Source organism: Podarcis tiliguerta, assembly GCF_965153285.1.
Source record: "Podarcis tiliguerta genome assembly, chromosome: 3".
Lineage (NCBI taxonomy): Eukaryota > Metazoa > Chordata > Lepidosauria > Squamata > Lacertidae > Podarcis > Podarcis tiliguerta.
Genome location: NC_139536.1, coordinates 89424972 through 89497060, shown reverse-complemented (window position 1 = coordinate 89497060; position 72089 = coordinate 89424972). Strand labels below are relative to the sequence as shown.

At 44.6% G+C, this 72089-nt stretch overlaps 1 protein-coding gene and 2 long non-coding RNA genes across 3 annotated transcripts; 2 read left to right on the top strand and 1 right to left on the bottom strand.

Annotated features, from left to right (window-relative positions):
- Positions 1-32556: 32556 nt before the first annotated feature.
- Positions 32557-33323, bottom strand: LOC310673446. Its single transcript, XR_014509018.1, has 2 exons — positions 33208-33323; positions 32557-33119 (listed from the first exon to the last, which is right to left on the bottom strand). It is a non-coding gene; the product is annotated as an uncharacterized lncRNA (long non-coding RNA).
- TRIB2 (tribbles pseudokinase 2) lies at positions 33112-58425 on the top strand. Its single transcript, XM_083431778.1, has 3 exons — positions 33112-34045; positions 40209-40501; positions 55821-58425. Exons 1-3 carry the CDS (start codon positions 33776-33778, stop codon positions 56287-56289), a joined length of 1032 nt encoding a protein of 343 aa, XP_083287904.1. The 5' UTR covers positions 33112-33775; the 3' UTR covers positions 56290-58425.
- Positions 53276-55809, top strand: LOC310673452. Its single transcript, XR_014509024.1, has 3 exons — positions 53276-53926; positions 54973-55271; positions 55635-55809. It is a non-coding gene; the product is annotated as an uncharacterized lncRNA (long non-coding RNA).
- Positions 58426-72089: the final 13664 nt, after the last annotated feature.

The window sequence follows — 72089 nt, the reverse complement described above, 5'->3', positions numbered from 1 at the left end:
GCACCAGACCCATATGGGGAGACCCCCCCAAGGAGGGAGTCGCCAGGAAGGGACCTCATCAACCAGGTCACAGAGATTTTAGACTCGAGATGGGGGGAAGAGGGAGTAGAATACTTTCTCGCCAGTGAAGGTACCCCGGCCAGCGCCAACCGTTGGGTGCCGGACTATGCCCTGAACGAGCCTCTTCTCAAGGAGGAGTTTCATGCCTTGTTCCCACACAGGCCCATGCCAGCCGAGTATTTCGACGACTGGCTTTTCACACCCACGCTTTCAACCAGCACCTTCCAGGGGTTCACCTCGGACGAGGAACCAGCAACGGAAACACGTTCCCCGGAGGGCTCGCCCTCGGGGTTTGCCTCAGACCGCTCGTTTTGGTGGGACGATCGAGGAGAGGAGCGGTGGAGCAGGAGGTGGCTGAGGGGTCCTTGGCAGGCAACGGACCCAGAGGAGACCGAGGGTGAGATGGACATGGACAGGCTGGGGGAGGACGTTGGGTTCGAGCATGGCGGCACGGAGATGGAAGCAGAGGAGATCGAGGTCGGCGAAGACAAGGAGGACGAGCCGGACTTATCCGGATGGATGCACGCCACGGGGGACGAACTGTATCCGCCATTCACCCCCACAACGACGGAGCACCCAGCACCCCCGCCGGAGGAGGGGGAGGGGGGAACGGGGGGCTTCGAGGGGGGGATGGATGTCAGGGGTTCAGGAACAGAGTCACAGGAGGGGGAGGAGTCCGAAGGAAATGTCAGCGAAGACAGCAGTCCGAGGTCTCTCAGTCTCTCCAATGACTCGGAAGATTCACAGAAAGGGGCCCCCATAGTCAGGGCAAGGGGAGTGCCCAGGGGGGCACCTCGGGAAGAAGGGGCCAGAGGGGACTCAGAGAGTAGCAGCTGGAAATCCGGACCAGCGTCCCCCCCAGAGCGCAGTAGGGGGGAGGAGTCCCAGGCATCGGGATCAGGGGGTGCGCGGGCAGCGGGAGAACGTGAGGCAGGAGGGACCACACCCTCGTCAGGGAGCGAGGAAACGGTCATCAGGAAAGTTAAACGCGCGCGCGCGCCAAGTTCAAATGTACAGGAGGGCGGCAAGGTGGGCAGCCCGGGTAGGGAGCCAGGTCCTAAAGCCCGCCGAAGAGAGGGGGAGGAGTCAGAGGGGTCAACGTCTGCCTCAGAAGAGTCCCGGAGGGAGGAGACCCCTGGGGGTAGTAGGACCCAGAGGAAGAGAGAGAGAAGGAAGAGGTGGAGTAAGATTAGAGTCTTAAACTGGTGCGCAGGGCGCGGAGACTCAGACGGAGCTTCGCCGGTCTAGAGTCCAGATGTAGGGCTGGGACGCTGAGGCTTTGAAATGGAATCTATTCTTCAATAAAGACTTTGATAATTTACTACCGGCTAGCGTTGGTCCTTGGTGAGCTGGGACCCGGAGCCAGCCCTGACAGGTGCGTTTGCCTCCTTGGGCTCCTTTGGGAGAAAGGTTGGAATATAAATTGAATAAATAATAATAATTTAAACTGCAAAGCCAGTAGCTGAGGTTTCCTATCAAGGGACCGTAGGCAGAACTGCCCAGGGTTAATTCTTTACTTCACATAACATTGATTATTATTACATATTATCTTTATTCATCACTTATCACAAAAAGATTTCTCAAAGTAGCTCACAATTAATAAAATACAATTAAGCTAATAAGCAGAAGCGTAACTTCCCAAGATATCATACCTCTTTGGTTTGTTTAATTTGCTTTATTCAAAGATCTTGTTATTAGATTTTTACAGTTCATTTTTAATATGACGACTGTGTGCTTGTTTGATAATATACTGTAACGAAACCTTTTGTATATTTGAAAACTACTATGCAATTAAAAGAAAGATAATAAGCATTGAAACCAAATGTATGGAATCAACAAAATAACAAAATATTCAGAAAGTGCATTTCCATCAACAATTGTAAGGACTAATACCACCCAACCCATGACAAGACATATAACACCAAACAGGCCGGAAATCATACAACAGTCCAATCTAATTTAATAACGCAAAGCCATTGCTTCTCAGAACTTTCTGAACTCACCCCACTCTACAAAGGGTTGAAACCAAAGAAGAAAAAGTAAAGCTCCCTTCCATGGACTTTCCCCTCTGCTGCTTCTTGAACCAGACCTGCTGCTTCTATTTGCCCTGCTGAATGACTAGAGTCTTGTAGAGGTAAGACGAAAGGCAGTCACAATTCTGGAAAAAGGAGAGGAGAATGGCTAGGGAACCTGTGGCCCTTGAGATGTTGCTGGACTCCACCAGGCAGTGTAACCAATGGACAGGGATGGTGGGAGATACAGTCCTACAGCATCTTGGAAGGTCACAGTTTCCCCAGCCTTGCAGCAGAGGAGGACTGGTGTCTAGCCAGGGGATTTTGCAGTCTCTCTGTAGCTATGCAGTCAGAAAGGCAGGTGTGTCCCCATCTAACCTCCCAGTTGAGGAAAACGTCAACTGCTCAGCATGCATGGCTGAGCTGACGGCCCTTCCTACCACCTGAAAAGCTCTAAAATAAGAAGCACATTTTGAAACTAAGAAACTTATTGTTGATTTTGAAACTAAGAAACTGTTTGTTGTGGGTGTCAGGACAGCCCTTTATCCAAATATAGAAGGGGTGTGCACTGGCCACAAGATTCAACTTGTATCTATCTGTAGCTTTGGGAAGCAGTTCCGATCTGTTTCAGAGCCACTCTAATTCACTTTTTAATTTGGGGTGCAAGCAGAACTGATGCAACCTCCCCCCAAAATATGCCATCCTTGTGATATATTCAGTTAAAATTGATTTTTTGCAGTTACAATGTATCTTACACATAAACAAGATCCATAAATAAACAAAACAGGGGGCAGGTCTACTTCATGCCTACCTGAAGGTCACTTATATTTCTCAAGAGGAGTCCATCCACAATTTGATAAGCAGTGGCACCATGTTTCTTTTGAGGCTTAAAAAAACCCCAAGAACCTTGAAAGCACAAGTTGGAAAGATCCAGTTCTGAAGAGTAGACCACCATATTGCTAGTGTAAGATGTAATAAAGTTACATCTGAAATGTTAGATCTACGGGAAATACAAAGGCCAGTATTCCTCCACCCATGGTTGGTTTACACGTAGCCAACAACTGCTTGAAAACTTTTGGGAAGAAGAGCTGTTCCCTTCATTTACATTCCAGCACCAAAGAAAAGCATAACTCCTCCAGACATAAAAACCACTGCTTCAGGGAAAGGCAGGCCAGGAAGATGGTCAGCTCTGAAGACTGGATCAGCCCAGTGGGCCACTAGAATAGGAGACAGTCAATTTAGCTCATAATTTGCACTTCCTGAAACCGTGTGCAAATCCAAACACAGCTATCTTTCGAAAGGTGCCCTTCTCCAGATTTTGCAATGCAGTTATTCAGCCAAACAGAATGTGGACAAGGATGCATCTGTTAGTAAGAATGCTATACAATAATAGCATGCAAAATAATATAGAAACTATACAAAAATAATACAATGGAAGCTTTCAAAAATGTGTTGGGTGGGCAAATCGGTATACGAAAATGTATAGGTTAGGAGAAGTGTATGCTAAAATTCTGATGACTTCTTGTGAAGACTTTAAAAAATAATAATCACAAACTGGTACTGCAATTAATATTGGGAAAGTGAGACAAACCAAAATTGGTGGATTTGTCCATCCACAACATGGATATATTTTGGAAATAAAATCTCCCCCCCCTCTCTCTTTCACACACACACACACACACACACACAGAGAGAGAGAGAGAGAGTTTGAATGTGTGCTCTTTGCTTGGAGAACAAACCAAACTTCACTGGTAGAAGCTAAGACAGTGCATGGGCACTAAATTCTCCAAGACACAAGAAATTTAAGGATGTGCTTAATTACATACATCTAAAGTTACTATGGTGCTGAGCCCTTTCGACTGACCTCTCTGATCCACAGGAGGTGTAAATCAACATAGCTGCACTGAGGTCAATGGGGTTCTGCTGATTTATACAACTGGAGGGTCTGTCCCACTGAGCATAATACAAGACTAATGACTCCTGCAATCACTTCAGCCCTGGCAGCTCCAACGAGTGCAGTTTCGTGTTAGTTATGTATCCTGCACGCACACCAGAGCTCCAACTTACTGTAAATAGAAAGGAGAGTGCCTTGTTGCTGAATAATTTATTGCACATTAAAAATGGCCCAAGGCAATAGGCTTTTCAGGTTCCACAAAAGCCTTATGCACTTCCTCCCGGTGCAATTACGTAAAGGAAATGCTGACTTTCTGAGCTATGAAATATAGATTAGCCATTCAGTCAGAGATCAAAAGTACCCTTTGCAACAGGGAAGGCCTCCTTCATCAGGTTTTCAGATCTCCTGCTCTCACATTCTTACAGCAATTGCCAAGTTTAATTCGGTTCAATCTACCAGAGGGAAATAAGAGGGACATCATAGCCATCTCTAAATAGTTCAGTGGAAGCAGTCATCACATCTGTTGACCAAAAATGGAACCTCCTGATGATTCTTGGGTACAAAGGCAAAACTCACAGACTTGGGACCAGACTTGTCAGTGACAAAGGTGACAGGTGCTTAGTTCTCAAGGATTCAAAGTGTGTTTTAGACGCAGATGTGCAAGTTTCCAGCACAGTAATGAGCGATGCCCACACCAGAAGCAGGTTTTCAACGATGCCCTTCCTCATCCCTCAGCACCAGCAAAATATTGTGTTGAGAATGGCTGGGGGCCTTTAAAAGTAGTGATGCCTCAATTCCAGTCTCTCAGGGCTGAGAAAAGACTGTCCTTACCAGTAAGTAAGTTTTGCAACTGTTCACTTTTTATCCAAAGAATACAAATTTAATTTGGGGTAGACAGCATAGTGCTATCCTGGTGTTGCTGAATTCCGGTCAGCCCCAGCCCAGCAGAGATGGTGTGAGTTGCAGTCCTAGAGGGTGCCTCATTGGCAAACCCTTAATTAATCAGATTCCTTCTGTGCAATAGTCATAAGATAGGTGCAGTGCAGATTCCTCTGTATCCTAAGCCTGGTCAGTGCAAGCCCTATGTCAAGGTAACCCTTTGTGTAGGGCTCATATTATACGACCTACCAAACATATTGGCTATAATCCAGCACAGAGTTAAGTCCACTTAAGCTCTCTGAAATCAATAGGCTTAAGCATACCAAACTCTGGGCTGAGCTCATGACCACTGGGCACAGTCCAATGGCAGGTGCACTCAAGCTACATTGACACCAATAACAATTAAGCACTTAGATCTCATTGATCTCAATGGAATTTAGGCACCCCTGGCTTCCACTCATCAGCTATCCCCTAGTCTATTAGGATGTGCAATTATGCTCTATAAGCATAGCTTGGTAGGGCACAAGAATGTAGTTTCTTTCATTACTCCATTCATTTGTCAACTGTTTAGTTACTCATTCATGCATAGGGATGAGAGAGAAATTTGATTCAGTTCACATTTAAAGTTGAATCTATCAAATTCGCATGTTCTAAAACAATATGAGCACCAAAATTCGCACTTACCAAATTTTACAACGCAGTTCTCAAACCAAGCAGAGATTCATATATTAAGGGTTAATGTTGTCAAAATGAATATAGTGGTGAAAATAACACAAAGTATTGTTGCATTAAGAGAAATTGCTTGCGAAAATGTGTACGTGAGTCAAAACTACGTCCAAAAATACATTTATTAGGAGAAATTGGCACTAAAATGCTGAATGATTTTCAAAAGGGTTTCTTTCAGACCAAAGGCAAATTGCTGGAGAAATCTGGAGAAGTGAATAGAAGATTGGAAAAATAAGAAACTGAGGTGACTGGAATTGAAAGATCCTCCCATCTCTAGTCATGAATGTCACATTTATTTTGCCATCCATGTGTTTGTTGCATTACACACATTTCCAGCAGTGGTCTTCACAGTGACTGTCATGCTTTGTTTACCCACAATACCCTGGATGTTGCATTGCTCCAGGACATGTGGGAGGAAATAATAGGGGAGAAATGCCAGCTGACAGCCCCAAGGAGCATTCACCAGAGTAACATTCTTCTGACACTGGAGACAGATAAACTCCTTACCCATCCCAAGTGGCACAAAGAAGTATGAATAGGACTCTTGAATGGGATTCCCATTTAGACTTCTGAAGCATTCATTTCTGACTGAATGAAAATTGAACCAAATAGGCTCCGTTCAGTTCACTATTTCATCCAGCCCGAAGGCATATCCCTCTAGCTTGGATCAGTTGCAAAACAATTATCTCTGAGGCAGAAGACAACAATGGACGGTACCCAATGAAGTAGTTCCAGTAGAACAAAGATTTCTGTTTGTGCCATAGAAATTCCCTTCCCTCTCTCTCCTCACGTGCCCCTCACACTCTCCTCAAATCTGCTCCAGACAGATGGGGGAACAGGTTTAGGGGGAATGGGAGAGAAAATGGGGAGGGTAAACTCTGTCGCACAGCCACATATTGTTGTGTTAATAGAAGAACTTTGCTGAATGCTGTCCAATGACTCAAAGAGTGAGTTTCGGCTACCTGATGCCCAATCCCCTGAGAGCTACAGATCGCTCTGGGCCACCCAACCCAAATTGTAGCGATCCGTAACTGTCTGTACCCAACTCAACCGATGCCCAAGTCCCTCTGAATATGCCTGATTTGACTTGGGCCTCAGTTGGTATGCAACTACTGTGTAAAAACCCCCCTCTGTGTTAGCATTTAACAAAGTGTTAGTCAATGAGTATTGAAACATTTCCCGCAAACAGGTTTTCACTCACACAATGTTTTGTTTAACTCAAAAGTCCTACTACATTCAATGGAACTTAATTATTAGCCCCAAGGCCCAGTTTCCTTAGATTTCACTTAGGAGAAGATGCTGTCAAAGCAATACTTTATGAGGCCTCTTTTGATGTTCCAAGGAAGTGGTAGATGTATGTTCTCCTAAGGTGGCCTGCCACTTGTATTTCCTATCTCACAGTTCTTGTCAAATGCTCCCCCCACCAAAAGGTGCCACCTGACCAGAATAAAATGACCCAACCTATTCCTGCACCTTATTGAATAGACATGTGTAAGATTTTCCTGTCTGCCTACAACAATCAGATACTTTCTCCTCACCCAGGTAGGAAGTTTCCTCTTTGGATATCCTTCTTTTGAAGCACGCTAGACCAGTTCGCGGCATAACATTACATAAGCCTCCCGAGACAGCTTTTGAGTGGCATGTCACAGTGACAGCGCACAAAATTGTCATCTAGGGTATCAAATGGGATTACCATATAATAGAGAGATGGAGAGGGAAATGGTTTGACAAGCAATGATGTGCCAACGTTTTAACATAAAAAGCGCTTGCCAGATCAAATGCACTTTCTCTCTGTGGATGGAATATTAGCTGCGGCAAACTTAGTCATGCCATCCTTGTATAATCCTCACTATGGTACAGCCATAGGGATGCAAGACATCAAGCCTTCTGCTTGAATACTGGGCTCGGGATGGAGCCCCGTGGCAAAACTCCTTTTGATTTCAATGATAAGCTAAGATCCAAGAGGAGCAGTTGTGGCTGGTGGGTGGAGCAAAGGCCAAGAGCTGCCCTCCCAACACAGGCACTGCTGCAGCTTACCTAGAGGGTGGGGTAAGGGGGCAGTGAGGTCAAGGTTGTGTGGATGCACTGGATTGGCTGCACTAGGGCATCCACCACCCTGACCCACCCCAGTGCCATCCAGGCAACCTGCAGTGATGCCAGTGTTGGGAGTTCACCTTGGCTACACCTGCAAAAGAGGAAAGGGAATGAGAGGTGTTCCTGAGCTGCACCTGTTCTCAATCATGACAAGCTGGATTCACCAATATACCATATTCCACACAGCTGTCAGAGGCATAGGGGTCCTCTTCTCCTTTGTATTTGGTCATGCTGCTGGAAGGTCAAGGTCAAGGACCCCTGGATGGTTAAGTCCAGTCAAAGGCGACTATGGGGTTGCGGTGCTCATCTGGCTTTCAGGTAGAGGGAGACTGCGTTTGTCCACAGACAGCTTTCTGGGTCCTGTGGCCAGCATGACTAAACCACTTCTGACACAACGGGACACTGTAACGGAAACCAGAGTGCACAGAAATGTCATTTACCTTCCCGCTGCAGAGGTACCTATTTATTTACTTGCACTGGTGTGCTTTTTAAAGTGCTAGGAGCTGGGACAGAGCAATAGGAGCTCACCCCATCGTGGGGATTCAAACCACCGACTTTCTGATTGGCAAGCCCAAGAGTCTCAGTGGTTTAGACCACAGCGCCACCTGCGTCCCACATACTGAGAGGATATAGTGTGAAAGGACCATGAGGCTGCCACCTTGCTGGTCAGCATTTGGATGACAGGCCACCTTAGAACAACCAGAAGAAAGGTGGGATAAAAATTTTAAGGAAATAAATAAGAAGAAATGAATGAATGAATGACTGCAATCCCAGTACTTTGCCTTTATTGAAATCAATATGACTTACATAGGTGTAAACATGGTCAGGACTGAGCTGTACTGCATAGGAAAGGAACCCAATATAGCTTTTATTACCAAATATAAAGTGTATTCTACCTGGAACTGGCACTATTACAGGTACCACATAATAGTCATTCTGCACTTGTAAGAAGTTAGGATGGCAACACCTAAACTTTGGAACTCCCTGCCAATTGACATCAGGCATGTGCTTTCACATGTTTTGGCGCCTGCTAAAAACATTTAGACATCACCTTGCCAACAAAGGTCCGTATAGTAAAAGCGATGGTTTTCCCAGTAGTGATGTATGGAAGTGAGAACTGGACCATAAAGAAGGCTGATTGCCAAAGAATGGATGCTTTTGAATTATGGTGCTGGAGGAGACTCTTGAGAGTCCCATGGACAGCAAGAAGATCAAACCTATCCATTCTTAAGGAAATCAGCCCTGAGTGCTCACTGGAAGGACAGATCCTGAAGCTGAGGCTCCAATACTTTGGCCACCTCATGAGAAGAGAAGACTCCCTGGAAAAGACCCTGATGTTGGGAAAGATGGAAGGCACAAGGAGAAGGGGACGACAGAGGACAAGATGGTTAGACAGTGTTCTCGAAGCTACAAACATGAATCTGACCAAACTGCGGGTGGCAGTGGAAGACAGGAGTGCCTGGCGTGCTCTGGTCCATGGGGTCACGAAGAGTCGGACACGACTGAACGACTAAACAACAACAACAAAAACATTTTTGTTCAGGCAAGCTTTTTTAGACGTGCAGAAAATGGCGTGTGTTTTAATCTGTTTTTAGCTTAAATATTAACTTTAATTATGTTTTGACTTTTCTTAAACATCTGCTTTTAATTTTGTCTTTTATTGACACGTATAACACTTGCTTCATTAATTTTTTTTAGATTTTTTAAAAAGAAATTCTACGAAACAGGACAATCGTGTAGATATAGTTTTCCTAAAATTTCAGTTCTTAGAAGGACAAAGAAAAAAGAAAGAAAACACATTGTGTTCCATCTTAAACAATGAGGGAGGGACAGTGCAGGATACTTCAGGAACCCAGGAAAATGTGCAGCACAGCATGATTTTATTTAAACAACTTTAGTATCAACAAGTTCTGAAGAGTTAAGTCTTCCAGAATGTTTCACGGCTGGCTGGCTAAGGCTACATTCAGACAGCACTTTATTCTGCTTCCCCAATGTTTCCTTACCTGACAATGACCACATTTTATATGATCTTTCACATGATGGAAAAGTCACTTATGGAAATCTAGCAGAAGTTTAGTGCTCGTTTCCCTGTCAATTGCTTCCAAAAAAGATATGTTTGCATCCCGTTAACCTGAAAAATTGTGGGAGTTTTGCGCTGTAATTTTCCTGCAATATGATGACAATTTGAGCGGTATTCTGGCATACGGCTCTCTCTCCCCCCCCCCATTTTCACAAGTTAATCCTAAGGGAACAGAAGCACACATGCTCATAAAGGTGGCGACATGTCCAACGATGTTCACTGTTGTGTCACACGGAACCCATTGTTGTGATTGAAATTTAGTGCAATGTGGTGATAACCGCCCCCCCCAACCACAGTTCCAAAATGGAACAGGAAATACAGTGCAACCAGAATGTTAGAAACCGGGACAGAAGTGCTGACATTATAATCAGAAAAGCTAATGTGAAAATCTCAAAATCTGGATGCACCCTAGGTCCAGCAAGTGTAAGAGAATCACAACATGAGGTCTACGTAAAACAAAGGCTGGCACTCCTCCAGATTCTGGTATGACGTAACTGCTAGGAAAATGTGAAGTAACAACAACAACAACAACAGTAATAATAACAACTTACTATTTATACTGTCCCCCTCTGGCTGGGTTTCCCCAGCCACTCTAGGCAGCTCCCAATAGAATACAGTAGTACATCTGGTTACGAACACTTCTGGTTATGAACGCTTCAGGTTACGAGATCCGCTAACCCAGAAGTAGCTGCTCCTAGTTGGAAACTTTGCCCCAGGATGTGAACGGAAATTGCGCACCGGAGGCGCGCGCACAGCAGGAGGCACCATTAGCAAAAGCACGCCTCAGGATAAGAACAGTTTCAGCTTAAGAACAGACCTCCAGAACGAATTAAGTTCAGAACTAGAGGTACCAGTGTATTAAAAACACGATAAAACATCAAAAATAAAAAATTTAGGAAGTAAATTTTAGGTTTATATATGGATTTTGAAACACATGGGGAAAAATACTGCACGTTTTGTGAATTCCTAGAACATACTTTCTACTCCCACTTATGCTTGGTTGGAAATGTCACCCTTGTCCCCATGTTAGAGGGTCTAGGCGAGACAGTTTAACATTCATCTGGCCTCTGCAAGCAGGCTGTTGCTTACATGTTCCCCTCGCTTTATGTTGGCCTTCTTCCTAGCTGCGTTGCACAATTTGGTGTCCTCCACCTACCTCCTCCTCCTCCTCTTCCTCTTGCTTCACCTCAAGCTATGAATAAAGAAAGGCAGTTGGGGTTTGGGTGTCGTGTTACTGATTCAACAACTTGCATACCTTTCCTCTGAATCGCTCTTCCTGAGCCCCTCTCTGCACCAGCGGCTTCTCCCGCTTATGTAAAAGCAACACGAGCTTGCTGACAAAGAGCAACAGCACTGGGAAGCACTGCCAGGCGTGATGGGGGAAGGATGTAACAGGGGAGGGCTGTAGCTCAGTGGCGGAGCATCCTGCCTTGCATGCGAAAAGTCTTCGGTTCAATCTCCGTCATCTCCAGTTAGGGCAGCCAGTACATGGCTAGATGGAGTGATAGTCTGGCACAGTTAGGGACGCGGGAGAAATCCGATTCAGTTTGCATTTCAAAGCGAACTTACCCAAGTCACAACTGCCCGATTGGAACACGAATGGAAACATGGCTCTCCTTCGAAATTTGCACTTCTCTGAATTTTGCAGCGCAGTTTTTTCCAGCCAAGAAATGTGTCTAAAAATGCACGCTCCAGGATAAAGTGTGCCTGAAACACACGTTAGTGAAAGTAGCTTAGAAGTCTGCAAAAAAGTGTGTATGGTGCAAAATTTCACACAAAAATGTGTATATTAGAATGGATGTGCACTGAAATGCTGATGAAGTTTCACATATTTATAGACATACATACATACATATACAAACACACAAACTGATGTGAGAAACTGAACCTAAACTTGTGGCGGGGGATAAAGAGAAAAGGAGAGAGACCAAAGTTGACAGATTTGCCATCCCTGGACTCAGTATAATGGCAGCTTCCTATGTTCTCATCAGCTATGGTTCTAGGGGACTTACTGGAAAGCAAATCTCATTGAAAGGAATGAGAGCATACAATGCAATTCTAAGCACTGAACGTAGAAGCAAGTCCCAGTGAGTTCAGTAGAATGCAACCCCAACCCCACTTACCTGAGTCAAAACCCCACTGAATTCAATAGCGCTTACTTCTGAGTTGATGTAGTTAGGACAGCCCTCTTACTTCCAAGTTAATATGGTTGTAAGTAACCTATGCATGCTCTCTAGATATGCCATATTGCAATGCTCCCACACCTTGAATGTGATGAGGATTAGAAAGAGGAAACTGGCACCTGGGAGAAGAGCAAAGTTTCATTTCCTCCCATATCTGCTGCCAATTTAGCATTGCAGGGATGCATGCTTCTTTCATCACCTTGAAAAATGCAGAATTCAGGATGTGCCTTTGGTGAGGTATCGCTTGAAGTGTTTTTACGGCATTGTGCTTTAAGAAATGACCTGCTGCCGTTTTTAAAATGTTACCTGATGTTTCTGTTGGTGGTTTATTCTATTGTTTTAATAGCTGAAAGCTTATTATATAGGCCACTTCTTGTTTATAGGAGTGGTTAATGGGGCGGCACATCATGCTAGGTGCAAAAGCCAGTTCAGGTCACAACCCAATACTTAGGAAGGACCGTAGCTCAGTGGTGGAACATTGATATCGGAATTGTGCACCTCAAACAGCACTTAAAGGCACAAGAGCAGGTCAAAACTTGCTTTTTGTCCTTTGGACATCTCACTGGGATGTCAGACACTCCAAAAACTAGATGCATGCAGCCTGTAGAGCAGTGTTTCCCAAACATGGGTCTCCAGCTGTTTTTGGACTACAACTCCCACCATCCCTAGCTAGCAAGATCAGTGGTCAGGGATGATGGGAATTGTAGTCCAAAACAGCTGGAGACTCCCATCATCCCTGACCACTGATCTTGCTAGCCAAGGATGATGGGAGTTGTAGTCCAAAAACAGCTGGAGACTCAAGTTTGGGAGACAGCGCTATGGAGTTTTCATCTCTCTCTCTCTTTTTGCCTGGAAAAGGCCCAAGCTGCTTATGCACAGCATGAAGAGGCAGTGAAGGAAGAGCTTCACTTGTTGAATTTCTACTTATCATGCAGTTATTAAAGGCACAGGAATTCTACCGGGAAGCAAATGTGCCAGTTGGCTCCGTGGACCATCCATATGTTGACCAGTCCTGTTCTAGCTTGTCCGCAGATGAAAATGTCAAGACTGTCCCATTTGACAACCCTTATAAAAATAAAGGTAAAGGGACCCCTGACCATTAGGTCCAGTCGTGACCGACTCTGGGGTTGCGGCGCTCATCTCGCTTTATTGGCCAAGGGAGCCAGCGTACAGCTTCTGGGTCATGTGGCCAGCATGACTAAGCCGCTTCTGGCAAACCAGAGCAGCGCACGGAAACACTGTTTACCTTCCCACTGGAGCGGTACCTATTTATCTACTTGCACTTTGATGTGCTTTCGAACTGCTAGGTTGGCAGGAGCAAGGACCGAGCAACGGGAGCTCACCCCTTCGTGGGGATTCGAACTGCTGACCTTCTGATCGGCAAGTCCTAGGCTCTGTGGTTTAACCCACAGCACCACCCTTACAGAAACCCAAATCCTTATACAGATGTAATTTCATAGACATGAACACAGATCTGAAGCTGATCCCAGGAGACTATCCTTTTGTGAGCTTTGAAGAGTTGAATAAGAGTCCCCCAACATGTAGGACATACCTAACTCTTTGTCATTTCAAACTCCGTTTCATAACCCTTCCATTATTTATTCTGTACATCATCCTATCATGTTGGCATGGTAACTGCCTAAAATTGGTAACAGGCTGAGCTTTTATTGCCGTTTAATCAAAAAGTTTTCAGTACACCACAATGCTCTGAGTACAGAAGCTAAAAATATTTCTCTCCTTGGAGAATAAACAACTGTAGCATGTTTTACTTACATGCAAAAGAGAAAAGGCCTGACTTTCTTCCCAATCAAGAACTCAAGTTGGTGTGCAGTTCACCAGCACTAAGTAATCTCCTGAATGCTTTATCTTCAATATATTTTATTTCTCAGCAGTCACATTCAAGTCCATTATTTTATTTTATTTTGCTACGTTTTCATCCTGCGTTTCCTCCAAGTTTCTCAGGGCCATGTATATGCCAGTTTCCCAGCAACTTCTGATTTTATCATCACAACAACCCTGTGAGGTTGTTTAGGTTGAGTTAGAATGGCCCAATTTGAGTTTTACAGAGCAGCAGGGATTTGAACCTTGATCTCCCTGGCCCAAAGTCTGAAAGCCCCAAATCACCTCATCATCCTCGCTCTCAGGCAACTGAGATACAGTGGTACCTCTGGATGTGAACGGGATCCGTTCTTGAGCCCCGTTCGCATCCTGAAGCGAACACAACCCGCGTCTGTGCATGAGCGAGTCACAATTCATGGCTTCCACGCATGCATGTGACGTCATTTTGAGCATCTGCGCATGCGTGAGTGGCGAAACCCAGAAGTAACACGTTCTGTTACTTCCGGGTCGCCGCGGAGCACAACTGAAAAATGCTCAACCCGAAGCTACTTCAACCCGAGGTATGACTGTATTAGACAATCCTGTTGTTGTAGAAGTGGTTGCCAGTTTGTTTCTGGGCCCAGTATAAGGTGCTGGTTCAACTGACAGTATCAACTATCTCTTTAAGGAGGTGTGTTTGGATATTATTACCATCAGTGCTATTTTTCTAGAAAAAGGGATGCCGGATCTCACCACAAACACCTCCCTTGTTCTCTTATAATGGCAATGGTGCCCACCTAAGAGATGCCAGGACTGAGTTCTGGTGAGTTCCGGCTATTCTTCTTCTTCTTAATTACAGTCACATCCAGGTAAGCTATACATGTATACAGTACTATTTTTCTAGAAAAATGAACACCTACCTTGTTCTGTTATAATGGCATTGGCACCCATCTGAGTTCCAGCAACTGCCAGTTGGAAAAAAGAAAAGAAAAGCCCTGCATGTATACATGTACAGTGGTACCTTGGGTTATAGACGCTTCAGGTTACAGACTCCACTAACCCAGAAATAGTACCTCAGGTTAAGAACTTTGCTTCAGGATGAGAAGAGAAATCTCACGGCAGTGGCGCAGTGGCAGTGGGAGGCCCCATTAGCTAAAGTGGTACCAAGGTTAAGAACAGTTTCAGGTTAAGAACAGACCTCCTGAACGAATTAAGTTCTTAACCCAAGGTACCACCGTAAATGGAAATCTACCAAACCCACAGCTTCCCTATCAATTCCCCCCTTGTTCCTGGTACAGTGGTACCCTGGGTTAGAAACACCTTGGGTTACAAGCACTTCGGGTTACAGACTCCGCTAACCCAGAAATAGTACCTCGGGTTAAGAACTTTACCTCAGGAGGAGAACAGAAATCGCGTGGCGGCAGCGGGAGGCCCCTTTAGATAAAGTGGTACCTCAGGTTAAGAACAGTTTCAGGTTAAGAATGGACCTCCAGAACAAATTAAGTTCTTAACCCAAGGTACCACTGTAATTAAAGCTGGCTTTGGATCAATGATAAATAAGTTATGGCCTGATGGACCTCCTAGTGGATGCAGAGGACAGCACCGAGTATTTAGAGTGCTGGGTGGAGGCGAGGAAAGAGCAAGACCAATAAATCACACACAAAGAGGCAACACCTGTGGAAAAGGATGTCCTTACAGACATGTCCTACCAAAGGCTACGGCTATTATGACATTCCCCAAAACCAGGAATACAAGTTTCCAAGGCACCTTCTGTGTCCTTGCCTAATTATTAGAGTTCACCCAGAGACTGGCTTCCAGCTAAGTTTCTCAGCGCCAGCTGAGCTGTTGCATCAGCGAAAGCGTTTCACGTGGGAGGAACTCAGGCTGCAAAACCAGCCCGTAGGAAAGGAGTGGCGGAATCCCTGGTTGCAACAGCCCACCTCCGGCAGCGTGAAGAAAGAATGCATTCCCCATGGGGAGGGCTCAGGCTGCTCTGCACAAACAAGGATGGAGTAATGAGACGCCATGTGCATGTGCGTGGAAACTGGCGAGAAGCGTAATGGAATCTGCCCAAACATTCAGAGGGGTCGTTAAAGCCAGCCCACCGTTGTGAAAAGCATGGGTGGCCAAGGGGCCAGGGGAGGCAGGTGGGAGGAGCAGGGAACATTACACCAGAGTGTTTTACAAAATAATTTCCTCCACTCCGCAGTAGAACAGGCATTTTCCTTATTTAGCTTTATATGGAGGCGGATGTCGAAGCAATGATAGAAAAAACACTGTTAATTCCTGCGATATCAATTGCCCCAAGGATTACCTCCACTGTGGACAATGACTCACAATTTAAAGCAGATTCGATACTCATCATTTCAAGGAGGGACTGAGATTCACCTGGTAAATATTGCAGCCGTTCTGCTTTTCTGCACAATTATCTCGAAGTGCGGCTGTAATGTACAAAAGGTACCTGTTCCTCGTTTGCAGCACGTTCTTGCCTATGGCCTGGTTTGCCCAGATTCAATGCACGTTTTAAAAATGAAATAAAATACTGGGAACTGTAGTCTGTTAAACATGATGGGAACTGTAGCTCTGTGAAGGGGAAACTACAATTCCCAGGATCCTTGGGGGAAGGGCAGTCATGAGTATGCTTTAAAAATATGGTATGGATCTACCCACTACTCTTTTCTGCTTGCTCCCAGGGACTTAACCTTGACAATAGTTCATGGTTAAGAAGGAGAAAGTTTAACCATTAGTCTGAGTTTGGCTGACGCACCAAGACTTAACTGTCCCACTGCACTGTGCTAAACAGTCCAAAGCAGTAGCAATCACTAAGCCATGATTTTGCTTAACATTGCGTGTTACTCAGAGGCAATTCAGTGGGGCTTACTACAGTTCTCATCATCCCTTACCACTAGCCATGCTGGCCAGTGGCGTAGCGTGGGGGGTGCAGGGGGGGGCGGCCGCTCCGGGCGCAACATCTGGGGGTTAGGGTTAGGGGGCGCAAATCCACGGGTTAGGGGGCGCAAATTACTTGCCTTGCCCCGGGTGCTGACAACCCACGCTACGCCACTGATGCTGGCCCTATAACACCTGGAGGGCCACAGGCTCCCCATCTCCGAGTTTCTAAATTTTTATTTTATTTAAGTATTTCCCCCCAAAAACTTTAACATATAGCATTACTGATTTTTCCTTCTTCCCAAAAGATAAGCACTTCCTCTTCATTCTTCTGTGGTTTCCCTATCTCTATTTCTTTATCTTTCCACTTTGCGATGTATATTACTCTTGCTGCTGTTGTCACACATAAAGAAATAGATCAAAGCATCTGTTTTGGGAATGTCTGAATAGTACACCGGTACTTGGTTTAAGAACAGCTTAGTTTATGAACAAGAAAGCTGCAAACCCGGAAGTAGGTGTTTTGGTTTGTGAACTTTGCCTTGGAAGCAGAACATGTTCTGCTTCCTGTTGAGTGTGTTCCATTTGCAAATTGGTTTAAGAACGCTTTGGTTTAAGAACGGACTTCCAGAATGGATTAAGTTCGTAAACCAAGGTACCACTGTATAAATGGACAGGACCAAACCAGACCGTAGGAAACTTCTTATACCTTCCACTTTCCTTGCTCATTGGTCATGCTGCTTGGGGTGGATGGGAGTTGGAGTCCAAAAACATCTGGAATGCCTCAGGCTCCCCATCCCTGCTGTAGAGTAGAGAAAACACGCTGGAAAACTCTTTCGCATATAAAGGAGGGACAATCCAGCCCGGGAGCAAAATTTCTCATGGGAACCAGTATGAGAATATTTCCTGTTTCACAGTTATCATGTTTGCTGCTTTCTGGGGTTTTTTTCCACACGGGTAAGGGGATGATGGGTAATGAAATGATGGTCAGTTTTTTAATCGCAGGATGCAGCTACTGCCTAAGGACATCTGGAGTTCATTATGTAAACAAAACGTAGGAGAAAATCAAAATAATAACTGTTTTGAAATTCCTGATGGCCCCATTCGTAAAGAGCTCACAACATGGCATTATTCCTGCAGATATCTTCTGCACACTGAACTTGTCCAGTAGGTTGCATCGACCTTTCTCAACATTTTGTCTTCTCATGCATTTCTGGTAGCAAGTCTAGTAGGGAATTCATCCAAGAGCTCCTTTATGTCAAGGTGAGGAACCTGCAGCCTTCTAGATGTTGTTGGACTACAACTCCTATCATCCTCAGCCAGCCACAGGTCCCCATCTCTGCTTTATATGGAAAGAGTTGTTTTATACAGTTAAGACTTCTATGTCATTTTAGCTCTTTTGTGCATGGGAGAGAATAATCTCTGCCTGATTTACAACACACAGAAGTGATGTGATTTCCTTTAAGTCATTTTAGCGCCATCAACTTACTTGTACTTAACTCCACTTACGACATCTGAAGTAGCTTGAGGATCAGACTGTCATGCAGATTCCTGAGTTTCTGTGTTGTTCACTTCAGTCTTCCCATGCTGTCTTTTCATCCTTGAGATAAAGATGGCATGCTTTGCTGGAAATAAATGATGGGTGCAGCATGGGTGCACCCCTGCCTGTCAGGGCCAGTCATGACCGACTCTAGGGTTGCGCGCTCATCTCGCTCAAGAGGCTGGGAGCCGGCGCTGTCCGAAGACACTTCTGGGTCACGTGGCCAGCGTGACGAAGCTGCATCTGGTGAGCCAGCACCAGTGCCGCACACAGAAACGCCGTTTACCTTCCTGCTAGAAAGCGGTCCCTATTTATCTACTTGCACTTAGGAGTGCTTTCGAACTGCTAGGTGGGCAGGAGCTGGGACCAAACGACGGGAGCTCACCCCGCCGCGGGGATTCGAACCACCGACCTTTCGATCAGCAAGTCCTAGGCTCTGTGGTTTAACCCACAGCGCCACCCACGTCCCACCATTTTTTAAGCCTCCACAATCAGCAAGGAGTGCAGCATAGCATGAGGCATATACCAGTATGAAATTTGAGGAGAGCCAGCCTTCTTTGTGTGAGCCAAGCTGGCTTAGCTCTCCCCAAGGAAGGGGACCTAAATTCATTCATAAAGCACACTACCTTCTGGTGGTTCCCTCACCGCAAGAAGTGAAACTACAGGGAACCAGACGGAGGGGCTTCTCAGTAGTGGCATCCACTCTGTGGAACGCCCTCCCATCAGATGTCAAGGAGATGGGCCTTTAGAAGACACCTGTACAGGGAAGCTTTTAATCTGCAATGTTTTATTAGGTTTTTATATGTGTTGGAAGCCACCCAGAATGGCTGGGGCAGCCAAAAAGGGGTGGGAAGGCACTAATGAGCAGTTGAGAGCCCTGCATGACCAAAGCCTCAACCATCAGCTGGAGTTTCCTAGTGCAGCCGAGAGGAAAGGAAGGAAGTGGCTTGGATTCCTCTAGCCACTTAGACGTGAGACAGTAGCTGCCCATATCTGCAGATGGTACTAGAAAGCTGATATATCTAGGTTGGTACTATACCTGTTGGAATTAAGGAGTTGAACAAGTTGCTAGCACATCTAGCGCAGCAACCATGTTCTAAGTACCTTTTTCATCATGTTCCTCTGAGACATTATCATTTTATCACTGCAAGGAAAAAAATAGTCAATGCACTTGGGGGTAAACCCATTTTGTCCAATATAGGAGTGGGTGGTATAACTCGAAGCCAAGGTAACTACCATCCATGTCTGTTAAGTTGTATTTGGCAGCCAAGTGTGGCATCAAATGGAGCGAATTGTAAGCATATTATTACATCCCATGTAAGCACATTTAAATCCTATGACCCTCAAGCTTTGTGTTTCACACGTTATGCAGAAACAAAGCCTGTTTGCTTCAGAGTGGACAATCAGTAAGGAGCAGCAGCTGATCTTTGTACATTTCAAACACATTATGGGGGCGGTGGCTTAAAAATGCCATTTATTTCATGGCCCAAAGGCCAACCAGCGGTGAGTCCAGTCCAAATCTCATTTAACTCAATTGTAGAGCCCTCATTAACTTTCACAGTTCTGGGTTGCATATCTCAACAGTATGCCTAGAATGACTCTTAATAAAGTGACTTAGCTTACCTCAAAACACCCTTTTCCCTTTCACTTTTTTATGAGAGTAAGCAAATGTTTTTGTTAGCAATGAAAACCCATTCATTATATAAAACAGCAGCTGGGAAGTAGGTGGTGGCAGAGCTGTTCAAACTCCGAAGCAAACAGCTTGTTGTCTTCCCCCTCCACGAGTGTTGTTTCTTCATATTTACGTCTGATGGTTGCATAAAAGCCACCTTTAATGACATATGTGGAGCGCTTCTGAAATGTTAATTTTTCTCTGAGACCTTTTGTGTTTAATCTGGAGGGGTGAGGAGAGAGGTATGGCTTATTCAAACAGCTGAACATGCCAGGTTTCTTTTGTTCCTGATTATCTGTTTTCTTTCCAGCGTTCTCTTAATATCTGAAGTAAATGATCTCTTTAACATCAGCCGCGAAGGCTATGAAACCAAAACGAAAGAACAAAGTAATGCTACTCTCTAACCAAGCTTCATGCTGACATCCCAAAATACCAAAAGCTTTGGTCTGCCCTTCCTTGCTGAGATTTATTTGAGGAAGCGAGAAAACTTGGGGGAATAGTCCATCTGTGTGTTGAGTCAGAAAGCCAGACACTCTACCTTTTCATGGTACCCCAAGTGAAAACATTGCAAAAGTATCTGTCAAAGATCAGGAAAGCTCATTTGGGCTTGGGTTGTCACCTGAAAATGATTTTTTGTGCATTTGTCACAGTTTGGGAGAGCTGTCATTAATAAATAGAAAATATTTTCTGTGTTTTTTTTCTGAAGGCAGAAATAACTTCAATCTGTTCTGCCTTGGAAAATAAGCATGGCTGGGTAGGGAGTAAGGATGGCGGAGACATTTGATTCAGTTTGCATCGAAACACAAACTTAACTATTTTGCAGTTTCCAAATCAATGCATGAGCCAAAACACAAATATCCTTCAAAACTCAAAGTTCTCTGGATTTCGTAATGCAGTTCTCCAAACAAGTAATATGAGCAAAAAATGCATATGCTATGTATAGAAAACACATATATTGGGGGAAATTGCTTTGCAGAAATGTGTATACAGTGGTACGTCGGGTTAGAAGAAGAAGAGGAGTTTGGATTTGATATCCCGCCTTTCACTCCCCTTCAGGAGTCTCAAAGCGCCTAACATTCTCCTTTCCCTTCCTCCCCCACAACAAACACTCTGTGAGGTGAGTGGGGCTGAGAGACTTCAGAGAAGTGTGACTAGCCCAAGGTCACCCAGCAGCTGCATGTGGAGGAGCGGAGACGCGAACCCGGTTCCCCAGATTACGAGACTGCCGCTCTTAACCACTACACCACACTGGCTCTGGTTAAGTACTTAATTCATTCTGGAGGTCCGTTCTTAACCTGAAACTGTTCTTAACCTGAAGCACCACTTTAGCTAAAGGGGCCTCCCACTGCTGCCGCATGATTTCTGTTCTCATCCTGAAGCAAAGTTCTTAACCCGAGGTACTATTTCTGGGTTAGCGGAGTCTGTAACCTGAAGCGTATGTAACCTGAAGCGTATATAACCTGAGGTACCACTGTACTGAAATGCTGAATTTTCATGAGGATTAAAAAATAAATAAATCTCAAAGTGATGTGGAAATGTGGTGAACTGCATTTAAGAACAGTAAGAGCTGCTTGGCAGTGGAAGAGACTCCCACCAAAGGTGGTGGACTCTCCTTCTTTGGAGGTTTCTAAGCAGAGGTTGGATGGCCATCTGTCATGGATGCTTTAGCTGAGATCCCTGCATTGCAGGGGGTTGGACTAGATGACATAGCTGACAACTTATCCCTTTTTTTCAGGGAAATTCCCTTATTCCGAATAGGATTCCTTGAAGAAAAGGGAAAAGTTGACAGCTATGCTAGATGACCCTTGGGGTCTCCCCAACTCTAAATTTCTATGATTCTGAGACTGGAAAAATAATAAATTGTGACAGATTTACCTATCCCTAGTGGAATGTGCTTTTGGAGAAAGCAACAAATGATCTCGAGTGTGAAATGAAATCTCAACCTATTAAGACTTAGATATAAAGGCTCCAGTTCAGACTCAGTTGCACCAAATTTCCTTTGAGATAAATGGGGCTTAATTCATGACTAACATCATGATCCTAACCATGTATTCTCAGAAGCAAATCCTACTGAATGGGGCTTACTCTTAGCTAAGTGGGATTTGGAGTGCAGGCTATGTTGTCCCTTTGACTTCAGCTGCAATCCTAAACACACTTAGTAGGAAGCAGCGAGCATTGAACTCAGTCAAACTAATTTCCAAGTAAACATGTATGGGATTGTGTTCATAATGCATAGCATTCCTTTGTTTGTCGTAGCCCTTCTGACACTTGCACAGTAATTACCATATAATTACTCCATAAGTAAACAAAGAAAAATTAGGGAACAGTTTTCCAAGTCATTATTTAATAATTAAAATTGATTACCAACAAAGTGAGTAGATAAAACAACCCCCATACTGCTTTGGTAGCAACCATACCCAAGAATCAGTTGTATGGACTTTGAGTTTGTAAACTGCAAACGGGAGACCTGCAACAGCAGTTGTCTGTTGATGGCAGAAGACATTCTCAGGTGAAGGCAAATGGGGATAATATCTGACCTTGAAGCTTGATACTCTTCTTTACAGAGGCGTATATTGTCACAGCTCCAGGCCACAGTGACCTTACATTGTTGGAACAGAGTTGTCTCAGCCAGACAGTTTTTGCCTGATAGGCGTGCTGGTAAATTACTGAACCTGAATTACTGATATCCTCCAAAAAGCATGCAAACAGAAACTTTGGCACTGTGTGTCTCATGTCTAAGCAGAGTACAAAGGATTGCTTTAACTTGGCTGAGGGATACCAGACCAATTGCAAAGCACGTTTCTGTGATGGGACAATGAGCCCTCAAAAGAAGTCCACATCTTAGGCTTTGTCTAAAGGTTCCAGTGTTAATGTGTACCAGGGTGTCAGAGCAGACCTTACAGACCAAAGGAAGCTGCAGAGACTTCACTTGAGCAATTACTCTTGTTGTTGTTGCTTAGTCGTTTAGTTGTGTCTGACTCTTGTGACCTCATGGACCAGAGCACGCCAGGCACTCCTGTCTTCCACTGCCTCCCGCAGCTTGGTCAAACTCATGTTGATAGCTTCGAGAACACTGTCCAACAATCTTGTCCTCTGTCGTCCCCTTCTCCTTGTGCCCTTAATCTTTCCCAACATCCAGGTCTTTTCCAGGGAGTCTTCTCTTCTCATGAGGTGGCCAAAGTATTGGAGCCTCAGCTTCACAATCTGTCATTCCAGTGAGCACTCAGGGCTGATTTCCGTAAGAATGGATAGGTTTGATTTTCTTGCAGTCCATGGGACTCTCACGAGTCTCCTCCAGCACCGTAATTCAAAAGCATCAGCCTTTTTATGGTCCAGCTCTCACTTCCATACATCACTATTGGGAAAACCATAGCTTTAACTATACGGACCTATACAACTAGAGCAATTACTCTAGAGATAGACAAACCCTTAAATGTTGGTTTCTCTTAGTTTCTCATTTTTGCCAGGTTTGGGGGATTCTCTGCTCCCCCGGTAGCATCAAAGAAGAAGCAAGAAAGTGTGTATTTATGGTTTTATTCAGTTACCGGGTTGCAAGACAAATAATCCAATCCTTAACTCCATAGTGATGTTGCTCGCTCTGAGCTCACTCCCCTTCTTTCCCAAGCAGCAGCCGTGGCCCTACAGGTGGCCTCAAGAACCAAACTCTTTGAGCCCTTTGCAGCCCTTTGCTCTTGCAGAGTCCTTTGTTCTTCCAAGGAAAGCAGAGGAGAAGGAGGGGGCAATCTCCAGCCCTCCTCTTCAGTCCAGTCCCTGACATTTTCCCATTTTTTTTTCCATTCAGGTCCCCACCCTTCCAAATCAGGTTGTGATTTATTTATTTTTAGAGTCCTCATGAAAATTCACTAGCGTTTTAGCGCAGATTTATTCTAATATACACATTATTGTATGCCATCTCTCCTAAAGCAATGCACCTTTGCATGTATGTATTATTTTTATTAGTAGTATTTAAATTTATTAGTCACCTAAAAAGTCCCCGAGCGACTTACATTAAAAACAAACAAATGCATTATACCATCTATAAAAAAAAGATTCATACAAAACATTAAAACTTCCACAAAACACCCTTCTCCCCCATAACAGCCGTTTTCACGAATTATTCAAATTTTTATGCACACTTTACTTGCTGGTGTACTGCACTGCAAAATTCGGAGAAATGTTAATTGCAAAGGATGGCTGTGTTCCAGTTCACACTGTTTCAGAAAGGGTGAACTAGGTAGAGACATTTTTAAATTTCTTCAACACAACACTTAAAATCCCATCTTCCTGTCAGAGGGTGGCAGGATAGAAACATTATTATAAATTAATCAGTTAACCCGATTTGCCCATCAAGTGCACACTGGACAGGAATATGCATCCAATTCTGGCTCTCTGCTTAGTGCTTTACGATGTGCTTGTCTCATTCTCTTATTAAATGTGCACACTTAAGACTCTTTTAAAGTATGCACAGAAAAATGTGCAATATTAAAATTGAACCTCGGTGCCCTTTCCCCCCAGGAACTCTCAAAACTGGATGTCAGGAACAATAACAAGGAGCATTTCTTAGAGTTGTGGATGCCTCTGATCTGAAAACCTAGAGAGTCACTGCCAAGGATAATACTGGGCTAGACATTGCCCAACGTTTGAGAGGAGGGGGAAAAATGTCCTTCCTACAGTCCCGCTATTTTGGGACAGTTCTCGCCTCTCTTCCACATTGCGGCAGGAAGCGCCCAACGTGACTGTGAGACGAATCTTAAGAAACTGTCCTACTGATTCAGACCATTAGGCCATGTTACTGTTTGCTGCAGCTTTCCAGCATTTCAGACAGACAGGAGTCTTGACCAGCTATACCTGCATATTAAACCTGGGACCTCTTGTATGCAATGCATGTGCTCGGGAAGTTCTCTGACTATTTTAATCTGCATTATGTTCTGCTAGGTCACTGTTGCTGTCAGCTCCTGGAGTTAAAATCATTGAGCTGGCAGCAGGTCACTCTTGGAGTCTTCGCTTTTTCTGGACCTGCTTGGTTTGGAAATCTGCCAACATCACAGTTTGGCAAGCGTCAGAGTGCAGAGTTAGCTATTCAGAGACAGTAGGGCTTGGGTTTTTTTGTTGTTTTTTTAATAAACTAACTGTTGCATCATTCTGGCAGCAGAGCATTAATTACAAGGCCTCATTCTTCATTTTTCTCCTTTTTTATATATAAAAAAGATGTATTTATGACACATAAAATAAACATTTTCATATTTGGCACACCTAATTATGTTGATAATTTAATTCCCAGCTCCCTTCATGATATCTCCATTGTCATAGAGGTTATGCCCGAAATCACACAGCAAATGGCTAATCAGCTCTGGAACTAACAGAAATAAAGTTAGAAGATTCATTTGGTATATCCCAGTAGCACAAGCCAGTCTTCTCATTTCATTTCAAGTTGGGCTGAGCCAAAATTTATCGGGAAACAATTGTCCAGTCATTTCTGTTTGAATGATTGTCTCTCTTGAGCTCTCTGTGGACCCAGTTTCGATAATGTTGAAGGTGGCTCAAGCCAGCAATGGGCTTGGACCCCTTTCGCCTAGCCTGCTGTTTCGTCTAACATTTTACGAGCCAAAACTTCCAAGTAGAGAATTTTCTGGAGGTGAGAATATTTGGCAACATCTCCCCAATTTTACCCGCAATAAATAATGTGGAGAATTTGGGAAGCCGGTTTTGAACAGCCCTCAGTCAAACGTACGATTGCTGAACATAACCTGAGGCAAAGGCTGATGATCTCATCTGCACTTCATTCATATATATCAATCAATCAATCAACAATAAATAATCTATTAAATTTATATACCACCTTATACCCACAGGTCTCAGGGTGGTTCAGAATATAGAATCACAAAATACATAATCAAAATAATTTATATTATATTACTTTGATTTACTTTAGCTGCCTTTCTAAAGACTTAGGTATCTTTCTCCATTATTATTATTTTAGACAGTTGATAAGTCGACGAGCACTTCTGCACTCTCGCAGCTGGAGGGGGGGGGAATGCGATGAGCTACTATAGTTGTAACCAATAGTAGTACATTGCTGAATGACAACCCCCATCATCCCTGACCATTGGCTCATCTGAAGGGCATTGCTTTGGCTACCCCTGGAATACTATCTGATACTGTCCCCTGAAAAGGACTGCGCAGGATAAATAATTGGCAGAAACAATCCCTTGTCACTTCAGCACATCACTTTCATTTCCTTGCAGCCCCCCCCCCATACAACGGGAACAAAAGGCAGAGCTTTCTGAAATGCTGGGCTTGCTGTTTTACACCGCATTTCGTCAGCTGCAGCACCTAAAACTGCTTTGTGCGCATCTAATTTTTGTTTGTCATGCAGCACGCCACTGTAAATCTTGCACTTCTATTAAACAGCACCCTCCGGATTTATTTATTCTTAAGAGGAATGAGCAGTGCGCAAGCTTTTAAGTCTGGCTAGGCAGCAGGATGCGACTACAGTCATATTTCATGTTACGTTTGCTTCATGTTATGTTTTTTCAGGTTGCGTCCCGCAGCGACCCAGAAGTACCGGAAAGGGTTACTTCTGGGTTTCGCCGCTCACGCATGCGCAGAAGCGTTAAATTGCACCGCACACCTGCGCAGATACGGCGCCTCAGGTTGTGGGCTTTTCATGTTGAGAACGGGCCTCCGGAACAGATCCTGTTTGCAACCAGAGGTACCACTGTATTAGCTTGGTTCCCACCCCACCTCCGACTCAAAATCTCTGCATAAGGAGTTGCCAGCATCTTCTCTGGAAGTTCCCAGCTGTAGCCCTGGGAGGTGAGGAGGTGGTTGCAGGAGAGAATTGGCAGGTGGAAGGAGTTTGAGGCAAGGGCTGTTGCTCAGTGGTAGAGCTTTGCAATGCAGAAGGCCCCACATGCAATCCCTGAAGCTCCCAGGTAGGGCTGGGAATGTCCCCCGCCTAACACCCTAGTGAGCTGCTGCCAGTCGGTTCACAGAATAAAATACAGGATTGGAAAAAGGAAATAATTAAAGACAAAACAGCAAAACAATAACACCCCCCTTCCCACAGACAAATTTAAAAGGCTGTAGAATGTTAATCAGCCAAAAGGTATTGAAGAGGAACATTTCTGCATGGCACCTAAATTATATATAATGAAGGCGCCCGGCGAACCTCCCTGGGGAGAGCATTCCACAAATGGGGAGCCACATAGCTGTCAACCGTCCCTTATTTGGTGGGAAACTCCCTTATCCCAGCGCAGTTTCCCGCTGCTGTCCTGGATTGATGATGTCCTTTAAACTTCCCGGGTTTCAAGCTCGCCCGGCTCAGGAGGGAAGCAGCGGCTCGGGGTCCTCCACCAAGAGAAAGCGAGAGAGAGAGAGTGCGCACGAGCTGCCGCGTCTCCGTCTCTCCCTTTCCCCCCTCAGGGGCGCGTCGTGAGGAGACGGGGGCGGCGGGCAGCCCCTCTCTTGCAAGACTTCCACTGCGCTGCCAGAGGAAGCTGGAGGCGGCAGTGGCAGCAACTGAGGAGGCGGCCTGAGGGAGGAGGAAGAGGAGGGGATGGGGAGGGACACAGAAGGGTGGCGCTTCAGTGGCCGCCACGGCCCCACAACCGCCTCATGCCAGGCTCGTGGGCGGCGTGGGCGAGAGTCTCTCTCCTTCCCTCCCTCTCTCTCGGGCGGGGAAGGGCTGATGGAACTCCTCGCACCAGGACGACGACAGCCCCAACATGCTGCTTAGCATACCCTCCAACCAGTGCAGCATCTTAATGTAGTGATTTCCCCCTCTGCATCCCTTTCATAACTCTATTTTTTATAAATCATTTGTCCATCCATAGTTCAAATTTTTACTACAAGTTTTCTGTCAATCCTACCAATGTATGTAACTCTTTACAATAGCTTTTCAAATAAATTATAAACTTTCCCCATTCTTTATTAAAGAGGACCTCTTCCTGGTTTCTAATTCTGCCTGTAAGCTTTGCCATCTCAACCTGGTTCATCAGCTTTGTCTGCCACTCTTCTTTGGTCGGAGTTCTTGACCCTTAGGATCATCTAGTCCAACCCCCTGCAAAACACAGTCAGTGGCAGCCAAAGCAGCATGGCTCTATCAGTGGTGGATTTCTATATAAGCTAAGTAAAATCCATTGTTTTGGCTGCTGATCCCTTATTTTTGAGGCTGCTGGTCCCTTATTTTCAAATCTGTAAGTTGACAGCTATGGGAGCCACTACAGAGAAGGCCTGTTCTTGTATTGCAACCTCCGGACCTCACATGGAGGAGGCACACAAAGAAAGGCCTCAGAGGATGAATGCAGAGTCCGGGGCAGTTTATATTGGGCTAGGTGGTCCTTGATACTGAGCCAGATGGTATAAGACTAGGTATAAGGCACCAGCCTATGTTCTTCTCCATTTAAATGCCTGAAAAGAGCAGTGATGAAGGGTGGTATTATAATAATAATAGAAACAAAACCAACAGCAACAACATATTACAAGTCACAGGTTCCCCAGTTCTGAACTATAATGGGCAAAATAATTTTGTGTTGGCTAAGCCTTTTAATTTATTGTGATTGACCTATGCTGTCTTTTCTCCCCAGAGATAAAGCATATTTCAATAGCATATATTTTTTTTTAGATGATTGTGCATATGTCTTGCGGTTTTTTCCTAAGAAAATGAGTAAGAAAAGAAAGACTATTAAATTGACATGCATTCCCTGGATAAAATGTCCCGAGTCAAGGCCATTTTAGAATTTGTTAAGGTGCCTTGACCTTGCCTCCATGAAACTTCCTAACATTTTTTTTTTATCTACCGTACAGCCTTGCAGAGTTTTCAAAGGGATTCCAATCTACGCTTTCAAGTTGGAAGAAAATTGCTTTCACACTTTATAAAACTAATCAAAAAATTCATTCTGCCACCCATCTAGTTTTGATTTGTATTGGTTTGCTGGATATTTTCCCCCAATGAAGTAATAATAACAATAAATTACTCTTCAAACGAATCATCATTTTATGAATATTTTTATTTGATATTCACTCTTTCTCCGCTGCTTCCCTGCACCTGCAATATGCTAGAGTTCCACTTCCCTGCCATTTCTTTGGTTTTTATTGGCCCTGCTCAGTGACGGCCTGACACAGAGATTAAACAGCAAAAGTCTTTCCAGCCATGAAGATAAGTAGCAGAAAAATTGACACCAAATTAATTTCCATGGGTCAAGAGCACAAGAGCAGGGCCAATATAAAAGGCAGCGGCAGCAGATCCAGCTCTGGTCACTACAGGCTATGAATCCCGTGTATCGCTTCCAGCTTAAAAATAATAATATTTTAAATAGTTAAATTAAGTTTTATGGCTGTATTAAGAGATCTTTTGCTGCTTTGAGCAAACTCATGGAACTTCTGTAATCTACAAAGAGACAAAATCATTGCACTTCATGTTCTAGCCTAATCTGATGATAACAATGATGATGATGATAATAATTTATACCCCACCCATCTGACTTGGTTTTCCCAGCTGCTCAGGGCAGTGTCCAACAAAGTATTAAAAATACAATAAAACATCAAACATTAAAACTTCAGATGTCTTCTAAAATATGCATTGCTTTTATTCCTTGACTAGGGTCTGCCCCACAGCTTACTCTGCTCACCAATTCCCTCCCCTGCCCACTCTACCCTTGTGGGGTCCTGTGTGCCTTCTGCCAAGAAAACTCAAGAAAGTAGCTTATTTCTCTCCTTTGTCCTCCTTGCCACTGTGGAAACCAAGGGAAGGATGCAAGCTTTTTCCTCTTGCTCCCACAGCAGCAGGATGGGCTGGGGAGGGGGAGACTTCCTCCCCTTCGTTCCCCTCCTTCCACAAGTGGCAGCAGTGATAGGGGCTTGAAGGGCCGCTTAAACCTCCCCCTTTTTGTCTCATGCCGCCACGACTGCTGTGCATCTAGAGGCCAGCCAACGCTTCTGTGTGCCTATCTCATCTCTGGCCACTTGAGGCTGTCCATTCACCACCTATGGCCATGCTGTAGTTCATAGCACCACCTGTTGGTGACCAAGAAAACTGCACCATGACAACACAAACACATTCTTATTATAAAGTAAGATCATTTTTATAACTTTTTTTTTAAAAAAGCTGAAAAAAGTGAAGGATTATTAACTTCAGTGAAAGAAAGCGACAAGGGAATGGTTTCTCCCTCCCTCACCTTCAGGGTGGCTCACTAGTTTTAAAGGGCTAAGCCAGAGTGGTTAGTAGAAAACATCCTGAGCTCTTTTCCTTTAAGTTGCTGGGTGCTGATGGATTCTGCCACAGAGTAAGACTACAACTTAGACCCCACTTAACCGAGAGTTCGCCCCAATGAATTTGGTAGGGCTTCGGAATAAACATGGTAAAGGTTGTGTTGTAAGCCCATTTATTCCAGAAAAAACAGGGCTTTTACAGCTATTCTAGTATGATGTGCCAAGTTGTTGTTGTTGTTGTTGTTGTGTAGCAGTGCTCCTGTGCATGTAGTGGAGAGGGAAAGCAGAGGAGCACATTCAGAAAGGGAACCAGGTGTGCCTGGGTGATTAATGGACCCTCCTTGCTGTGGCAAGTGAATGAGAAGGCCCTGAAGTTTGTTTAAGGGAAATTACCATAGATGGAGCCAGAGAATGAGAAAAATAATCAAACAGAGACTGGGTTTTCTTTTCTTTGATGGGGTAGCTATGTACAGCACTGCAGTCATGCTGATCACATTAAACTGTGTTGTTTAGGGGCAGAAGGTGCTGGCTGCATTTTTTTTTAGGGGTGCCATATTTCAAAAAGTACAATCCCTGACACACGCAAAGTTGTTGAGCTTTTGAGCAAACTCCCCCTATGGCATTTTTACACCCCAAAGCCATGACATTTTCTGGCATATGACGAGCCTGAATTTTGGGGACTCTCCTTCCTGGTGCTGCGTTCCTGGGTGGGTGGACTGCCTGGAAGTGCCCTTACATTTCAAAGGTTGTCGTTCAGCCACTAGCTCTCCAAGTGTAAAATAGCTCAATTGGTAGGGCATGAGACTCTGAATCTCAGGCTCACGGGTTTGAGCCCCACATCGGGCAAAAGATTCCTGCACTGCAAGTGGATGGACCAGATCACCTTTCCAACTCAGTGATTCTATGAGAGAAGCAGCTGAGCATCCCATCGCTATTGGTTTGTGTGGAAGTAGGAGCGCCAGTAGGGACGCGGGTGGCGCTGTGGGTTAAAGCCTCAGTGCCTAGGGCTTGCTGATCGAAAGGTCGGCGGTTCGAATCCCCGCGGCGGGGTGCGCTCCCGTTGTTCGGTCCCAGCACCTGCCAACCTAGCAGTTCGAAAGCACCCCCGGGTGCAAGTAGATAAATAGGGACCGCTTACTAGCGGGAAGGTAAACAGCGTTTCCGTGTGCGGCTCTGACTTGCCAGAGCAGCGATGTCACACTGGCCACGTGACCTGGAAGTGTCTTCGGACAGCGCTGGCCCCCGGCCTCTTAAGTGAGATGGGCGCACAACCCTAGAGTCTGTCAAGACTGGCCCGTACGGGCAGGGGTACCTTTACCTTTTTAGGAGCGCCAGTTTGGCCCCACCAGCCTGGGTGCCCGGGGCTGTGTGCATGATCCTGGCGCCAAAATGTGTGGGTGCCCGGCCCCTTCACGGGGAATTTTGTGGGTGCTTGGGCACATAGGGAGCAGGCACTTATGTGTGCAAGCTTCCCTGAGTGAACGTCCCCTTACCATGCAACTGCCACTGGGAAATTTTATGTCAAGTGTTGCATTGCAGTATACTTGGCACGGATTGTTGCATTCCGACGATCATTTCGGGTGAGGAAGCCAGGCTTTTCATTATAACATTTCGACGTTTATATAACCAAGTTCTTCATTAAAAAAACAGAAGGAAACCCTCGATGCAGAGATGCACGAGGATGCCGGGAGGAGAGAGAAAGAGAAAATCCCCTCCAAACGCACTGCAAACTGAGGCTTAAACGGAAACAACCAGAGGTCAATGCAACGCCACAACTTGTCACTAACTGTAGTAGCAGCAGCAGCAGCCACGGCTCACAAAAGCTCCTATTTCACAGCTCGCGCTGCGGAAGGATATTTTACCTTGTTTACCCTGCAGCCAGCTCATTGAGTGAGTGGAAAGAGGGAAGGGGAGGGAGAGGGTTGGGCAGGCTTTGCTCGTGTGATTGGCGCTTCGCTGGCTCAATGGGGAGGCACCTCGGGGCTCGGGGCGGGCCCTCTCCGCGGAGCCAGTCGGCTCTGCGGCGGCGGGGACTGGGCAGGCAGTCAGTCTCTTAGCCAGCCAGCCAGCCTGCTCGCCTGCCTGTGCGCTCCGGGTCGGCGTAAATGCGCTGGAGCTGCTGCAGCCGCCGCCGTTTGTGACACCCAGTAAGTAGAGACGCAGCGAGAGAATTCCCAGCGCACGTAAGTAGCTATTAATACATGGTGGGGAGATGATGCCTTGCTGAAAGGGATTGGCTCGGCCATCCCTTTCCCTCCCTACCTCCTCCTCCTACCTCCAGGAATTAAGAGAGATCGACGCCTGAAATAACTGAGTATATATATATATACATATATATATATATTCTACACACGCGCACATATTCAACGTGCATCTTTAAAGTAGCAGCATTTCCTCCGCATCTCAGGACTCTCAAAAGGAGGGACAAAGAGGAAACCGGCGAAAGGAGGTCTCCTCTCTTGCAGAGCTACTATTGTTAAGTATTCGCCTTTCATGCTGCTGCTTCTTTTGCATCATCATCATCATCATCATCGCCGCTGCAGGCGCCTCGCGCTCCAGGATTTGCTGAAAAGCGAAGGGATTTTCTCCCCCCACTCTTGTTGGAGATAAATAAGCAAATCAGCCCCACGCGAAATGGAAGAGCATTGATCCGCGCCTGTCCTTGATTGCACTTTTTGTCTGATCAAAGGAAACGCACGCGAGGGAGGGCGCGCGCACACGAGAGCAGTCGTCGCGGGCGCGTGGATCCTCGCGCACCTCTCTCTTTCCCGGTGGTGACGGTGCCTTTCAATTTAGGAACATTTTCCCTCCCGCAAAAGGACAAAAAAGAGAGAGAGGAGTAAAGAAATCGATGACCAAATAGCGTCTTTCTATTTTTCTCTGTGTGTATTTGTATATACATATATATTTATATATATATATATATTATATTTTTCATCTTTTTGTTGTTGTTGGAGCTCCTTGCTGACCCTCTGAAGTTAAATGCTCCCTCGTTGTGGTTTGGGTTTTTTTTTTTCATATCTGGATAGTCCTTGCTATCAGGGAAAAAGCTTCAGACGCCATCTACAGTTAAAACGTAGGGGGAAAAATTGATTGGGGGGAAAAAAGAAGGAGGGGGAACCCAGTCGTCTGGCTGGTTGCTGCACGTTACCTGAACTTAACACTTTTCCAGCCGTGCGAGGATTTTGCAGGAGCGCAGAGGAAGCCAAATACTAAAAACGATTCTCACCTCTCTCCGTTCTCGACTTGTTCATTCCATTGTTACTTCTTTAAAAAAACAACAACACCACAGTTGCATTTCCTGAGAGGCCACGTTTTTGCAAAGACTCACACTTTGGCTTTGTTTGTGTCACTTTGTTCTCTTGCGCAAAAGCTCCCCGACGTGCCGGGCTTCTCCGGGAGAGGGGAACCCTTCGACTTGGCCACCGGCTCTCCAGTCTCCGCGCCCCCTACCTCCAGTTTCCTCTCTCGGCGACATAAACTGGACACTAACCCCACGGAAACCTGCCCTCCGAAATCCCCCTCTTTTCTTCCGACGACAGCACAAAGGCATCGTTGCGGCCGGCCTGATCTTCACAATAAACCCCCCTCTCCAAAACGGTTGTGTGTGTGTGTGCGCGCGCGCTCTGCTGCTGCTGCTCGCTCCCGCCTGCATCTGTGCGTGTTGTGTGATTTTTTGGGGGGGACCTTTTTTTGGAGGGCTTGCTCTCTCCATCCCCATGAACATACAAAGGTCAACCCCAATCACAATCGCACGCTATGGAAGACCTCGGAACAAAACCCAGGATTTTGAAGAGCTCTCTTCTGTAAGGCCCACCGAGTCCAGCCAGAGTTTCAGCCCCAACCTCGGCTCACCCAGCCCGCCAGAGACTCCCAACTTGCCGCATTGCGTTTCTTGCATCGGGAAATACTTACTGCTGGAGCCTCTGGAAGGAGACCACATTTTTCGAGCCGTGCATCTGCACAGCGAGGAGGAGCTGGTTTGCAAGGTAACAACTTTCCTGCCTCTCTTTCTCTTCTCCCACCTCCTGGGATATATTTTTTTTTAAAGCCTTTCTCTGTCTAGCGAGTTTATTTTTAGAAAGTACTCCGGAGTGGGGGCTGTGTGTGCTGGGGGCGGCGGCGAGCCATTGATTTAAGCACTGGGAGAAGTTTAATTAAAACAAACAGGGAGAAAAAAAAAAACCCTTGCATAATTTAAACGGCTCTCAGCAACTTTCCAGACAATGGCCACGTTATAACGGTGGCCTGGAGCCAAAGACTTGGGGAGGGGAGGAGGAGGAGGGGAGTTAGGCTCTGGAGGCCACATAGGTGGAAGTACGTCTAATCTAATTTCCCTCCTCTCTTTCCTTTCTGACTTCCCAAAAGGGAATCCCTTGCTAATTTTCAACCGGTCCTCCGAGGATATTTCACTTCCCTTGGGTGGTGCTGGATGCAAACTTGGCAAGTTGGCAGCTTTGCCTCTGTGTAAGACTGCAGTCCTGTGTAGGCTTACTTGGGAGGAAGCCTGATTCCACAGAGAGGGAGTTTTACATGTGTGGGATTGGGATGTGGATCTGAGTTATTTTTTAAAAAAAATGCACACGAGCACCAAGCCTCCTTGCTATGGATTGTTTGCAAACACAATCGCCCACGTTTCAGCAGGAAACAACAATAATAATAAAAAATCCTTGCACACTTGCATGCTTATTTTGTTAGAAGGGCATGCAGAAAACAACAACAGGGCTCAGACTTGGTAGGTTGCTGGCTTCTCGGTCTCTTCAGCTCCCCAGTGAAGGTAAACTGTGGAGAAATGAAGTCCACATGCTTCTCCTATGGAGGGAAGTGGCGTCCATTCACTCAGAGGCGATACTATTTCCTTTGTTCCTAAACTGCTGTGGTTACTCTTTCTTTCACTCTCCCTGGTGCCCTCTTGGAGCTCTGCTCCTGGAGCAGCCCCTGGAAAGGCTGCGTGGGAAGATTGCCACACTACACCACCTTTGTAATTACAGAATATTTCCCCCAAAATGTATATTTTTATGGGCTTGAGAACAAAACCAAAACAAGCTGCAATCCTAGTGTTGAATCGGCAGGCTGTGATGTAGACACATGGACCACCCTTTAAACAAGCCAAGCTTTTTGGTCACTGTAGACCAGGTGGATGTTTTTATTTAGATTCATATGTGGTGGCAAAATTAAATTGCAGCCCCTGGTTCGTCGCAAAGGGCTCTCTGTTCAGGGCACTATAAAATGTACTGGCCACCCGTGAGTCATGAACCCTAAATCTTAATAAAGATTTAGTTCTGCGCAGTTTATACCTGATTATGGAAAGTAGAGCCTCTCTGACCTTGCAAGGACTTCCACTGCACAAGGAACCAGAAAGTGGAGCGATGGTGCAGATAATTTAAAATGCATGCATTAGTTTGTCCAAAATTGATGCAGATCAAAATATTATCAGCCTCTTCTTGTGGGAGGAGCAGATGAAAGCCGAAGAACGAGCAGCTGAAATGCAAAGAATGACATCTTTATGAAGATGCACAAATCTCACAAGGCTGCCTTATCTGCTTGAAGATTTTCAGGAGCTAGTAACTTCTTTTTATACATCTAGTAGTTAAATTCGATCCAAAACCACCTGTGATTGTGTTCTAAAGGTATAGGAAACTACTGTGCTACAGAAGCAGAACTCCTGTATGAAAGAGCATCTTTGTCCATTATAATGTCTTTGAGCTTCAGGATGCGGAAGTATTAGGAATTTTCATGTTTTGAGGACACTGGCAACCATTTTTCATAACTGTAAGCTGAACGCCTCCCTAAAAAAACAAACCAAAAAACAACAACATTTCAGTTCCCCTCGCTTGCAAAATTGTAACCGTTCATGTTTGCCTTTAAAAAACAAAACAAAATCTGCCTCTTTGGCTGCTCCTGGAAAAATAGTGCCCTTGCATATACAGCTAATAATAATAATAATAATAATAATAATCAACCGACTCTTGTCTAAGTAAAAACAGGCTTGTGGATTAGCCCCACCTGACCCACCCCCATTAAGGGCCAGATAACAAAGGGGGGGCTGATGAGGCTTAATTTAATTTGGCTGGAACCCCCTGAGTATGCAAAATGCCATTCTAGAATCCAAATGAGCTCTTTTTTTTACTCTCGCTGCTGGAAAGAGCTATACTGGACTACCTATAAAGTCACATGTCCTGACTTTGCGTTATAAAGAACAACAAAGATAAGCTTTGGGGGAGCCAGTCAAAATGACATTTTTTTTTTTAAATGGCTCTTGGGAAATTTGGCTATTAAGGGGAAATGTTTTGCTTGCATGAGGGCCACACGTTTTTATAGTAGAAGGTGGTCATGGCTGCAATCCTGATCCTGGTTACCTAGGAGTCAGCCTCATTGGATTCAGCATGACTTCAGAGTAGACAAATAATGTCATGCAGACGATGTGCTGCAAGATTTCACAAGGAGGCTGCAGAGGTGGTGGGAATGTATATCTGTTCCCACAGCTTCTGGTATCATGGATGGGTTCCCCTGAAAGAAAGACATCTGGAGGAGACAAAAACAAGCACCACCTGCAATGGTCTTCCCTTTTACAGATATGTAGTTAACCAGTCAACAGGCCCTAGTAAAAGAGCTTTTCTCTTTCCACGCGTCAGGAATAACAGGAAGAGCTGTGGCGAATGCAGTTCATGGAATGCCAAAGCTTGCACTTATTTATAGAAACTTGCTAGAGAGTTTCTCAGCCTGCTGCGATCCTCTGCATGTTTACCTAGGAGCAAGACCCATTGAATTGGGTGAGACTTAGTTCTGAATGGACATGCATGGGATGCTGCTAGCAGGTATCTCAAAGGCAAGAGCTGTTCCGCTTCAGAGCATGACATCAAGATAATGGCTTCAAGACAGGTTTTGCGTGCCTTAAATTAATTTCTGAATTGCTAAGCTACAAGCTATAGAAAGAGCAAGTGGTGAGCCACAGTCATTTATCCTTACGTTGCGCAATATGGTTGGCCTGCGTTCTTCAGCATTAATCTGACTTTGTAACTTCCTGACCTTCATTACCAAGGGACAAATGCATCAGAATCGCGCAGCCTTTGCGAATAATGAAGGCCTTTGTGTCACGCACTGGTTATGCCTTCTTACTGCAGTGCACCCGTTATTCTCAATGAAACGTTCCCATTGCCTGGAATCCAAATGTCTCAAGCACTGATTCATTCATAATCGCTGGATTAGTGTAACATTTTTTAAAAAAATATATTTGAGTTTCCCAGCATGCTTGGTGATTCCTTACCATTTCATTCACGAGAACGCAAGGTGGATGTGTCTGCAAGGTTAGAGAGGCACTCGTTCTGCTAAAAAAAGATGCACTAAAAATCTCCATAAATATTAAAAGGCAAATACAAGTTTGCAAGTTCATTAGAACATTTCCCTAGTCTTATGGGTAGGGAACTCGCAGCCCAGGGGCTCAGCCCACCTCCCAAAGTGACGTCTCATATGTTCGCCATCATTGCATTTGCACCTAAGCTTCCCTGTTGCCCATCTCCCAGGATTTTCTCCTATGCAAGCCATCACAAGCGAAGGGCTATCCATTTTGCCTCATCTTACAACCGCTTGCCCTGTCACCGTGTGAACAGCAACCGAAACCTTGTGTTTTCTGTTGCTTAGCAACAGAAACATCAGAGTCCTTCCCTCGTTTTTTAGCATTTCAGACACAACTCTGAGACGTCACCAAAGGCCTCTTTAACTCCTTCCTTTTGTGAAACAGCAAGGGAGGTCTTTTCTGTATCTCAGCTCCAAATTCCTATGTGGCAGTCTTCAACCTTGGGTGCTTTGCTGTTGTTGGACTACAATGCCCATCCTCCTCAGCCAATTGTCATGGAAGATGGGAAGTGTAGCCCAAGAACTGGTGGGAACCTAGGGTTGAAGAGCATGGGGATAGACAAGGAGTGGGGAATGGGATAGACTCTGCCAACCTCTGTTGGTGCTTGAGGATGGAAGAGGTCGTTGCCTGCATATTGGAGAGGGGAGGAAGGAATTTGAGAGCCTCCACTTCCATATGAGTTGCGGACCGTGGCACTATTTGTGTTGCCCAACAAGAATTTTGACTTCGCTCATTCCTTCCACTGCCAGAGAATAGAATCATAGAATTGTAGAGTCGGAAGGGACACTGAGGACCTTCTAGTTGCAACCCCCTGTGATGCAGGAATAAGCAGCTGCCCCACCAGGGAATCGAACCTGCAACCTCAGGTGCATTATCAGCACCACGTTCTCTAACCAACTGAGCTATCCAGTCCAGAACTACAACTTTCGCCAACCCCAGGCAGCATGGCCAGTGGTCAGGCATGATGGGAATTGAAGTCTGAAGGGCACCATGTTGACTTAACCCTTTGATAACCAGAAAAAAGGTTGTGATAGTAGCACAACTTGGTTTGCAAGATGGGTGGGTAAGGGGGAACCAGTGGTCCTCCAGGTGTTGCCAGATTACAATTCCCATAATTTTTGACCATTTAGCCCATGGTGGCTGGGGCTGATGGGAGATGGAGTCCGACAATATCTGGTGCCTCAACCCTGGTTTAAAAAAATTAAAATGAGAATACAGAGGGAAGGGGGGAACTGGGAGACAACTGAGAGTGCAATTATCACATATAAGAAGAGAAAGGTGAATTATGTCAGTAACCAATTTGTGTGAATGATAAAAATATAAATAAAAGTTTATTTTTAAAAAACAAAACAACAACGGCCCTGGTTTACTAGAGAGTATGGTCCTTTTCAAGAAATGTAGTATGCTCTGCTTACTCTTTAAAACCCATATCAGAGTTTTCATTCAGATACGGAGTCAGTGTGGTATAGTGGCGAGATTGTTGGACTAGGACCTGGGAGGCAAGGGTTCAAATCTTCTCTTGGCCTTGAAAGCTCACTGGGTAACCTTGGACCGATCACTGCCTCTCAACCTAACCTACCTTGCAGGAGTGGGAGAACTATGTTTGCCACCTTGAGCACCTTGGGAGGAAAAAAGAAAAAGGTGGGAAGTAAATGCATAGAACCATAGAATTGAGGAATTGGAAGGGGTCCCGAGGGTCATCTAGTCCAACCCCCTGCAATGCAGGAATCACAACTAAATGAGTGTCTGGGTGCTGGATCCATTGGTGGTATGGGTGGACGGACAGATTGGACAGCCCCTCAGAGGCAGTGCATAAGAGCAAAACAAGAGTGGGGGAACCCTAAATGTTTTGAAGCATGATACAGTGGTACCTCGGGTTACATACGCTTCAGGTTACATACACTTCAGGTTACAGACTCCGCTAACCCAGAAATAGTACCTTGGGTTAAGAACTTTGCTTCAAGATGAGAACAGAAATTGTGCTCCAGTGGCGCGGCGGCAGTAGGAGGCCCCATTAGCTAAAGTGGTGCTTCAGGTTAAGAACAGTTTCAGGTTAAAAATGGACCTCCAGAACGAATTAAGTACTTAACCCGAGGTACCACTGTACAGTGGAACCTTGGGTTGCGAACGTGATCTGTGCAGGAGGCACATTTGCAACCTGCAGCGCCGCATCTGCGCACGCATGTAATGCGATTCAGCTCTTCTGCGCATGCACAAAGCACAATTCAGTGGTTCTGCGCATGCGCGAGCGCCAAAACCCAGAAGTAACCCGTTCCGGTACTTCCGGGTTCGGAGTGGTCCGTAACTTGAAAACGTGCAACAAGCAACGTTCCCAACCCGAGGTATGACTGTACTTCCCTCCCCTCCCCTTTGCTGCAGCTTTATTGGCCATCCAGAATCAGAATTTTCATAGATTCTGAGCTGTCGTTGAATTTTTTTGATGCTTTTGTTTGCAAAGAACCGGACGTTCCTTTTTAAAACAAGCCTATTTATGTTTCTTCCCGCTTATCAGCCAGGAAATTAGGCCATTCACTTTCCTTTCTCTCACTGATATAATTTACGTAGGCTGGTTGGAGTGTGTGTTGGGGTGAAAACCCTCGTTTAGTTTTCGTAAGGAAGAAAGCACTTCCAGACTGCTCAGGGCATAGTCTGCTGAAACAGAAGCGCCAGTTTGCAATTTGGACATCTTCGCTTTTGTAATATGCAGAGAGGTTTTTAAATCGGTGTGCCTTTGCTACAGCCTGTCTCCTTTCTATCTCTAACCCTTTTGTTTTGATTGCCAATTGCATCTCTAGGTGTTTGATATCGGCTGCTACCAAGAGTTGCTCGCGCCCTGCTTCTGCCTGCCCCCTCACGACAACATCAACCAAATCACTGAAATCATTCTCGGGGAGACGAAAGCCTATGTGTTCTTTGAGAGGAGCTATGGGGACATGCATTCCTTTGTTCGTACCTGCAAGAAGCTGAAGGAGGAGGAAGCAGCCAAGCTGTTCTACCAGATAGCGTCTGCTGTGGCGCACTGTCATGACGGCGGGCTGGTGCTGCGAGATCTCAAGCTGCGGAAATTCATCTTCAAGGATGAAGAAAGGTAAGGGATTTCTCTCCCTTCCTCACGGCCCTTTGGAATCCACCAAGGAGTGTGTCAGGGATGCAGTTTTGAAAGGGGTTCTTTTCTGAAGGCTCATACTGTTAGCCCCATATGGAAGTAGAGGAAACATTCCTGCCAGTTTTGATGGAAGATCTCAGAGAGCAGGTGGTGGTTATTCCACCTTGTTTCCTTCTGGTCCCTGGGGTGAAGCCACTGCCGCCATGTAGCTGAAGCTAAGCAGGTCTAGGTGGGGTGAGTGTCTGGATGGGAGACGTCGTGAGAATCTGTACGGCGATGAGTTACATGAGAGAAAAATGGGATTAAGATGTAATGAAATTACACGCATGCATACTCACTCTTTCTCTCTCTCTCACACACACAATGTTCCTCTTAAACTAGAATCTGTACAAGTTAACTTGTGATTTTCCTCTTAAAACCAAAGTTAATACTCCTTCCGTACACACACACACAATCTACACTCACAAACATATCTTTTGAACAGTGGATTTCTATTTTCCATTCATTTGATTCCTGGGGAAAAGTGGGGGTTTTTTGGGGGGGGCAGTTACTGTGAGAGATTGCTTTGGGGTAGAAAAGCGATGGATGGGTTTATAAGATAAATAAAAAGAAGAAGGGATGAATAAAGTGTGTACCGCCCCCAACCCCACCCCGGTTTGGCGACTGCTTGATGTATATTCTGCTTTTTGGAGCAATAAGCCCTTGTTGCCAGGGTGTTGTAAACCCCAACCTACCCTACCCACTGAAAAGTTTGGCCAGGATTCACTTCTGCCTTATGGAGAATCTTGCACCAAGTGGCCCAAAGGGCTGCCTCTGTTGATGACAGGTGGGAACATGGAGACTAGAGGCAAAGAGTGTGCCTTCTCATTCAGGTAAAAATGTGTGAATCACTTAACAGACCTTTTACTGGCCTGTAAAGCTAGGACAGGTGTCGCTGCTTCTTTTCTAAGCGGGGCAAGCATGGGGACGTCTGGGTTGTTTTAGTACACTCTTAAACGAGTGTTTGGTTCCTGGGGTCCACTCGTAAAACCCAAAAACATGCAGAGCCAGGAATCCTCAGAACTGCCGCCCACCCCTGTGCAAGGTGTGGGGAGCTGCTTACCTGTCTTGGGGCTTCTTACCTGCCTCCTTCCCAAAGCTGAGTAACACTGCAAAAATAGCTGTGTAAGGGTGGGTGGAAATAAATAAATCAAGAGAGGGTTTCCTCCTCTTTCCATTCATTTATTTCCTCCTCACCTGCAGAAAGCTGTGATCGTGTAAGTAAAAGAAGCATAAGATGTGAGTTACCTGTGTGATGTTTGTTGTTTTCTCTCTTTTCTTAAAGAGAGATGTCACTTTTTTAAGAGAGATGTCACTTTTGGAGCAGAGGTTCTAACACACACACACACACACACACACGTTTGCAATGCATTAAGCTTGACTTGAAGGGACCTTTTGTAATTCTTTGTTAATGTAATGAATTGACACATGTTAAGCTGGTTTCTTAAGCTTGCTAATAATATCCACAGAGGTAAGGAGACTGGAGGAGGCAGTGGAAGGGAAAAAAGACATGTTGCATGTGTGATGTCCCGTAAATACAGCAGGATTCTTAGATGTTTGGGATGACTGGATAAGGCAAAGGGGTGTTTTACCTTTCCATCTTGGCACCATAAGCAAGCAAACAAGCAAGAGTGAGTGTCTGCTAATCAGTGTGTTTGTGGCTGCTGGTGATTAGAATTCCTTTCCTGTGCTTATCAGTTTTCTAGGGTACTTACATCACGTAAGGTAAATGCCATGGCTGGAGGTGACAGGCACAAGAGGGAATGGTGCTAGAACAATGAGGACCAGAAACAAAAAGTTGCTCAGTCTTCAGGGTGACCTGCAAAACATTTTTTTTTTTAAGAGTTACAATTTTTTCTGCATTACTTGAAACCTCCTTAGCATGTTTCATATAGTCTTCTTCAAATGCAAAGCGTGAAACAGTACATTCCTGAAACCACAATACAGTGGTACCTCAGGTTAAGTACTTAATTTGTTCCGGAGGTCCGTTCTTAACCTGAAACTGTTCTTAACCTGAAGCACCACTTTAGCTAATGGAGCCTCCCGCCGCCGTAGCACAATTTCTGTTCTCATCCTGAAGCAAAGTTCTTAACCTGAAGCACTATTTCTGGGTTAGCAGAGTCTGTAACCTGAAGCGTATTTAACCTGAAGCATATGTAACCCGAGGTACCACTGTAATTGGTATCTACAAAGAAAAAACTGGCCAGTGCGTTTGACTGACTGGTGAGAGTGTTCAGCTTTCCTTTCCTTTGCCATCGCTGGATGAATGATAAAAATGCTCTCACACTTTTTGACTGTTTCCCCGCCTACCAAGGAAACCAGGAAAGCTTTTAAGAATAGACAGAGCATTTGCCTGTTGTGTTATACACACACACACACACACACACACACACGCACTATGCACGCACCTGTGCTCACACAGGCAAGTCTTTCTCCTTCGCTTCCCATTTTCCAAATACTGGAAAATGCCCAATTCCTAGCTGGCAATATGGATTTGGCAGAATAAAATTGGTGGTGGTTGGTGATAGAAAATGTTAACTGCAAACTTGATTAGTTGGACCGCCTTCTCAAGCTGTGATGTTCAAACTTCCCTAGCATAATTCCTGGGTGACGTGGAATGAACTTTTGATTGTATTCAAACTACTATTGATTTAGAATTCAAACATCTATAAAGATTTTTTTTTTGGGGGGGGGATATTTTGTGTTTCTGCTGTCAGGCAACAGTATTTGTTGTCAGGTTCTGTAAATTGATGCAGTTTGAATGGAGTATTGTTAGAGAAGAAGGGAAAAGACATTGCTTGGTGTAAAGGTAAATGACCCCTGGATGGTTAAGTCCGGTCAAATTTGACTGTGAGGTTGAGGTGCACATCTTGCTTTCAGGCTAAGGGAGCTGGTGTTTGTCCCCAGATGGCTTTTCTAGGTCATGTGGCCAGCATGACTAAACCGCTTCTGGCGCAACGGGACACCATGACGGAAGCCAGAGCACACGGAAACTCGGTGTACCTTCCCACCATAGCGGTACCTATTTATCTACTCACACTGGTGTGTTTTCGAACTGCTAGGCTGGCAGGAGCTGGGACAGAGCAATGGTAGCTCTCCCCATCACACAGATTCGAACTGCTGACCTTGCGATCAGGAAGCCCAAGAGACTCAGTGGTTTAGACCACAGTGCCACCTGCGTCCCCCGTCCCCCCATTGCTTGTAATGTGTTGGTTTCTCCCCCTAACCACCCACCCTGGGCCTACAATAGAGTAACTGGAGTCTTGGTTGAAATGAGAAGTATTTTGAACACAGTTCCCCATGTTCCCCTGTAGTGGAACATGGAACTTAAATTTAACCTAGGAGACTTAGATCAGTTGATTTGTAGCTACTTTCATGCAACGGCTTTGGGGTCTTTTTCCTTGCACACCTTGTCACAACTATGAATTTGGGAAGCCTGGTTGGGGTGGGTGCCCAAAAGCCTGAACTGGAATACTTATGTGAAAACAAAAAAGCCCCCTTCCATTTAAACACACACACCCATTTTCGTCCAATGAATCTTTTAGGTCAGTGTGTGTAGAGAGCATGCCCCCTTTTGTGACTGGCATTTGGTTTTCCCTGTTGTTACATTCCTTATTTCCTTTCTCTACACCTGTGATCTTGTACTCTCATGGTTGCTTGTTGGTTCTCCTTAGTTCTTAGCTGTGGCTCAGGGGGGCTGTTATCAACTGCTGCTGCCCAACTCAGTACAGATGCTCTATTCCGACATTGCAGTTATGCGTGTCCTTGACTCTGATGCCAGTGTGGTGTAGTGGTTAAGAATGGACTCGTAATCTGGTGAACCGGGTTCGCTTCCCCGCTCCTCCACGTGCAGCTGCTGGGTGACCTTGAGCTAGTCCCACTTCTCTGAAGTCTCTCAGCCTCACTCACCTCACAGAGTGTTTGTTTTGGGGGAGGAAGGGAAAGGAGATTATTAGCCGCTTTGAGACTCCTTCGGGCAGTGATAAAGCGGGATATCAAATCCAAACTTCTCTTCTTCTTCATTAGTTGCCTTGCCAATGCAGCCTTGTGCAGGTGCTTAGGTGAGTCCCAACCTTATCAAACAGGATGCTCATAGACTCTCCTTGTCCAAGTGTATACTGTAAATTGTGATCCTTAATGCTTGGAGGTGCAGTTCCCCAGCTTTACATATTCTGCTCTGTGGGTAAGACTGAGTACTTTATGATGCAAGAATTAAGGTCTCTTTATTACCTGAATGGAAGCTTCAATAGGCTGCTATTCAGCAAATGTGTCCTAGATGCTTTGAGTCATTCCGTTGTTTGTTGGGAAATGCCCGAGAAGCCAATGGACAGTGCATACAACTTTGCCTACGATATTGTTTGCTTGAAATGGCAACACCTAGATCTCTTGGGTGGATGGAGTTGTCGGAGCAAAATGGATGCAAATAATTTGATGTTGGGGCCAAAGCACAAAGGCATGGTCCCATCTATCTTTCAAGTCTGTAGATAAGGATCGGTCTGTGGGTCTTGCATAAAATAACTTTTATGCTCTTAAATTATAAGAGTCTAGAGCTAAAACACTGCCTAGGTACAGAGCTTGCTTTGAGTGATAGATCTATTTTTCTTGCCAGCAAATTATTAATGTTTGGAGGGTATTAAATCTTCAATTATATTCAAATATTAGCTGTCACAATATTTGACACTGAAAAAGTTTGTGCTCGTTAATCAGTCTTGTTAACAAGGTTGGGATCATTTTTAAAATATTGAGACTTAAGGCATTCTGTTTACTTCTGAATTTCCTTGCATAAAAAGAGATTTGTCTCTAGGTGAGAGTTGAGAAAGAACCTGACTTGCCTTTGTGTTTTGTGCTAATATAAACATCAGTCCCAATAGTTTAAAAAGCCAGTGTGGTACATGAATGCCTACTAGGTCTGTATGTAGTTATGTTGGTCTGTATGCTTTCCTTATCTAATCCCACCTGCTCACCTTGTTTAGCTAGGATTTGCATTACAACCAAAATCTGCAAAGGCCAGAGTCAGTCCTAGCAAGACCTAAGCTGATCAATCAGCATATCACTGTAGCAGCAGCATAGGAGTTCCTTCCTCATGGCACAGTCATACCTAGATGGAATAGTAGTGTAGGTATGATTGCTTCCTATGCCCCTGGTACCTGGACCTCCAGGGAAGACAGCAGCCAGACACAACTGGCTTGCAGGAAAGTAGGTATTCCGCCACTGTGGCACATAGGAAGTGACCTTGTAACAAGTCATACCATTGGTCCATATAGTGGTGCATTGTCTGCACTGGACTGGTAGCAAATTTCCAGGCAGGATTCCAGGCACGGGACAGTCCCACCTCCTTGGGGATGCTCGGGACTGAACTTGCAAAGCTCTCCCACTGCCCTTCTCCTTAGGAGCTGGACCTAAGGCATAGCCCTATGGAACGCCCTCCCACCAGATGTCAAAGAGAAAAACAACTGGGAGTGGCCACCGAGACCACATAACACCAGTCTTGAAAGACCTACATTGGCTCCCAGTACGTTTCTGAGCACAATTCAAAGTGTTGGTGCTGACCTTTAAAGCCCTAAACAGCCTCGGTCCAGTATACCTGAAGGAGCGTCTCCACTCCCATCGTTCTGCCCGGACACTGAGGTCCAGCTCCGAGGGCCTTCTGGCAGTTCCCTCGCTGCGAGAAGCCAAGTTATAGGGAACCAGGCAGAGGGCCTACTCGGTAGTGGCACCCCCCCTGTGGAACGCCCTCCCACCAGATGTCAAAGAGAAAAACAACTACCAGACTTGTAGAAGACATCTGAAGGCAGCCCTGCTTAGGAAAGCTTTTAATGTTTGATACATTACTGTATTTTAATATTTTGTTGGAAGCCGCCCAGAGTGGCTGGGGAAACCCAGCCAGATGGGCGGGGTATAAATATATTATTATTATTATTATTATTATTATTATTATTATTATTATTATTATTGCTAATGGGGTATGCACAGTCCTACTGCATTGATTTCTAGTTATACCTTCCTGTAGATGCTTGGGTAAATCATTTCAGGTTTTTGCTCTGCTCTGCTCTGTTTTGTTTTGTTTTATTTAACAATTCAGCGAAAGGAAACTCAGCCCACAAAAATGTGACCAGAGACGCAAGCTGTTACATTCCTTACCGGTTGCCAAGTAGTAAGATTTCTCAGAGCAATGAATGACTCTGGTTTTTTAACCGCCTGTCACCCTTTATTGCAGCCAGCTGATTTACAGTGATTTACAGTTGGAGCTAGTAACCTTTTGAGCAATGCTTTGGGTAAGGGGGGGAGTGAAGCCATGGAGGAATTATGGGAGGCCCCTGTTTTAAGATTCATCTTAAGGCTGAGCTTATGAATTTATTGGTTCCGGAACGATCACGACATCGGTGATGGGTTTCTGCAGTCATGCTAGGTCACAAAATGCTTTGCAGCTTTCGTAGCATGCTTCATCTCAGAAACCCTGTGTGGTAGGCTGTTGCTTTTTCCACTTGAGGAACTGAGGCTGTAGAGTTTGGGATTTGACAGACTCCTGGTTGCAGAGGTTATGGGGTGGGGTGGGGGGAGTCCCATACTCTTTTCACACTGAATTTGTCCTAGTTGTCAACATCAGGTGGCAGCACTGATCTGTTAAGTGTCGGCCCAACACAGACAGGACCGAGCACATATTCCAGATTCTTAGATCAAGGTAGCAGATGTGCTGCTCTCCAGAGGTTGTTGGACTAAAATTTCCATCATTGTTGACCATTGGACCCTTGCTAGCTTGGTTTGACAATATCTGGGACCCACCGTGTTGGGTATCCCTGCCTTAGATGCCAATATGAAATTTCCAGGGATCTGTGCGCCAAGCTACACGTTGCACTTAATGTATAGCGTACCAGGATGTCGCCCAGTTTCAATTTTAGTTAATTGCAAGTGCGAATGGGAATATGGGAATATTTCATGGGATCACAGCCGAAGAACAAGCTTATCGGAGTCTCTGACAGCCCAGATTGCAGGTTGGTTTTGAGCTGGAATTGTGTGTATGTGGGGTATCAACCAGAATGATATTTTGCTGAATTTCCTCCCAATAGGTTTTGCCGCCTGCACCCGATTTTGCTGCTCCCTGATCCGCTGTTTCTACCAGCACTCTTTGCCTGGTTTGTGGGTCAGCGTAGGAAAGGATATTCACCATTTGGAAGACCAGCCAAAAGCACGCTTAGAGCTTGGATAGAATGTTGGAGGAGGGGAAAATAAAGATCTGCATTTAGTTTTAAATTGAATTGCATCCTTTTACTGCTATGTCATATGTGACCCATCCTCTGCAAGACGACGTCAGTTGGTTTTATGGTACTGCAGATCTCGCTGGTAAAAATTGAGTGGTGTTCCATTTTCCTTTGTATTCCGGATTCTTTCCTTTATCCACTTTGATATCTGTGCCATTCCCTCTTGCTTTCTTGTGTAACTCTCTCCCCTTGAGGTGCACACATGCTGAGAAGCCATGTTTATGTAACTATGGAGGATGATAGTCCTTATTAACTCAGAACCGAGAAGAAAGTCACAAGGTCAAATGATGGGTCATCTTTGCTGTGGCAGGTGAAAGAAGAGATCAGTTTTCATCCCAGAAGCACCGCGCTTTTTTCTCATGATTTTGGAACTTGTCCATGTGGGAGAAAGACTGTGGGAGGGGTTTTTTGTTTGTATTTTCGTCCCCTTTGGGCAATAACTCTCATTTATCAAATAACAGAAAGGGAATAGTTATGCAACTTCCTTTGACATCAGAGTTTAGACTACTCTTTTTGGATTTCAACATCTACTCATGTTGTTGTTGTTGTTGTTTAGTCGTGTCTGACTCTTCGTGACCCCATGAACCATCTTTCCCAACATCAGGGTCTTTTCCAGGGAGTCTTCTCTTCTCATGAGGTGTCCAAAGTATTGGAGTCTCAGCTTCACAATCTGTCCTTCCAGTGAGCACTCAGGGCTAATTTCTTTAAGAATGGATGTGTTTGATCTTCTTGCAGTCCATGGGACTCTCAAGAGTCTCCTCCAGCACCATAACTCAAAAGCATCAATTCTTCGGTGATCAGCCTTTTTTATGGTCCAGCTCTCACATTATTCGCTTATATTGTGTAACAAAAGATTCAGCAGTGGAATTGATAATCCTGATGAATGTTGGTGCCTGGAATCTCGAGAAATGGTACATGTAAGGGTTTGACAAATCAAGTCTTGCACCTGCTCCTGATTTTTTACTCCTCCCTTCCAAAGTGCCACATCGCCGAAGACCCAGCAGGTCTACAGGACTGTGAATGCACATAGTGGCAAGGATGTTGTAGTTCCATGCTCTAGAACTCGATGTGATTGCACCTTGTGACATGCTCCAATTGACTCCTTTGTTTGAATCCTACCCTCCCATTGTGATGGCCCCCACTGATTTGCTTTGGGGTTTGTAAAGTCATGTTGCTTCATTCTGAAAACATAACATTCCACCATCCCTGGTGGGGTCCCAGTCATGAAGCACCATCAGATCCTGACTAACTTCAGCTCCAGGGTTGAAGGGACCTGTGGTTCTCCAAATGTGTTGTTGGAGCACAGTTCCCCTCATCCTTGACCATGCTGACGGGGGTTGATGGGAGGTGGAATCCAATAACATCTAAAGAGCTGCAAGTTCTCAACCCATCCTGTTCCTTCCTTATCGTGCCAGCAGGGTCACCGTGTTGTCTCCTTAGCCCTGGCAGAGACTCAAGGCGTAGGCTCTTTCCAGATCAAGTGTATTGTTCTGCTTGCGCGGTTACCCACTACTAGTGTTGCATAGTGCTCTGCCAGCATGCTGGGCGAGTGGAGCGATGACATTGTGCTCAGTGGGTTTCATTTCAAGGATAGGATTTCCCTGTGCATCAGAATCTCTTTTGTAACCCTCGGATTCATCAGGGAAGAATAATGTGAACCGCTGTAGAGGGGGAAAACGTGTAGGACAGGCTGATTGTTTGCCAGAAACGGATGCTAACTCAGGAGTTTTCTTTGAAGGTCCTTCTGGAAAAGGTTTAATTGATCAGGTTTTGTTACATTGCAAAAGGGCCAAGTCTGAATGTACTCGAGTAATGAATGGCATATTGATAAGAAATTCAGAATGGTATTGTTTTTCATGGGCTTCCCTGACGGTTTCTATGGGGACAAAGACGCACTTCCCGTCTGAGTGCTATTTGCTGCCCTCTGATTGCACTTCTGTGGTTTCATTCACCAGTAATGGGAAAGCATTCACAGGCAGAATAGCTTCCCCTTTTTAAATAGCAATGATTCAAGCTTGCTTTTTTTTTTTTTTAAGCATTAGACTAATGCAGGGTTCTGTCAGTGATCTGAGAGCTGCATAATGCTGTCTGCCCAAGTGCTTCTTCTATCTCCTCTTCCGAACTGAAATGATATACTCTAATTACACTGGCTCTGACAGAAGGCTTTGCATTATATAGTAAGTTTTATAAAGCGGATCTTATCTAGCTGTGTGGAAGCCCCTATTTATCTAACTAATTTCAGCGCAACCATTCCCATGGCTAAGGGAAACAGCAAAACAATTGGTTCACAGGATGTCTTTAAAAATGGAAGCTCATGTTAGGAGAATATATATTTTTTCTTCATTCTGACTCTATATCTGGATTCTAATCTAAAACGTGATGCTGGCAACTTGCTGCTTGAAATATTCATTGGAGTTTTGTGTCCGTTCTGCCTGTGGCACTTCGTTTAGCAGCTGGGTTCAAAAAAGAGCATTGCAGGCGATGCCATAAATACAACCCTAGTCATAAATGTAACCCTAGTCACTGCTGTCTGCGCCTACCCTGGATGCATGCATGACACAATGTGGCTTATTCTTTATACATTGCAGATAATTTGGAAATGACGTGTTTCTCTCTCTCCCTCCTCCCACCCCCCCCCCCCATTTCCTACCATGTGCTAGAGGCAAAGAACCACCCTCTGGCATTCACTTCTACAGACTTGGGAGAGAGGTGACAATTCATTGTCCTGGGCTTTCCTACTGTTTTGCAGGTCGTCTCTCTTTCCCTGCATTTGAGATTGTGCTGCCAAGCCAACCAAAATTACGGACAATACCGCAGTTCCTAATCATAATGTGTCATGCTTTTGTTTCTCTTACTCTTCAGATGCACTAGGATAGCAATTGTCTATGCTAAATAATTTCAGGGTTCTTGTACTTTCCCCGTAATCAGTTTTATGAACAAATGAAGCCTCTCTCTCTCTCTCTCTCTCTGTCTCTCTCTGTGTGTGTGTGTAAAAAGCTACCCAGACATTGATCCACGGTGTATTTGCTCTGGTCCAATCCATTCAGCAGGATGAAAGCATGGCTCCTCCTCCTCCTCCTTTTTTCTTTATCCTGCGAGAGATTATAGTGGAACATGCAGATAAAGGCCAGCTGTTGTTCAGTGGCCTGGTTTAAACAAAATCTGCTTTGCTGTGACTGCAGGTCCTTGATTCTTCAGTACAGTATAGAAAGGGTTGGTGTGTGCGCGTGTGCTGAGAATCAAACGAAGCCAAGATTGGTATTCCAGTCTTTGTGGCAGGAGTCAGACATGTAACAAAAGGACACCCTTTTGTTCAGAAAAAAAACCGGAGTCCATTAAGCAACAGATATCTCAGGAAGGGAGACGAGAGTTGAGGTGGGGAGGGTTCCTGACCCTCCAATGTCAGATTTTCTGCTAAAGAATAAACAGAAGAAGAGAGAGAGAGACATGGGAAGTGCATAAATCTTTTGGAAAGGTAACCAAGGCAAGGACAAAAAGCACGCTGCTTTCTGGTTTCTTATCTGTGGCAGTTATGGGCATTGCATGTTGACTGACACAACAGCAGAGATAATTGAGGGAAAGCAGGGTTGGCAAAAGGGTGGGGATGATGATTACATAAATTGCCAGGAGATGAACAGAATAAAGCAAATACCCTGGATGCATATTCAGCATGACACATGCTTAAGTTAACAGGGTGTACAAAGGAAAGGCAGCTTCTATATTCTTCAGAATTTCTGTGTTTTCTAATCTTCATTCCGGAGACCCAAACCAACCAACCCTCCTAAGTTGATAATAGATCTGTTGCTGGGCTGGTTCTGACTATGATAAAGCTAGCAACACTTTGGTGGTAGGGATTTCACATACACTGAACTTGTGCTAGAACTGTATGGGAACGTCATTTGTGGGGACTGGGAAACAAATATGCTTCCACAGGTCTCAGGCATGGAGAAGAAGTATAGCTCAGTGATACAGCACAGGACCTTTCCCCCGTCCCCTCAGATTGTACGTGAAATATAAATGGTATGTGCTTCTGAGAAAAATCACCTCAAGTGTCATTGTTTTGTATTCGGCATTCAAAATTCGCCAGGTGCCAGGCGCATTTTGCACCTGGTTATCAACCATTTTGTGACCAAGCGCCAAGATGGCGTCTGACGTCTCCCACCATCTGGAGGTGCATGTTTTCACACATCAGCAACATATCCTGTAGTATTCTATCCATTTTATTTAATTAGCACAATCAGAAATAATTTCAGGAAATGAAAGGTTGTGTTGAAAAATACAACTTTCAAGCCGTCTGGCCCCAAAACGGCAAACAGGTGTTCCTTTTTGGCGACTGTAACCCTGGTTTAAGGAGCCATTTGGCGCCTAACTTATATAGCTGAGTTTCTAGCTGTATTTGTTTGCTTGTTATTTGCATCTGTAAACCTCCCCATATCAAGGAAGATCTCAGGGAGGAGAGCATACATAATAAAAAGCATAAAGCAATTAATTTAAGCATCGTTAAAATCACATTAGATCAATAAAAACTATCCGGAACAATTCAGCTGCAGCATCTGAAATGGTCATATTCACTCCCAAAGCTCCGCCAAATGCCTCTGTAAGCAGATGTGTCCTAAGCTGTTATCTGCAAAACAATCAGTGAGGGAGGCTGACTTAAAAGAGAAGCTGCGAGCAAGTTTTTAAGTATGCCTTGATTAAGAATTGGAAGGGTCAAGGCTATATGCTTCAGATCTTGCTTGCCTCCGGTTGTTCATCCTTCGGGCAAGAAGTGCCTGACTGCAGCTAAAGAGATAGTGGCTGTGCCCCGTAATAGTTTATTTCTGTGTTTGTTCCCGGGTTTCACTTAAAGCTGGTCTGTGTGTTGCCCATTTGGAAATGGGTGCATGTGCAGTACTCTGGCAGCACCTCCATTGTACATCGAGCGAAATGTGCGACTCAACGTGCGGCTACAGCTGCGCTTACGTTGGCCTGGATTTCTGCAAACCTTCCACCTATTTTTGGAAGCGGACAAACAATGGAAATAGGCCATATATCTCACATTGTGTGTTGCTGGGTAACACACACACATGTTAGGTGTCTGTTGTGCACATAGTATTTCTAGATCGTAAACGTGAACCAGCCCTCCAAGAGAGACAAAGCAGTCAAGGGCAGCTTTTGCTGGTGCTTTTTAAAAAGCAAACAGTTGTTTCTGGAAGTAGTCAAGTTATATAAGAATGGCATGGAAGTGAAAGCAAAGTACAGTGGTGCCTTTGGTTATGAACTTAATTCGTTCCGGAGGTCCATTCTTAACCTGAAACAGTTCTTAACCTGAGGTACCACTTTAGCTAATGGAGCCTGCTCCGCCACCACTGCGCAATTTCTGTTCTCAACCTGAGGTACTACATCTGGGTTAGAGGAGTTTGTAACCTGAAGCATTTGTTACCCGAGTTGTTTGTAACCCAAGGTACCACTGATGATTATGATTATTTATGAAAGGAGTCCAGGGTTGCAAATGTAATAAGGGCCCTGCTGGATCCAGGATTAGCGATATACCAATATATCACTATGTCTGAAATAAGGATGGAACTACGCAGAGGCATTGTCTAGCTTCACGGTTTTCCCCGTACACACACATATTCAGTCATACCTCATGTTACGTTTGCTTCAGGTTGTGCTTTTTCAGGTTGCGTCCTGCGGTGACCCGGAAGTACCGGAAAGGGTTACTTCCGGGTTTTGCCGCATGTGCAGACGTGCAAAATGACGGATCCCGTTCGCAACCAGAGGTACCACTGTATCATGATTCATGACATATTGCCAGGTCAAAAATTATGAAACCGATATCACAATATGGACTCCAAATCAGCTTGGGTCAATATATCACCCAGTCCTACTTTATGCTCAACATTGCACCTGGGATTTAGTTCTCAATGACGTAGCATAATTTTTGTTTGGGGTGTATGTACCACTTCAGATGGTTTGGTGGGCATAGATCTCCTCATGGTGCAATGCTCCTTCATTAATTATTTTTCATATCCTTCTACATGGGCAACTACCAGGTTAGGGAGAAAGTTTCTAGTCTAGTTGACTCAGTGGCATACTGTATATTAGTTTTCTATGTAGAATAAGTTTTGTTTAATGAATAAGAATTCAATCTCACAATCCACATCTGAAGTGTTATAGTCCAGACACAGGTTTATCACCTCAGTTAGGCCTTGGACAACATCAGCAATGCACATGTGTACCTGAAGGTTTTCCAAATACTGTTTTGTTGCATTCCCACACTGGTTTCTTAAATTACTGGTATAAAAGATCCCCTTTGTGATTTGATAGGGTAAGAAGCATATAGTATGTCACTAGGGCTTTTGAAAGCTGGTGGGTAGCATGCCTTAGCAATGGCTTTCCCCACATTTTATTATTATTGACTAGGTGGGACATTATCAAATCAAGTTTTACTACTTCCTTACTGACACTGAGAACTGGAGGTTGACTTCCAGTGGCATGCAACGGCTGCTTTTGAGGAGATTTTGGAATATAGAGGATGCACTGAGGGAGAAATCAACAATAGCTTTTTAGCCATGGTGAAATGCTAGCTTCTGTCCTGTTAGGTAAGAGCTAGTGAATTAAACAATTTATGACTTCCTTGTCCAAAGGGTCTTTGTCAAAAGGACTTGCTGGTAAATATGGCTGGGTGCTTTTAGTTTTTTTATTGGCTATCTGTTTTCTAAACTAGAACCTAACAAGCTGGTGGTAGAATACTGAGCTAAGCGCTTGGTTGTCTGTGAATATGAGTGGGTGTGGGTGAAACCTTGAGGAAAGGAAGATTCAGTGAATAAATGAACCCTTTTGGGGTGCTGGATTTCTGGGAAACTTCCAGAGCTTACGAGGCTACTGCAGAGGCCAGTTGCTATACTAAACAAACACATGACTTTGCATCACTTGTGTTCATTTTCTGTACTTAAGTGTGAGAGTCTGGTTGACTTCTAAGGCATGTCTATATACTTTTTTTCTTACACAAGTGAAAATGCTCCTGTGAGTCACCATGATCTGAAGTTACTGGGGTTTTTTTTGCCCTTGTTACTGTTTTCTTCTTTTTATTTTAGGGGTAGTCTTATAACTTTTTGAGTTAATAATAATAAAAAAATCACTTTCTGTCAATTTTTAAACAAATACCTTAAGCAAAATGAAACAAATACCTTAAACTTGAGAAACGGGGATTGTGTCTAATGGGAAAACCATGCCTTGGAGGGAAAACTTACTGGATTATGAGTTATATTGGTATCTTTTCAGTGTAGTCTTTAGCTGTGTTTATGAAGCATCTCAAGTGTTGTTCTTTTTTTTAAAAAAAATGGAGACGATAGGCTTTGGTTTGGCTAATGTAGTTCTCTGCAAGCTGTCGGTTTTCTAAACTAAAAACCACTGGTGTTCTGCTTTCCAACAAGTCCAATGAAATGTGTGAAACGAAACTTCTGAAATAGGTAAAGGTACCCCTGCCCATACGGGCCAGTCTTGACAGACTCTAGGGTTGTGCGCCCATCTCACTTAAGAGGCCAGGGGCCAGCGCTGCCCGCAGACACTTCTGGGTCACGTGGCCAGCGTGACATCGCTGCTCTGGCGAGCCAGAGCCGCACACGGAAACGCTGTTTACCTTCCCGCTAGTAAGCGGTCCCTATTTATCTACTTGCACCCGAGAGTGCTTTCGAACTGCTAGGTTGGCAGGCGCTGGGACCGAACAACGGGAGCGCACCCCGCTGCGGGGATTCGAACCACTGACCTTTCGATCGGCAAGCCCTAGGCACAGAGGCTTTAACCCACAGCGCCACCCGCGTCCACTGAAATAGTCAGTGCCTATCTTAAACACCCTGGATATTCATTTGCCGGACCAGCTTCTGGCATTTTGGGAAATACCTGGGTCGTTTCCCAGTTTTGTGAACATTCTTGAATGTCCTTTGTCTTGGCGCAACAAGGCAACAGCGTGGGTATTTGCCAGTGAGTCTAACTGTGGCCTGTCTCTTCTTGCCCTACAGGACTCGAGTAAAATTGGAGAGCCTCGAAGACGCTTACATTTTGCGAGGGAACGACGACTCCCTTTCCGATAAGCATGGATGCCCCGCCTACGTGAGCCCAGAGATCTTGAACACAAACGGCAGCTACTCTGGCAAGGCGGCCGACGTGTGGAGTCTAGGAGTCATGCTGTACACCATGCTTGTTGGACGCTACCCCTTTCATGACATTGAGCCTAGCTCTCTCTTCAGCAAGATCCGCCGCGGGCAGTTCAGCATTCCAGAGACTCTATCCCCCAAGGCGAAATGCCTTATACGTAGCATTCTGCGCCGGGAGCCCTCAGAAAGGCTGACTTCGCAGGAAATTCTGGACCACCCTTGGTTTTCTACAGATTTTAATGTGTCTAATTCAGGATATGGTGCTAAGGAAGCAACGGATCAGCTGGTGCCTGACGTCAACATGGAAGAGGACTCAGACCCGTTCTTCAACTGAGCGTCGGGGACTAGTGTTTTGGGTGCTGCATGGCCAGGAAGGGACAACATGAAGGGAGTCCTTTCTGGCTGTGCAGAATTGTATCTGTGTCTCAGCCTGGCTTGATAGCAAGAGAGAGTGAGAGAGAGACAACCTGGAGTTCTTTTTTTTTCCTGGTTGGAGAAGGAACGCCCAATAAGTGAGCTAACACCACAGATGTAGCATGTGGATGGTTTAGATGGGAGGAATCGTTGCTATTCAGTTAGATTGACATAGAAAATAACGGAGGCGGCAGCACACAGAGAGACTGTAGCTTCTCATCTTTATGGAGCCAAGGACACTACGCATCCCAAGTTCCAGTGCAGCCACTAATCCACTCCTGATTCCGTTTCGTTTCATGTATTTACAGTTCCCAGTAAATAGAAACTTTTGCCTCAACTTGCATCTTGGCATCGCACTGTTAGATATTTAACTTCAGCCATTATTCAGGGAAGGTACAACTAGCTATTATTTTATTCTTTGTTTTCCTGGATTATTTCCCCCCCCCCCAAAAAAAAATCTGATGTTTAATAGTTACAAGTGGGATTCATTTTCGGCGGGCGGGGCAGGGGGTAGTGCACAAAAAGGAACACACGAGAAGTGGGTGCTAAACCATGCCTTTTGATAGGTTGTTCTAAAGTTCACATTTCTCCTTATTTTATTTTGGGCCAGGAGGAATTAACATTTAAAATGTTCTTTTCCACGTCCCTTGAAGGGATGGAAACTCACAAGCTGTTCAGGGTTAGTTTGATTATTGTTATTATTATTGGTCAAATGGCTTTGTGGCAGGAAGCAGTTACAATTCAGACGTATTTGACTGTTTTATTAGCAAAACTGACAACAACGAAAAAGAATAATTGTCCATATTTGGGGTTATGTGGTGTTTTTCTTCTTAACCGGGATTGAAAACACTGGCTTCCACTATACTGCACATGAATTTTGACCACAATATTTGGGGAAGGCTCCCTTTGCATCACCTAAAGAAGAAAAAGGCGGAAAGCCCTAACCCTGTAAACAAATTTTCCTCTGACACCCCTGAACATGATCAGAAGAGCTCTTTATATTTGAAGGGAAAAAGGCACCCCTACACTTACTTTGTGGAAAGGCAATGACTTGGGTTTTCTTGTTTTCGTTTTCTAAACAGGATACTGTTTTTAATTTTCTTCTCATTGATCTATTAATAAGCTGAATATTACCACGACACAGATCTGTCTTCTAAAAAGTACACGGTAATATGCACCTTTTTGTATTGTCAAGACTTATTTATTGATTAAACTGTCACAGTTGTGATGAATTAAGCCAGTACTTAATTACGGGTTGACTTGGGGGTGACATGTTACATGCTGTAGTTAACACACTTCTGTTTTGCTCTTCAGGTATTCCTGTCCCTAAATGATAATACTTTATTTTTTACTATTATTTTAGCCCGCCCACCCAACGCCACCACCTTCCTTAGAGAGCTTTCATTTTGATTTAGACTGGCAAATGATTTTTATTACTGCTTTTTATATTGCTGTATGATATTGAGGGGGTGTTGGGGTGGGTGGGGACACAAGAAAACAAACAAAACAGAGATCTCTTGGCATAAATATTTGTGTTTCCAGTACCTCAGTTGTTCTGATGTTACTGCCTGTATGCGTTTTTTGTGAAGTGGTCATGTTTTTTGGGTAGGTACACGTGGACTCTGTAGTATGTAAATGTTACTTGAATTTCGTGCTTAATTATAGTTATGTGGCATGTGCGTACTTGGCATTTGACGTATGGATGCTATACACCTGCTCTTGCAGGGAAGGTTTCGATCCCACTCTCAAGTTGATAGTTCCACAGTTCCTTATCAAGAGACAAAGCTGCAGCTGACCTGCCTTGGTTCTATTTTGGTATCTTAAGAATATAAAGGAGTAATGTTTTTACACTCTGAAGATGGTGCTGTGTTGAGGGATTTCTTCTTTTTTAAAAACAAACAAAACAACAATGTTTATTATTTTATAAACTTGTAGGAGGAAAGATTGGTGATGTGCATGGTGGGATTTTACTGCCTCTGGTGCTTTGTCTTGTATTTGGTTTAATGTTTTTTGTCCTAATCTCTTCAATAAACAAAATTGTGCATATTTAACTAAATTCAACTTGTGAAGGCTTTATTATTATTATTATTATTATTATTATTATTATTTTACTGCCCTATACACACGGGTCTCGTTATTAAGCCATGTAAAGGTAAAGGTGACTGAGTCCATTCAAAGGTGACTACGGGGTTGCAGCGTTCACCTCACTTTCAGGCCGAGGGAGCCGGTGTTTGTCCACAGACAGCTTTCTGGGTCACGTGGCCAGCATGACTAAACTGCTTCTGGTGCAACGGAGCACCATGATGAAAACCAGAGCACACGGAAATGCCATTTACCTTCCTGCCACAGCAGTACCTATTTATCAGTTGCACTGGTGTGCTTTTGAATTGCTAGGTTGGCAGGAGCTGGGACAGAGCAATGGGAGCTCACTCCGTCACAGGGATTTGAACCGCTGACCTTCCGATCTGCAAGCCCAAAAGGCTCAGTGGTTTAGACCACAGCGCCACCCGTGTCCCTTCTTAACCCATGGCTAGAGGCATGCAAGCACAAGATTCTGAAAACATAAAGGGGGAAGGCCCATAGGAGTAGGGCACATGTTTTGCATGCAGGAAGACCCCTGGAATCTTACAAGGACTCCTTGACTGAAGAGCCACTGCCTGCCAATGTAGACAATGGACAATCTGATTCTGGATAATGCAGCTTCCTGTGAATTTTTCTTTCTTTCAAAAAAACCCCAATCTTAGTTCTGAAGTCAGACTTGAATACTAGACATAAAGACTTGGAATATTTGACTGAATCTGCATTAGAGTCCGAATTAAAAACGTTGGATTTTAACTCTTTGCTACATACAAGCTTGATTTGCTTAGAGATGCTGATTTTAAAATGCTTTCCTTTTATTTTAGAGCATATTCACTGCATTATACAGAAAGGTATGAAAGGCACAATTTAAAATTACACACACAGACCCTTCCTCACGAGATGGCTATTAGGTTAAAATTAGCCAGACACATTGTAGTTGTGTGTTGAATATTTTGGCACTAACTGTTGATACAGATATTAATTCATTCATTTAATTTATTAGTCACTTCGTACAAGGTAATCCCTAGGCAACTGACAATTAAGTTTAAAAACTTCTCAAATGTCATCACTTTCCCCCCTTCACTCTGAGGACAGGTTGTTGTAAGCACACAATAGCTATCATTCCTCAGGTAATGGCTTTTTAATTAAAAAAAAAAGTGTATAAAGTCTCGCTTTCAGAGGTGCATTCTGGATCCAAGAGAATCTGACGAGATGAGATTCCTCCCAGAGTGTTTCCTTGTGGCTTTTGGCACAATTGCTGCTGCCTCTGCAGCGGCCGCCTTGCAGTTTCATATTGTTCCTCAGAATGGCAACGGGGGGAAATCATTAATATGTAAACTTGGAGAGAAATTGGTTTTCAAATGCAGCCAGAGTTTAAATTACCAGAAACTCTTTCCAATTAAACTCCTACAATAAATGTGCTTTAGAAAAAGCCCTTAGAAAAAGCAGGCTGCGATTCCTTCCTTTTAACAAAAAAGGCAGCTTGGTTGGGCAAGAGGAGTTGAATTTCACCACCACCTCTTTCCAACTTCTCTTACTTCAGCCCACCTCCCTTTGGAGCCTCTGTGAGCAGCTTCTGTTCTGTTTGGGTGGAAATAGTTAGAAGTGTGCCTGTTTCCTTTGCACTGCCAATAATTATATAAAAATGTGGCTGACTAATGGTTGCTCATTTGCAGGGAATTATATTAAACACGGAGGCCTGCTTCGTGCTGGTGTGAGGGAAACCTTTTGGCTAAAGGAGCCAGTTTCCAAATAAGTGGCAGGTTTATAAATGCCTTGGCCTTACGTAGGCCTCAACTTTCCTTCGTCACACAGTACTGAAATCTGAGTTGCCACCTCTTTATTTTCAAAGGTCCTGTGAGGACATACATCATACATAACTAATGCTGATCTTCCTCCAGGATTTTTCCAGAAATTCTCATCACCACTAGGTTTCGCAAACTTGGGTCTCCAGCTGTTTTTGGACTACAACTTCCATCATCCATAGCTAGCAAGACTTGTGGTCAGGAATGATGGGAATTATAGGCTGAAAACAGCTGAAGGCCTAAGTCTGGGAAATACTGGTGTAAAGGAATGAATTCTACTTCCCAACCCGCCACATTCACAGGCAAGCAGTAAAGTTTACAGGAGCCTGGTGCAATAAGTGTCTTCAACTGCAAGTTAATGGTTCTATACCTGCCCTAGTCCTCAGCACTGGAACTTGAAGCAGAAGAGAAGGTTTGGTAGGGCTCAAGAATCCTGAAAAAAGCATAGGCTAAGGTGCCCTTCTCCCCCTTCATGGATCACTGCCCTTCTCAGTACCGCAATGGCATGAGTTTTGCCACAGGCAAGCAAGAGAGACATTATCAGAGACCAAGGACCTCAGTGCTTTTTTTTTTTTTTTAATAATAAGAACAGATGAGGTTCTGGTACTCATATCTTCATAAAAGTGCTGTCAGAGCATGATGGGCAACAACAAAAAAGAGACGTGATGAATTTGTGTACCATCACAAAAGCACCTTCTGTATATATGTGTATACCGACATGACACACTATTTAAACCTGCAACCATTTTTTGTAAGTTTGTTTTTTAAAAAAAAATATATCTATTAAGCAATTTTAACAAAACCAATTCTCAATCAAAATAACCAATTACATTTTTGCCCCTTTTTATTCCCCCCCTTCCCTCTCTCTCCCACCCACTAAGGACTTCCCTCAGCTCTCCTCTCTGATTTGTTTGCACATATTATTCTCTTAATGTTAAAAATGGTACATATCATTACCTTATCATATATTCTATTAATAAATTTGTGGCTGCTTATTCAAAACCTGCCAAGGAGTCCAAATCATTTTGCTGTTTTTTGAGATAGTTTGTAAAAAGATCCCATTCTTCTCTGAAGTCACAATTGTCCTCACGTAATTTATATGTCTTTGCCAACTCTGCATAACTCATCAATTTTTCTTGCCACTGTTCTTTCATTGGGGTTTCTCATTTTTTGTATGTTTCAGTCAATATTGCTTCTGCTCTGCTGGCTCATGGCAGGTTGCAGATGACTTACAGTAATCCATTCAGCATGACGGCCATTTAAAAAACATCAGGACACAGCTGAGTTGACTTTATACATAGAAATACGTGCCACTAAATAAACTGAAAGAAACGATGGGCTACTTCCAAACCCAAACCCCATATTTTCCAGGCAGATGGCAGAAAGGGGAAAGTATTGGGCAATGAAGCAAAATAATCTTCAAAATCTTGAAATGATTCTGCACAAACTCTAAAACGGCTGAGTGAAACCCCATGACTAACAGCAAATACCAAAGAAGTTACTGGACATCAGTGTTTTTCTTAACCTTTTGTTGAAGTCTATGAAACGTTCTAGCAAACTCAAGTATTCCAGCAGCTCTTGACTCATCTGTGCTTTCCTTGTCCCCCATTGCAGCAGCTGTGAGGGGATGTTGTTAAATCCACATCCTTAGAGAAGGCCAGGAAAATTAGAGGCAGATATATATGATTAGCAGGTACAAGATGGATTGTATGTTGATCTAATGAAACCCAACCCTACTCCCTGATGATCTGTACTGGACACAAATATTAATTCCAGAGTCCACAGCTGGGTAAGACCTTTATTAAAGGTAAAGGGACCCCTGACCATTAGGTCCAGTCGTGACCGACTCTGGGGTTGCGGCGCTTATCTCGCTCTATGGGCCGAGGGAGCCGGCGTTTGTCCTCAGACAGCTTCCGGGTCATGCGGCCAGCATGACTAAGCCGCTTCTGGCGAACCAGAGCAGCGCACGGAAACGCCGTTTACCTTCCCGCCAGAGCGGTTCCTATTTATCTACTTGCACTTTGACGTGCTTTCGAACTGCTAGGTTGGCAGGAGCTGGGACCGAGCAACGGGAGCTCACCCCGTCACAGGAATTCAAACCGCCGACCTTCTGATCGGCAAGTCCTAGGCTCTGTGGTTTAACCCACAGCGCCACCTGTGTCCAAGACCTTTATTAGAACCAACCAAAATGTCACAAAAATGTGACAAGCTTCTGAGATCTCTAAGAGTCTTCATCAGGGATGACGTTTCACAAGTTCGAGTGTGGATGGAAAAGGAAAAATAGTAAGACTGGATGTTAACAACCATGATGTCTGCTTACAGATTAAACAAGGCAGAGATTGCAGTCTGTTTAGACATCTGGCTAAAATGGAGATTACAGGCGAAGGTGAACCTAGAAAATGCCCAGGACCTAGAAAATGCCCCACACTTGGGATTATGGGATAAAGAATGGCTGCTCCACCCATTTCTTCAAGAAAGCAAAGCCCAGGTTGTAAGTTAAAATTCCACACCTCATATTCTTGGCAGGCAGAATGTGAGTATACCACATAAATCCTATTTTACCTCCAACCCGGTGCAGAGTTGACACTGGATTCCATATCGGGTTGCCACTGAGCCAGAATTTCTCATTAGAGTCTGGATAGAGTCTCCTTAGAGTCTCATTAGAGTCTAAAACCTCTGGATCCAGGAAGGACTTTGGCTGTCTGTTTGCGTGTTTATGCTGTGCCACCCACCTACGCTCAACCTGTAAAACAACAACAGCAACAACTCCTGCAAATATTACAAAGCACCAATAAACCTCCAGCAACAGCCTCCTTTCAAAGGAAAGGAAAGCTGGAAAAGTGCTGCTGTCCCCCCTGAAAAACATAACTATGAAACTCTTCACCGCTTGTAGAAGCGCCATGAAGAAAGCACAATATTCTCATTGCTTAATGTTTGGGAGTTCAGCCAGCAGAGGAGCTAGCAGCTCGGGGACTCGGAGTGGCAGACATGCCATGCACCCGGGGGGGGGGGCAGGGCAAGCCACCGGGGGGGGGGGCGATTGGCACGGCGATTGGCGTCCAGGGGGGTGGTTCGGTGATCCGGCAATACCTTTGAAAGTGACCCGGAAACTACAACTAATCCAGAATGTGGTAGCTAGACTGGTGACTGGGAGCAGCCGCCAAGACCATATAACACCGGTCTTGAAAGACCTACATTTGCTCCCAGTACATTTCCAAGCACAATTCAAAGTGTTGGTGCTGACCATTAAAGCCCTAAACGGCCTCGGTCCAGGACACCTGAAGGAGCGTCTCCACCCCCATTGTTCTGCCCGGACACTGAGGTCTAGCGCCGAGGGCCTTCTGGCGGTTCCCTCGCTGTGAGAAGCCAAGTTACAGCAAACCAGGCAGAGGGCCTACTCGGTAGTGGCACCCGCCCTGTGGGACACCCTCTCACCAGATGTCAAAGAGAAAAACAACTACCAGGCTTTTAGAAGACATCTGAAGCAGCCCTATTTAGGGAAGCTTTTAATGTTTAATAGACTATTGTATTTTAATATTCTGTTGGAAGCCGCCCAGAGTGGCTGGGGAAACTCAGCCAGATGGGCGGGGTATAAATAATAAATTATTATAATATTATTATTATCCTCCCAGGGGGGATTTTGTCACACCCCCCCTCAGGGATGGCAACTGGGTGGACTGCCCCCGCCCCCCTTCCTACGCCCCTGAGTTCAGCAGATTAGATGCTTTTTGTGAGGCTAAACTATTGAAAAACAAACAAACAAACAAACAAACACCAACACAGCAGCATGAAATAGTACTTTTACATTATTTATCCTAACCTTTGAATTATAATTTACTTTTAGTGTACCACTGGGTCGCTTGACACGCATGCATTTATAGCAGTTTTCCAAATTGTTAGAATTAATGTTGCAATATATCATTTATATTGCACTGCTCTGTGATTCTGGTTTTATTCATCTTCTTAACAATCATGTGAAGCCAGTCCTACTTTTTTCCTGATCTGGGGCTGAGGCAGAGGTGAGTTGCTTAAAGATCATTCCCCGGTGTTTTGCAAGTCTCTCTCTGCTTCGTTCAACTCATGAGCAAGATCTAGTTCACTTTGCCCTTGGTCCTAAGTTTAAACTTGGCACGTTGAACTTGGGTACCAAATGCATTCATATTTCAGTGGCAAAGCACATGTGTAATTGCTGACCCCAACTGTGAAGGATGTGCATGCATTCAAACTGTTACATTTCCTTGCAATAAACAGAGTGCCCTACATAGTTTCACAATTTCCATATTCATTGCAGGGAAACATGACTGTAAAACACTGATGTGCTGTTCACAATTCTTACCATTGTGCATGGATTTTACCATTTAAACTTGAGACCTTTTTATGACTCAGCTAAAAATACAAGGTATGAAACAGCCTTAAAGATGCTAGGCCAAGAATCTGGTAGCGGTTGAAGTATAACTGTTTCTGACTCACAGGTAGGCACTTTCCATTTTATTATTTTTCTGACTTACATGTCAACACTTCCCATTTTATTATTTTTGCCCTGGGAGCAATTTGCCAAAACGTTCTAATGTGTGAAAATTAAAATATGGAAATCACCTCTCATTACGTGGCAGGTTTCATATTTGGAGCAAGAACCAAACTCAGTCATGTAGCTTGTATTTGCTTTTGTAACACAGGAGAAAAAGTGATTTAAAAAAAAAGTTTTCTCTCATATTAGTGCAAATGAAGTTTTCTCTTTGGTTTTTTAAAAACTGTTTCATGGAGTTTGGTACAATCTAAATGATGCAATAAAGGATGCTTTTTGTTCCATAAACTCATACACAGGTGAGAAAGAAACAAGGAATGGAAACAAAGATGGCATCACATTAGTTCAGAGGTTGGCAACCTAAGGCCCATGGGCCAGAAGCGGCCCATGAGCTTCCCTCGAAGTGAGCCGCCCGCTTGGTGAGTCCCCGTGTGCTGCACTAAACCGGTGCAGTGCAGCAGGGGGACTCTCTTCCGCAGCTCCAGAAATCACTTCTGCGCATGCCCAGATGCTGGAAATCACATCTGTGCATGTCCGCGGTGTCGGAAATCGCTTCTGTGCATGCCCAGACACCGAAAATCATGCCTGCACAGAAGCTTCTGTGCCGAAGTGATTTCCGGCACCGCAGACATGCGCAGACACAATTTCCGGCGTCGCGCTGTGCCGGCCCGGCCCACAGAGGATCTCCGCGAGAGTGATCCAGCCCATGCCCGGTAAGCCTTGTCGACCCCTGCACTAGTTTTTCAAATCTCTTTAGAAAGATTGTTCTCTTTGTGACTAGTCTGAAGGGAGCACATACCCAGGAATGGAAGGAAGCAAGTGCTCCTTCAACAAACTTTTTCTTGCATGATACGACCCCTTCAGAGAACATGTGAGCAGGAAGTGGATCCATGACAGTCAGCTATGATCCTAATGGTACATCATTCAAGCCATGATCCCAATGCATGCACATCCAGCAAAACACATGAAAGGGACTTGTACGCACATACCACTGTACACCTGATGGAGCATCTACACCATTGGGAACCTACGTCACACAAGGTGTCTGATTGTGTAGAACCAACAATGTGTGTGCAGCTGTACATGCTGATGTTCGAGGTGTGGCTAGGCAGCATGATCCCAGACATGCGTTCTCAGAATGGCCATTTTCACACATCACATTAAGCGAGGGTCGCTAGCCAGCTTTAAACTATGGCTTGCTTACAAAATCTGTCTTGTTAAGCAGCAACAAGCCGTGTCCTGGGGTTTGGACACAACAGAAAGCCAAGTTTATTGGTGGCTTCCTGGCTTGTTCCTCCCACTTGTGCCACAGGAGGAGCAAATTGGAGTGACTGGGCTGCATGCGCCAGCACATTGCTCGTGCATCATAAACCATGCTAAGCCATCAGCCGCTTTTTATGGAGACATATAAAGGTGGGCACTGTGTGTGAGAGTGAGTGCTTCATATGAAGAGGTCTACTGCCTGGAATAAAAGCATTTTGAAAAGGTCACATCTAGCTGACTACCTCTTCATCGTTTGGCCAGAAGAGACTTCAAAACACACTCCATGCTCTTATATATTTCGCAGGTCAGAATCCTCCTGCTAAGGATGGTATTGACTGAAAAGGATTGTTGTCGAATGAGAGGAATTAATGATTTTGCTCTTTCACAATGAACAGGAAGCTTTCAAAGGGCTTTGGCTCAGCTCATTGACTGCTGAACCTCTGTGGAAAACAAAAAGGTTATGGTTTCAGTAAGAAAACCACGCTCTTCCTCTCACGAGTTTGCTGACTTGGTTTTCTTAAATTTTATAATGATGAAGGAGCAGTGTATCTTTTTCAAAAAGTCCAGGATCCAACCCCTAAGAACATGGAATATAACTACCTCAGTTCGTACAGTGGTTTTCGGGTTAACACGTGCCAGTTGTTCCAAACCCCTGTATTTTCTCTTTTGAAGAGATTTGGGAAGGAGCTTAAACAAAAATTTAAAAATGTCCACATGCCCTGCACAAACTTCTTCATGTGCCTCCCCCATGGGAGGGTGGCAACACGAGAACGGGTCTTTTCTATAGTGGCTCCCTGTTAATAATAATAATAATAATAATAATAATAATAATAATAATAATTCATTTTTTATACCCCGTCCATCTGGCTGGGTTTCCCCAGCCACTCTGGGCGGCTTCAAACAGAATATTAAAATGCAATAATCTATTAAATATTAAAAGTTTGTGGAATGCTCTCCCCTGGGAGATTTGCCTGGCTCCTTCAGTATAGATATATTAGGTGAAAACGTTCCCCTTCCACCAGGTCTTGGGCTGATTGATATACTACAGTATTTTAAGCTGTATCTGTGGAAGGGGTGGGGTGGGATATTGTTTTGCTGTTTTGGTTTAATTATTTACTTGTGTTTTATCTTGTATTTTATTCCATGAACCGCCCTGGGATCTCTTGATGAAAGGTGGTATATAAATTAAACAAGCAAACAAACAAACTGAGTACAGTGTTACCTTGGGTTACAGACACTTCAGGTTACAGACTCTTCAGGTTACACACTCCACTAACCCAGAAATAGTACCTGGGGTTAAAAACTTTGCTTCAGGATGAGAACAGAAATCGCACGACGACGGTGCGGCAGCAGCAGGAGGCCCCATTAGCTAAAGTGCTACCTCGGGTTAAGAAGAGTTTCAGGTTAAGAATGGACCTCCAGAACGAATTAAGTTCTTAACCCGAGGTACCACTGTATGTCCTCTTGCTAGAACATGTTTCACATCATCGCTATATAAAGCAACATGGGAAAAGCTTAATGTTACATGACAGAAAGGATTCATGAGTTCCGAAAGTTGAGGTTCTTTTAGGTTTCAGCCCAGGCATCTCTAGGAGTTAAGTTTGCAATCCTATACCCTTACTTCAGAGTAAGCTTTGCTCAGCTCTATGGGACTTACACCAGGAACATTGGAAGTTCCCTTATAGAGAGTCAGGTCATAAATCCATATAGCTCAGAATTGTCCAAAGAGACTGACATTGACTCTCCAGCATTTCAGATAGGGAACATGACCAGACGTATCTGGAGATCCAGAATACAATGGTACCTTGGGTTAAGAACTTAATTCGTTCTGGGGGTCCGTTCTTAACCTGAAACTGTTCTTAACCTGAAGCACCACTTTAGCTAATGGGGCCTCCCGCTGCCGCCGTGCCACCGCCGTGAGATTTCTGTTCTCCTCCTGAAGCAAAGTTCTTAACCCGAGGTACTATTTCTGGATTAGCGGAGTCTGTAACCTGAAGCGTCTGTAACCCGAGGTACCACTGTAATGGGTTGTAGCCAACGAAAAATGGCTCAGAGTAGCTTTTAAAGCTGCATCATACCACTTGTCATGGCTTCCCCCAAAGAACCCTGGGAAATGTAGTTTATAAAGGATGCTGAGAGTGGCTGGGAGACCCCTCTACCCTTCACAGAACCGCAATTCCCAGAGTTCCCTGTGAAGAGGGATTGACAGTTAAACCAAGCTGAGACTTTAACAATGACAGCAACAGAGTGAGCCACCTTCTCCCCTGACTAAATTATACTGCTGAACTGAAGAAAATGGGGAGGCAGGGCTTTTTTTCCAGCTGGAACTTGCTGGAACTCAGTTTTGGCACCTCTAAGTTGGGCACCATTGCCATTATAAGAGGACAAGGGAGGCGTTCATGTTGAGTTCTGGCACCTCTTTTTATAGAAAAATAGCATTGGGGGGAGGCTTGTTGGAGGACTGGCAGTGAGAGTTTGGGTTTCAGTACTTTGGACCCAAATCAGTTGTGGTACTGAAAACAAATTCCGGGGTCCGGAATTATTTAACACCCAAGTCTTATGTCTTTTGTACCTGGGTGTGGTTGGTGGGGCCTAAAAAAAGCAAAGGAAATCCCACAAGGCCTGTGCATCCCTGCCCTATGACGTGTCACCAACTCTGCAATGTTGCCCTGGGGCTTCCTGACAGATTCTCCAGACTTCCACAACAGATAAATCAAATGAAATGATAGAGGTGGAAGGTTTGGGCATCACCGAAACCGTACTTAGCAAGAAGGAAAACCACGTTGTACAGATTGCCATCTACCTAAATAAATGACTTCACTGCGTGGATCCCTATTGCTTTGATAACTTGGAGGCCGGTGACTCAACATGTCTGAGAGGTGAGAGTTACTCAGGTGTCTGGTTTGTCAGATGTGTTAAAACATGCATTTAGTGATTTTGATCAAAGAACAGATCCATGGTGCGTACTCAGCATAGATTGCATCTGGGATATTATATCAACTCTCCAATAGTTTTAATAAAGGACAGGTTTGATATTTAATAGCCTGAAAATGTAGGATTGGCACACTGAGCTTCTTGGAGTTCAGAAGAATCCCGACTGAATATTGTTACAGATTTGGGAGGGGGACCCCCCCCCATTATCCAAAATTTAATAAATGGTAGGTTTTTGATTATTTGGGATGTGAAGGGAGAAATACAAGCTGCAGAGGAATCCCTGGCCTAGCCTATGCAAAACGACTTTGCCAAGCCAGAACCATTAAGAAACAATACAGGGTTATTGAGGGCCATCAGCCATGCAAGAGAACTGTCCTTCCCTGCTGCCCTGAGGCGTGAACGGAGGGGTTTGGAAGGTTGCCAGGGTAACTGTGTGTTTGAGGTAACAGGAAAGGGAAGTGTGGTAACAAGGGATTCTGGGAAGAAGAAGGTGGTAGAGATCCATCTCTGGGCAGGCTGGCTGAAGAACTGAGTGGGAGAGATGCCTCGGACTCCATGGCTGCACTGCTGTGGGGGACAAGCCCCTCTTGAAATGACCATGCTGTAAGATCTGCATGCCCTCCATGCAGACTGAGGGTGTAAATAGGTGTATAAACCATATTTCTTAAAGCTACGACAGTCTCCGCTGTGTCTCAATTCTCTAAAGGACCACAGACCCTGGAACCCCATGAGCTCTTGCTGCCACTTGGAGGAGGCACCCAACTTCTGTAACAGCTTTAATAGCTAGGAATTAGCACAGAGCTTGAAACTTGAAGGAAGCGAGGAATTAAAATACTCTTCTTTTCTCATTAGTATAGTCCTTTCCTACATTTCAGTGGGTTAAAAAAACAACATTTCAGAGGACTGATTCACACATGCAACCTTATCTTTTTATGACTACAACACTGAGCATGATTTGCATGTGCTAAAACAACCAACACGGGTCAAAGACAGAACTTGTATAATGTTTCATTTCAAACTTAAGTGGGAAGGAGCTGCTGATTAAATGATTCAGGATGGGGTCAATTGCATGTGTTCTTTTTTATGCATTCGGCCATTCCTGGTAGTGCTGTGAGGTCATGGTTATTTGTGCAATTGCTTCCCAATAGGTATGAGTGAGAAATTTGATTTGGTTCACATTTAAAGGTGAGTTGATCAAACACACACTTTCTTTCTCTTTCTTTTTCTTTTTCTGAATATTTTATTTGTTGAATATGAGAACAACATATAATCAAATACAAGCAATCAAATACAGTTTTCCTCTAACCCTCCCTCCAAAAAACAGCCCCAACTTTCTAAAACAACATGAGAAACAAAACACAACCATCCTTTGAAATTCACACTAATCTGAATTTTGCAACGAAGTTCTTCAACTAAATAATGTTCGCAAAAATGTGCATATTAGGGGGGTAATGTGAATAAAAATTAACACATTAGTGGGAAAACATGAGAAAATGCATTGTCTTAGGGGGAAATGATTGCAAAAGTGTGCAATTAATCAAAGCTGCATGCAGAAATGTGTTTATTAGGCGAGATTACCAATAATATGCTGTTGATTATTATTATTATTATTTTAAAAGTTCCAGATAGCTGTGGAGATATGGAGAGCTGCATCTGAGATTGGAAAGATGAGAAAATGGGGGAACCAAACTTGCGAGCTTCTTCCCACCCAAATGACTGGATCATTTTAAAAGAGGCCTCTAATGGAAAAGCTGCTTTCATGTGACTGAGGCAGTATTTAAAAGGCTCCTCAATGAAACCACTTCACTCATTCAGCAAATCACTCATATCTCATTGTGGGATGAACCATTTAGTGGCTAAAACACACCTATATGAGTCACCCCTCTCTGAACCATTCTGAGCAGACAACTAATATATTGAAACTACGACAAAAATCATTTTTTAAAAAAGAACAATAATTGCATAACGACCAGGCAGAAGACATGTTGTTGCCTGAGGTGAAGGAGAAGATGGCGTACCTCCATTTTATGTGCAAAAGCTGACCAAACTGTTGGTGGAGTTTTCCTTCAGGACTGGTGATGGGACAATGCCTGCATAGCAAGATAGGAAGCTGCCTTATATAGACTCATGCCATTACTCCATATACATGGGATAGCTCAGCTGGCAGAGCATGAGAAGCTTAATCTTAGGGTTGTGGGTTCAAGCCCCATGTTGGGCAAAAGATTCCTGCATTGCAGGGGATTGGACTGAACGACTTTTGTGGTCCCTTCTAAGTCTACAGTGCTTTGATTGTCTACATGGATAGACAGTGGCTCTCCAGAATGGAGACATTCCCGCCAGCTCTACCTAGATTAAACCAAGGTTTCTTGGTTAACTTTTCTAGTAGGGCGGTTTTCCATATGTTTTGGTACTTGTGGTCTACGTTCACTCCTGACAGGTCCTTCCAGTGTCTAGTTATGATGTTTCTTGCTGCTGAGAGTGACTTATGAGTTCCTTGTCATGTGTGTGTGCATTGTCATCTTGGAAGATATTTAATAAGGCTAACTAAACACACACACACCTGGACCTTCTGTGTGCAAGGCTTCCCCACCATACCTGAGGGAAGGAGGTATGATAAGTCAGAGGGATGCCCTGCCCCACCACCACTCCTGCCTCACAACACCTGCCTAATGAGGAGGCCGCCTCACTCTGCCAAACGGCAGAGCCGGCCCAGGTAGTCACCAACCATTTCAGTGCCGTGCAGAAAGGATGTGTTCACAACCTGGAAAATGAACTAAAAGTCTTGGCAGTTCCTGCTCTCAGCATGTCTCTGAGGCTGCAACCCTGTACCTAGTTTCTACTGAACTGGCACTGCAAGGGCCAACTGCATTTTTGTTTTTTTGCTCTGTTTCTCCATGGCTCTGTTTTAACAGCAACAACAACAACAACAATTTATTTATACCCCACCCATCTGGCTGAGTTTCCCCAGCCACTCTGGGCAGTTTCCAATCAAGTGTTAAAAACAATACAGCATTAAATATTTTAAAATTCCCTAAACAGGGCTGCCTTCAGATGTATTTTAAAGAGAAGATAGCTGCATATTTCCTTCACATCTGAAGGGAGGGCGTTCCACAG

Excerpts from the sequence above, each read along its gene's own strand:
- TRIB2 (XM_083431778.1), top strand. The coding sequence starts at position 33,776 with ATGAACATACAAAGGTCAACCCCAATCACAATCGCACGCTATGGAAGA. Across the intron at positions 34,046-40,208 it reads AGGAGGAGCTGGTTTGCAAG|GTGTTTGATATCGGCTGCTA; the intron begins GTAACAACTTTC and ends TTGCATCTCTAG. Across the intron at positions 40,502-55,820 it reads ATCTTCAAGGATGAAGAAAG|GACTCGAGTAAAATTGGAGA; the intron begins GTAAGGGATTTC and ends CTTGCCCTACAG.